Here is a 72,089-nt window from a genome sequence, read left to right as displayed (position 1 = left end):
TCCCGGCAGGAGGGGTCCGGCTGCGCCGCACCTCGGGTGAAACTTGCTCCACCCCCTCAACCGGGTTACAAGTATGGGGCAGTCGGGTTAGCCCCCGCTTCTCTGGGCACTGGACCGCACTCAGCCCACGCCTATCCGCCTTCGGTCTGCTCCGCAGGTCTAGGAGCAAAGCACTGCAGGCGGCGCTAAGTGTTTTCCGGCCAGACTGGAGTGCAGTTCTCCCCCGTGCCCGCCATCTTGGATTCCACCATCGGAGCCCCGGAAGCCGCGCCGACAGACCGTCCCCGGCCTGTGGGGACATCCGATCGCTGCTTCATCAATCCGCCCTGGAGGAACCCCTTCCCACGAGTGGCAAAGTGGAGAGGGGGTCGCCAGAATCGCTTTATCAGGAGAAAATACGTCTCGATCTCGGAGCTCGGCGCCTAGGCGACCTCCACCATCGGCGCCCAAGCCACGCCTCTGCACTCACAGTGTCATAACACATCTTTCTATGAAAGTGGTTTTGTCACTGTGTGTTCAGAAGCCACTCTTTTAGAAAGTGACTGAGTTTTGTGCTTTAAGCATTTCTGTCTGTCTCTGCTGAATGTGGATTGACTGTCTGGATCTGAGAGGTGAGAGGAGCTGGGAGAGGTCTTGAACCAGGGAGGGGTTGAGATGGCACGAGCTGCCCTGCATCTGGGGAGTAGGGGGGAAGAGAAGCCTGGGAGGTGAAAAGGCCTGGGTTGCTGCTATAAAACAATTGACCCATCTCATGCTGAGTGATTAAGGAGCAAGACCCCCAGTATCAAAGGGGGAAAGGTGACACTGAGAGGGAGACACCCAGAACTGATTTAGGCAGGGGTCAAGGACCCCTGAGCATAACGAACTTCAAAGACATTTAGGGGTATAACTATGAGAGCTGAGACCCCTGAATGTTGGAATAGAAATGGATTGAGACTGAAAAGGCTTGGACCCAGTTTGTGGTTGTTAGAATTGAGGGTCTCTGGTTGGCACAGGTAGGTACTTGTAACAAACAGGGACCCTCTCCTCTAGTCAGGACAAGGGGATTACTCTCTCAAAATAACCCCTGCTCACCCTCTAGGCGGCGTGGCGCGAGCAGTCAAGGCTTATTTCAGAGGCGTTGTAAGTTAAGCAGCTGTGACCGCATACAGTAACCCAGTGACAACACTACAAATAGATACCACACAGGTTTTATATCTAAAAATAAGTATACTTTATATAGAGTGACCACAAGACCAATAAACGACAAAAAGAATCCACAGTACTATTAAGTTTCAAGAGTTCAGGTTAAAAAGGCTTAATTCAAGGTTCTGTGTGAGTCGGTAGCCTTGTCCGGCTACAGCGTTGTTGAAAGAACACAGAGTCTAACAAATCCAGCGGACCGCGGCGGTCCGGGCCCACTCAAATGTCGACAGACTCAGTCACAGTACCTTTTCCTTGAGGCGGCCGGCACAGATGTGCGAGCCAGTTCCGGTGTTCGTCGCAGTGTAGAAAAGAGAGCGTTGCAGGTCACGGTGTCCTTCCAGTCGCGGTGCAGGCTACGGCTCGTTGACTGCGTCGAGACGGAGTCGGTGAGCTCAGAGCTTGCGTTGTTAGAGGCGGACGTCGCTCGTTGCGATGCTTCCAGCTTACGGTGCGGCGACAGAGCTGGAGTTCGGGAGCTAGCGTCGGTCAGTCCAGATAGCGGTGCGATTCGGATGGTGCGTCGCAAAGCATTCGAGGCGGTGCCCAACTCCGGTGCGATCACAGGACTCGAAGTCAGCAGCAGTGACCGCGTCGGTCAGACCAGTACAAGTCGGTGTAGCGAGGTGTTACACGTTGCGGTGTCCTTCCAGTCGCGGTGCAGGCTACGGCTAGTTGACGGCGTCGAGACGGAATCGGTGAGCGCAGAGCTTGTGTTGTTCCAGGCGAACGTTGCTCAATGCGGTGCCAACAGGACACCAGGCCAGTCGTGAGAGTCAGTCACATCTCCCTGCCTCTGTAGCCACTGGAACAGCAGCAATTCACAGAGGCTAGTGAAGTCCACTGTCCTTGGGACTTCGGTCAGGGGGCAAGCTCTCTTCCAAGCCCTTGGAGATCTTTGCACAAGTTGAAAGTAATGTTCCACAAAGTCCATTCTCCTCTCTTTGGCAGTCAGACAACCACTGCAGGCCAATCCCCCAAGCAGCACTTCAGCTTGGGAATAGTCTTCTTCAGGTTTCTTCTCCTCAGCAGAGGTTTTGTCTTGTCAGTTCCAGAAGTGATCTAATTTCACGTGATCAGGGTCCCAATACCCAATACTTATACCCAACAATCCTTTGTTTTCTGAGGGGAGAGGGGCCTGTGCCCAGTCCAAACCAGTTCCTGAGCACTCTGTTTATCAGACTTCTCCTTTCCTTTCACCATGCAGGGCAGGAACATCAGACGCCCCACAGGAGGTGGAGTCAGCATTGTGGAAGGCAAGTACAGTCCTGGAGCACTCTGTTGACAGTCTTCCTTCTCTTCTTTCAGTGTGCAGGGCAGAGACATCAGACGCCCCAGAGGAGGTGAAGTCAGCATTGTGGAAGGCAAGTACAGTCCTGGAGCTCTCTGTTGACAGTCTTCCTTCTCTTCTTTCAGTGTGCAGGGCAGAGACATCAGACACACCACAGGGGTGGAGCCGGCATTGTAGAGGGAAGGCACAGCCCTATTCAGGTCCTAGGTGCACTCCTCCCTCCCATCTGGATGCAGATCTCTCTGTTCACCACCGGGCTGTCCCAGCCTGTCTCTTGGAATCCCCCAGCTCTGTCACTCGCAAAACCAGAAAAGGAATACACAACCTAGCAGAGGCGGGCTGAAATGGTTAGGCAAGCAAATACCTTCTTTCTAAAAGTGGTATTTGCAAACACAGAATATTAAAATGAACTTTACTAAAAGATGTACTTTAAAAATCCGAGTCCAGGCATACTAATCTCGAATTACTACCATGTTCTCTGAGTCTGTTAGGATTATAGAATGTAATAATTCTAACAGCCCATTCTGGCCTATGGAGAACAGGTAGCCTTGCAATAGTGAAAAACGAAGATGGCTGTAATTCACTATTAGGACATGCCACACACATCAGGGATTGTCCTACCTTATACTTACAATGCACCCTGCCCTTGGGCATACCATAGGGGTGACTGATATGAAGAAAATGGAAGGTTTAGGGACTGGCAAGTGGGTGCACTTGCCCAGTCAGCATGACAGTACCAGACTACACGCAGGTTCTGCAATGGCAGACCTTAGACATGTTTTACAAGGCTGCTTCTGCGGGTGGCACAACCAGTGCTGCAAGCCCACTAGCAGCATTTGGTTGACACGCCCTGGGCACTCTCAGTGCACTGTACTAGGGTCTGACAAGTAAACCAAACATCCAATCATGGAACCACTAATCAATACATCAATTTACAATAGGGAGCACTTGCACTGTGGCACTGGACAGCAGTGGCACACTGCCCAAAGCATCTTACACCAGAAAAACACATGAGGCAACAGTAAAAATGGAAGGGAGGCCCACGCCAATGGTGCCAGGTCTAACACGGGTCAAAAGAAACCTCTTCTAAGGAAGGAACAACTGAAGAGACTGCTGGGAAGGACCAACCCTTGCTCCGTGATCTGGGGCTGGTCTGCAGTTTGCTGTTTTAACCAAGGAAGATGCTGTTGGGATGTGCTTTGTACGCTGGGTCCCCTGCTAGAACTAGACTGTGCTTTGTGCCGTGTCTTGTTACCCCAAGGGCCCGAGGTGAGCTGGCTCCCTGTTTGGAAACGCAGGAACATAAAAGTTTCCGGAGAAGTTTCAAGCGACGCGGTGGGTGTGGGTTGTGGCAGCTTGAGACCCTCAGAAGGTGTGCTCTGTGATCTTGGACACACGGAGGAGAAGTGAGACTGGCGCTGGGTACGTGTCGTGGTGCACAGGAGGCATTGGTGAAGAGCGCCTGGTCAACGTGTGCATCGAAGGTGAAGTGAGTCTCGAACGTGCTAGGTGCGTGTCGTGGTGCACCGCAGGCGTTGGTAAAGAGCGCCTGGTCAGCGTGTGCTACGGAGGAGAAGTGAGACTCGGACGCACAGGGTGCGTGTCGTGGTGCACAGCATGTGGTGGTGAGAGTGCCTGGTCAGAGTGTGCATCGGGGTGAAGGGAGTCTCGGATGAGCAGGGTGCATGTCGTGGTGCACAGGAGGCATTGGTGAGGAGCGCCTGGACAACGTGTGCATCGGAAGTGGAGTGAGCCTCGGACACGCAGGGCGCGTGTCAGGGAGCACAAGAGGCGCTGGTGAAGAGCGCCTGATCATCGAGTGCACAGGAGGCAAAGTGAGGCTCAGACACAGTGAGCGTGTTGTGGTGCAGCGGTAGGCATTGGTGAAGAGCACATGGGGCACCGGGGTTAGAGTAAGTCTCAGAGAAGCAGTGTGAGTGCTTTGGTGCAACCTGGGACTATGGAGGTGATCGGTTGATCATCGTGTACACCGGAAGAAAGTGAGTGTCTGCAGCACAGTGTGCGTGCCTTGGTGCCAACTGAGACCGCAGGAAATGTAAATGTAAATGTAAAATGTAAATGTATGTGTCTTGTAAAGCGCACTGCTGCCCTGAGGCGTCGTGGCGCTGTAGACCGCTGGGGAACCCGTCCTGGCTATCCCTGTGAGATGGTCCCTACTGGGTATCTCCAAGGTGAAACCAGGCATCCCCGGAGAATGTGGGGGGCCGTTGTAGAGATGAGGCAAGCTAATGCCCAGAGTTGCCGAGTGTGATCCCTGGTTAGAGTAGGCACCGAGGCGAGAATTATCGAGTCTGCTGACCCTGGTCCACGACCCTGCCGCGTCGGGAATTGAACCCTGGTCCCGGGCCGTTCTCTGCTTCCGGGTCTGCGGCCTCTAACCAGTGAGCCACACCACTCCTGGAGTGCCTGGTGAACATGCTTACAATACGTAGTATCTACTAAGTAGAATCTTTACCCAGTTGGAAACTTTCTCTGTAGAACCATAAAAATGTGAGGATCATAATGGACACATGCTGTCAACTATCATCTGCACACAGAATTACTCGTCAGTGCAAAGATTTATAAGGTGTTCAATACCTCTACATACCTAGGATGCATTAAGAGCACGAGTTTTGTAAACATACCCATTAGCTAGATACAGGCTGTACAAAACTGGGTGGAAAAGTAATATGATAACTACACACAACTGTGTAAACAATAAAACAAACTAACATAAGTTGAGAGATGTCATCAGTGGTGTCATCAATTATGTCATTTGAAACGTCATCTATATGGTCATAAATTATGTTACAGAACATGTCATGAATGATGTAATATGTGAGGTCATAAGCAGTGCATGATGGGGGTACAGGTTATAGTTAGCTGTGGTAACTGTAACTGGTGAATTTCTGTGGTTTTTTTTTAAAGTTCAAAAGATCTGTGTTTGTTTAAAAAAAAATAATTTCAGAAACCTTTGCGGAGTGAACTTGCCCAAGGGGAAAAAAGCTAATTGCCCAAACAAAATTCTCTATTTTTTTACATTGGGTTCAAGGTACTATTGCAAGAGTCCCTCTAACGCAACCATCTAGATATATAATCATTTTTAACCTTAATTTCTTAATTTCTCAAAAACTACTGAATGGATTTACAATAAAGTCTGTGGACCAAGATCTAGCTTCCTGCAGAATTTGGTATAATTCCATTTAGCAGTTTTTGCTGTAGCCCATCTTAAACAAACTAAGAAAAAGGCATGGGGATTTTGCGATTCGCGACCCTCCCTTTTATCTTGGCCACTGCTTGCTGGGTCACACCAAAACTTTCCAGGAAAGAGCGGAGGTGGATGAACTCTTTTTTGGAAAGTTGGAAATTGGGCCAGAGTTATTACCAAACCACCCAAAAACATTCTGTCTAGGAAAACAGACCTATCTATAACTTCCTAGTGACAACACCACAACACCACTAGGTAATACTATATATATATACACACATTGAACCTAAACGTTTTTAATGAACATCTTAATGTGTCTATTAGCAACTTGAGTTTGTAAAGCTTGCCAATATTACATTTCAGGGCACATAAAGCTTTACTGAAATGAATTGCCAGAAGCGTTATTCACCTTGAACATTAAGTGACACTGTTACACAATAACAGGGCGCAGCCCCTCCAAGTTGGTGAAATGCATTGATCAGGAAAATAAACACCGCAAAGCAATTTTGACAGGTACAGCCAAAGCTTCAGGAAACCACTTTTGGAGAAAATATCAGCCAGCAGGGTTGCGCAGTTATGAGAAATACTGATGTGAATACAGGACGTAAAAACCTGTATCAGCTGTGGTGCAGGGTGTGGACACCACAAAGGACTGCAGAGTAACTTGTGACCAAACATGTGTCAGGGGCGGTTAAGTCTTGAAAAAGCAGTTTATTGTTTCCTGGAATTACAGTCCCTGTGCAGACATACAAGGCCAGGAAACAACAGCAACTGACTAGCCTAAGGGCAGAAGCTCTTTATGGACACACAATGGACATGGAGCATGCGCTGCATGAGAGCAAAGGAAAAATAGAAACAAACACATAGGAAAATAAACACCTACCAAACAGAAAGTGAAGGGAGAATTGAGAGTGAAAGCACAGTGAATGGAGATAGAGGGTGAAGAATGCCTTATAAAGGAAATCTACGTTTTGAACAAGCTGTACATAATTATATTACAACAGAGAGGTTTTAAACAGAGGGACACAAAGAACAGAGCAGGTGAATTTTTAGAGAGAGGACACAACACGCTTGGCGAAGGAAGCAAGTTATCCATAGTAATAAATGGCAAGTTTCACAGGTCCTGGCGCGACGTCCTGTGCCAATTCTGTTTTTTCTTTTCATTCTAGGACTTGGCTGCACGGCGATTGTCAGCATAATATTTTATACATTTTTAACATCCTCATGCTTTTGTTGAATTTGACATAATATTCATGGGTTTGAACCCTTCATATACTAGTGTGGATGTCCACAAAGGCAGAAGAAGAGGAAGAAAAGAGACAATGCAAGTGGAGACGTACAGTTCATCGTTGTAAAAGATTCCAAGAAATTGTTTGTTACCCATTTCTGTAGGTGTTAGAGGCAATGATGCAGTTACCTTTTTTCTCTAGTTCTTTTGGGATTTTAATGTGTATTATGGTATCGTCAGCATGGTGGTAGCCACTGCTGGTGTTGTCGAGGATAGAAGTGAGTTGAGCCATTGTAGGTGGTGAAGAGAGTTGGTCTGAGAGATGAACCCTCAGAAACATCACTGGTCATTGCAGTTAGTTAAATGTGATCTGAGCCACTGGAGTCAAACACATTTGAGCCCAAAAGAGGTCTAAAGTTGAGAAGAGAGAATGATGTAGTTGTGTGTATATAAATCCGCGAACAGGACTAGGAGGATCAATATGCACCTTTTACGGTGATCCCTGGTCGAGAGGGATGCTTACCTGAGGTTCAAAAGGGTCGTTTTAATACTTCTTTGGTGCCTGATGACTGGCTAGAAGTCACTATAAAGGATTTAGTAATACTGGTGTAGGCCAGAAATCAGTCTATAATTGGCAAGGACATTCAGGTCACTGGCAGGTGTCTTTGCAAGAGGTGTCATTATAATAGCATGTATGTCTGGGATGTTTCCTACCATCAGAGATGTTTTGACAAATATGGTGATGATTGTCACGAAGGCATATTGGTCATGTTAAATGGTTTTGGCAAAGGAATCCCAGAAGGGGCTTCGGTCTGCAAAGACAATGATCTCATTCTGGCGGATATGGGACATTTATATTAGCGAGCATATTAATGATCTTGCTATTGGAAAACTTCACATCAAATATGTAAAACCAGGATCTGAGGTATATTTCTTTCTCCAAACGTCCCTCAGAACATGGGTGGAGCCTAGATCCAGCAGAGACTGAAGAGCCTTAGATGTAAGATCTTTATACTTTCTCTGGCCTGAGCCTACCAAATCCACATTCAAATTGATATTGAAATCCCCACACATGATAAGCGGGAGTGGCCATAATGATAACTCAGAGTTTAACCACACAAACACCGCTGGGTCATCTAAGACTGACCCATATACTGAACATAGTGTAAAACCCTCTTTGGGGAACTGACACTGAGCGATGACCCAGCGCCCTTTTTTGCCGACCCAAACCCTTGGGAACATGCCTCCGCCTTTTCATGCCAAACTTGCAACCCCCGTTTACGTGCTCCTTGTGAAGTACTACCTACCACTTGGTACCCTAAACACTCAAACAGTGTCTTCCTAGGCCCCTCAATGTGTGTCTCTTGCACACATGATGCCTGCCTTGAGATAAAGCATATCAAGGGCTACCCTACGCCTTTTCATGGGATCATTTAACCCATAAATGTTAATAGTTGCAATCTGCAAATAAATTCATAATTTGTGAAAAGCTAATTGTCACCCCCTTTTGCATGACTGTCCCTGTCTACTTTGATGACCTCCCCTGCCCCTACCCTACCCCACCCCTCCCCCAACCCATCCTACAGCACTCACCCCCTGACCACCCCCACCACAAATGAGCAAATAGGTCAGATCTGACCCTGTTAATGCTACCCACTCCACCTTCCCCGAAGTGCCCACAGGCTCCAACCCTCATGTAAAAACCAGGGCAGAAAAAAAGACAAACGAAGGAAAAGAAACATTCAGTGGTAAAGATAATATAAGTAAGAAGAAGAAAAAAAAAGAGCCCCCTTCTTAAAGTCCATAGACTGCCGGCTGCAGAAATCCTTACAGAGTTAATATTATGGGAAAAGTTTCATTCTAATCCTGGCACCCTGGACCCTCCTTTGATCTCCTTCAGATACCCTTGAGCCTTCATTTCAGACGTACAAATCTGCTTCCTCTTATTAGAGAGGACTTTAAGACGGGCTGGATTTAATAGATATGCTTCACTACCTAGTCCCTGAAAGGATGAAATCAGCTGGCGTAGTCACCATCGCTTTTCCACAGTAGTGTGGCAAAAGTCTGGGTGGACAAAGAACGTATGCACCTCATTGGTGTGCTTGCCTTCTGCTTATTGAATATGGCTTACCGGAGTAGGAAGTTATCAAAGAAAAATAAAACTGCCAGAGGCCATTCAGGTTGTTCTGCCACCTGGTTTTTTCTTAGCTTCATCATAAAACAATGAGCTTGCTGCACTTCAGCGTCCCAGCTCCACTGAGGTAAGTCAGGAAAAACTCTCTTTAGAAGTTTCACCATAATACATCTATCACTCCCCTCAATGTTTTCTGCTAGACCCAGAAACCTTAGATTGCTTCAGAGCTCTCGGTTCTCGTATACCTCAAGTTCCCACATTACATCCGTCAAGTGTGAATAATGTGCCTTCTTATGCTTTTAGAGTTTCCCGCCTTTCCCCTCTGTTACTCTGGCCCCTTCCTCCACAAGGGTCACCCTCTCCTTCATTTCTGAGCAAGTTTTACTGATTTTCCAAATTGACCCTTGCAATTTTTTGGGCCTAGTGGGCCCAAAGATTTTCCAAATGGGCCTCCCCTTGCATTTGCTTTAAGGCGGAGTAAATACGTTCAATAGTGGGAGGTCTTTTGGATCAGGGAAGTTGCCAGAGCCGACTTGTGTTAAGCTTTTTCCTCCCCCGTCCTCACTGTAAACCTGATGGGTAGTAGAATAGTCCCATCTTAGTTTGCCGGCAGTGCTGGTATCCGTGTCTTGGCCGGTTCAGCTTGTCCTGGTCTTCTTTCTCCATTTTGGGGTTTTTGTCGGGGACTACCCCCAAGGCTGACTGATTAGCATCAGTCCATAATTTTTCAGCTCCACATAAAGTTTAGGCAAGGGTAGACTATTTTTTTTTATTTCCCTAAATCTTTTGCAGGGTAGCCGAATGGAGAAATATCCCATGGTCACGTCAGACCATAACCCGTTGGTCCCTCATCTAGATAAGTTAGGTCAGTCGTGGGGTTGGTCTTTTGAACGGGCTATTTCAGTTTTTATGTAAAAAAAATTGGTAGTGCTCCCGATGCCTTCAAGGATGGGGTTCGAGGCGAGACTGACTGGTACAGCTGGGCCCATCAAAACAGAGAGACTCCTCTGGGTGACCTCTATAAAAGTCTGTCACTCGCAGAAGCTATGTTGAGGGAAACAGTGGCCTTGGGTATGGAGACTCAGATGTCACAGCTGAAAGTGGCTGTGGCTAAAGCAGCAAAAGTGAGTCCTTGGTCAAAGAAGGCCGCAGACAGATTTCTGGCACAGAAATATAAATCTTACGAATATAGTGAGGGGTGGGTCATCTCTTGGCGGTGTGGACTAGGCAGCAAATAACCCAGTCCCATATTCAGGAAGTTCAAGATCCTGTGTCAGGAATAGTCTCGGATCCTGAAGGAATAAAGGCTGCCTTTTAGAGATTTTACCAAAGGTATATAACGAGGATGTGGGAGGGGAGTCTGAGGACTTGATAAGATATCTGAACTCTGTGGTGATGGGGAATATAGGAGAGGAAGACTAGGAATATTTAGGTCAACCAATCACTGTGGAAGAAATCGAGTTAGCAACCTCCGCCCTTGCAGCTGGGAAGGCAGCTGGAACGGAACTCATTCCGGGAGAGTTCTAGAAGATTTTGTCCCACTGGCTCAATAAGTACCTGCTGGCACTTTTGCTGATAGTACAGGGAGGGGAGGCGTCACATGGGTCTTGGGCCTTAATAAATATTGTGGTATTCCCAAAATAAGGGAAGTCTCCATTAGAACTAGGCTCATACCAGTCGATTACCCTAATGAACAGTGACTCTAAAATCTACTCCAAGATCTTGGCTACAAGGCTGTCTGGAACAATTAGCAAAATCGTGTCAGCTTGGCAACACAGCTTTGATCCGGATCGAGGAACAACTGACCACGTCAGGCGGGTAATTACACTTTGACGCAGCAGCAGTGAAGGGAGACTCAATGGTGCATATACACTTGGATGTTGAAAAAGCATTTGACAGGGTCTCCTGGCACTGTCTCTGATCGAGCAGATTGGATAGGGGCCAGGCTTTAAATGGCCTTGAAAGCATTGTATCAGCAGCTCAAAGCTAGGATTTCCATGATGGACGGCCAGTCGGAACTTATAAAAATACAGTGAGGTACTTGACAGGGAGGTCCCTGTTCTCCCTTGTTTGCCTTGTATATTGATCCTATGATAAGGAGGATTGGAAAAAAATATTTTATTCAGCCTATTAGGTTGCATGATTGGGAAAGAAAAATACTGGCCGATGACTTGGCAGTAGTTACTACAGATCCCAGGGAAGCATTAAGAGAAATAAAAGAGGCTGAGCAGTTCGGCAGATTTTCTGGATATCCATTAAATCAGTATAAGAACCAAATTGTTGGGGGCCTGGCTTGGACGGCGGGGGAATTGGCCGCCTAATCTGTTCCTCTGCCGTGTAGGAGAGCGCCTTATGCCGCCACAGGAGCGACAACCAAAGCCACAGGGTAACACTCGCCGGATTCGGACCCCTGATGCCAAGGAGCACACTCGGTATCGGGAAGTGCACCTTTTAGCTCCTGCATCTCAGCGCCCGTCTGCCCTTGTTCACGGGTAGTGAAGCCTGGGAGTCGCTTCCCTAGACCGGCTGCTCCAGTCTAGAAATGCCGTAAGCACCACAGATGCCTCCAGAGGTGAGCCGCTCGCAGCACAGCCCATCACGAGTCTGCCGCTAGTGCCCCGCTGCATGTTCTCACCAAGTTTTCACCATCCTAATCGGTCCCCGTGTCATCGCCATGCCTGCCGCTAAAATGGCGGCCCGTAATCATCAAAAACGGCACGAAAAATGCTAAATCAAGCAGAAGAACACCAGCCATGCTCACCTTTACATGGAAGGCTTTGCAATTACCACCTGTGAAACCATTGCCAGAGTCAATGTTACCAGTGGGCTTAAGTTGCACAATGCACCAGTGATGCTGCTACAGCCTCCACACACACTGCAACCTAGCACCAGGGATACTGCAATACTGCCTTAAAAGCCCAACTTTTGCCCCTGTACACTCTAGTGTTGCTGAGTGTCCCTCACCGCCGCCGAATCATTTACCGTCCAGTGTTCTACCATCCCAGGGCACCCTGAGGAGGCCCAGGTGACGTCACGACACGCAAACTTGCTTCAAGAGGTGACGCCACGTTCATCCCCATTGCATCACCATTGCCATTGCCACTGTAGTGGAGAGACGGGGAGCCTTCCGTTCATGGACTCTGCTTTCACTCTAATCTGCACTGCTTCAATATAGCGCTACATTCACAAGCGAAGCAGCTCTTGATGATACTGGCCTTCATCCAAATCACGTCGCCCAGGTTTGTGTTTAAACCCAGCCTTGCTTCAGCTCTACTGCTTCCTCTGGTGCTGACCCGTCTGTCAAACTGGAAGATCTCCGCCCCACCTTCAGCCCGCAAAGGAAATCCAACAAAATGGCAGAGAGAGATGACAAAAAGAATAACAAAAAGGTGAGACCGGAATCGTCCCTATCGGATTCACCCATCAAAGCAAGAGCGGACCTTAATAGCACTCTGGACATGGTCCTCAAAAAACTTGCAGAAGTACACGACCTCGCCAAATCGACGAAGAGCAACACAGACACCATGCAGCTTGAACTTACGGCGACTAGGGCAGACATGAACTCTGTCCACAAAAGCCTAGACGAGGCAGAACAAAGGATAAGCGACGTTGAAGACAAATCCAACCTCTCAGCCAAAACTATTCTACAGCTTCAAAGATCGACTGACTGCCTCAACCGCCAGAATGCAGAATTGGAAGACAGAAATAGGAGGGGAAACGTTCGCATCTTTGGAGTTCCTGAGAACGCAGAGAAAGATGATGATTCCTGCGTTGCTTTCTTGGAGGCATGGATCCCAACGATAACAGGTATTTCGTTTAATCATGGGCTTGAGCTCGACCGGGCTCACAGATATCCAACCTTCATCCCTCATGGATAGAAAGGCCCTTGTCCGCTGATCGTCAAACCTCTACGCTTCCAGCACACTGAAGCCATCTTGCAATTCGCTAGACACAACCGCTTCGTCACCTGGGGAGGCCACAAAATCACCTTCACTCAGGATTACTCAAAGGACACGATGGAAGTTCGGAAAGGATTCCTGGCCCAAAGGGAAAAATTGAGATCAAAAGGGATACAGTTCTCCTTTGCAGGCCCGCAAAATTTAAAACCATCATCCACGGCAAACCTCGCTTCTTCTCTGATCCTAAAGACTTAGCGCAGTTTCTGGAAGACTCACCTTCGCAAGCAATGGACTCCTCTAACAGCGCATCTAATAAACGGAAGACAGACGTCCATGAGTCTGATAGCACAATCACGGGACAAGGATGAATTGTCCACTGATCTATCTGAGATTTACCAACGTTTCTTGTCTGTCCATTCTCATAAGTCGCCTACATATATCTGCTTACCTACCTATTTCATGTTAGTCAAGTCTCTGCTGTACCAGATGGTTCGTAAAATCCGAGTTGATCTTCAACACCAGGTAGGTCCTAACTTTACCTTCATCTGTGCATCAGGCTACGGCTTAGAACTATTACCTCTCTGTTATTTGTTGGTGCAGGAAGGACTAAGTTCGAAGAGTCACCTAATGACGCTGATGTTATACCTACTCTGGAGTGGAAATTGTTCACACCTGTCGCCCTCGCATGGCCATCGAGTTATGCATTAATTCCTATAATCCTATAGTTTTGTGAATTGTTAGCCTTATAACTCTGTCTAATTTTTGTCTGTACTGGCTTTTCACCAATTGCTCAGTATTGCTTAGTTATGATATGTTACAACATAGTAACTAGATTTGTTGATCCTCCTGTTATGCTGTCAGCTTTGATTATTCCTACGTTAAGCTTGGACGGTACTGCCGTCGCTGCTCCTACGTTCTAGTTATGGGAGGGAAGGGAGGGGGTGGAGGGGGGGAAACTCTTCTTGGATTGTTTCAGTATGCCTTTTGTTGCTTTTTTTCACATTCTGTGATGCCCTCTTGATTACAACAGTACGGACTTTTATCATGCTGAAATGTTTATGGCTGGTTGCTCGTCCCATAATCTCACAGCCCTTTCCTGAATTTCACAAACCGTATCGCCAAATCAGACCAATTCTCAAATGCAACATTACAGTAACTCTCACTGCAGTAGGTTTCCAAACTCACAAGCGACATACTGCAGCCTCATGACCCGCACCAAATCCATAGCGGAAGGCCTTAACATTGTCTCCCTAAACCTCAAAGGGCTCAATCACCTGCTTAAACGGAGGAAAGTCCTAGAATATCTAGCTAAGTCCAAGGGTGACATTTTCCTACTCCAGGAGACCAAATTGTGGAACGAGGACGCGGAATTTATCAAACAACACTGGATCTCACACACTTTATGCTCCTCAGCTGTGCACAAAAAGAGAGGGGTCCTTACCCTCATTGCAAAAAAGCCCAACATTTCCATAATATCCCACACTCAGGATTCCGATGGTAGATTCATCATGGCACACCTTTTAAAGAATGATGACCACATCCATGTTCTGAATATTTACGGCCCAAATGGTGATGACCCGATCTTTTGGGACTCTCACCCTTACTTGAAAACATCCCCCAAGATGAACTACTAATCGTTGGGGGGGACTTCAACTAACCTCTAGACCCGGTGATTGATCGTCAATCAAATTGTACTTATCACCCCACCCGCTCACACAACAGTTTAAAACACCTCTGCTCCAAATTTGACCTACAGGATTCGTGGCGACTACAACACCCTGACGGTCGTGACTATACGTTTTATTCGGCTCCACATAATTCCTATTCCAGAATCGATTATATCTTTGTCAATAGCCCTTTTACACACCTTATAGACGAAACGAATATTGCCCCCAAATTGGTCTCTGACCATTCCAGCATACAAACCAAACTAGTAGGCTCCAGATCCATTCTTCCCCCGAAGAGAAGGCGCTTCAATGACGATATTTTCTCCGATCCAGAGAACAAAAAAAGATCGAGTCCGCCATACAGGATTATCTTACCTTAAATGATACTCTGGGCTCGGACATAGCGAATGTCTGGGACGCACTTAAGGCCATTGTAAGGGGTGTGATTATTGACATCCGAGCACAAACTAACAAAAAACTAAATCTAGAGCTCGTGGCTTTGGAGAGAGATATCAAGACTCTAGAATTATCTCATGCGGCGGACCTCCACAATGCGTCGATCTTACACGACCTCACTAAAAAGAAGTACGATTACAACGCAATTCTTAGCTGAAGAGCAGGGGTTTGGGTTAATAAATTCAAGTCCTTGAAGACATGCGAAGGCAACAAAGCTGGGAAGCTATTAGCATCCTACCTAAAACATAAACATAGGCAATTTAACATTACCTCAATCAAAGATCAAAACAATATTGTCCAAACTTAACAAAACCACATTCTCCACACCATCAAGTATTTTTATGAAGACCTTTACAAGAACAAATTAGACTTTGACTCACAGGCACGCTCTGATTACCTAAACTCCTTATGCGTCCCAAAACTCGTTGACACTGACAATTCGAAGCTGAATTCCCCGCTCACCCTACAGGAAGTGTTAGCGTCTATTAAAACCCTCAAATGCAATAAAGCTCCTGGCCCCGATGGCTTCTCAGACGGTTTCTACAAGGAACTCAAGACTTCTATTAGCCCAACCCTACTAAAATTATTCCAATCCTTCGCCTCTACAAAAGGGGTGACTAAATCAATGAGTGAGGCCACCATTATTAGCATATCCAAAGATGGGAAAGACCCATGACTGAAAAAAAACTATCGGCCTATATCATTAATAATTCTGGACTGCAAGATCTACGCCAAAACTCTTGCGACCAGACTGAACTCGCTCCTCCCTAAATTAATTCGTACATCGCATGTTGGGTTCCTAAAACATCGCATGTCTAACGACAACACAAGACTTCTTTGCCATGTTATAGAAAAGGCCAAAGCGTTCAAAAGAGCAAAGAGTTTCTTGGCTCTTCCTTAAGCATTGTATGGCCAGCTTCAACCTAGGAAACACCTTCATAGATATGGTGATGGCTTTATACCGCTCCCCATCAGCTCGCATTGCCATAAATGGCTCATTGTCGGATCCGTTCGCCCTGGAACAGGGAACCAGACAGGGCTGCCCCCTCTCCCCATCCCTCTTCCTCCTAGCGATGGAACCCCTCATCGCCGACATTAAACAAAACGATAAAATTAAGGGAGTGAGTTTTGGAGATAGCTGTGTCAAATTAGCCGCCTACGCGGATGACATCCTGATAGTATCTGAATCCCCGGGACCCTCCATCGCCGCCTTAATGTCCACCATTGAAACATACTCCACCCATTCAGGGTATAAACTAAATCGGGACAAGTCGGAGGTCAAGCCATTGAACATCCTAACCACAAAAGACGTGCTGGGGGATTCGGGTCTCTGCTGGCAATCAGGTTTTGTTAAGTACCTGGGGATAGAGTTTGGGGACTCCCTTATGGAAACCCTTCAACAGAACGAGAAAGCTACCGTAACTAAAATAAAAAGCCAACTGGAAGGATGGTCCCCTCGCTTCATCACTTGGTGGGGCAGAGTTGAGACCATCAAAATGATGATCTCGCCCCTGGTGAACTATCTCATCTCCATGCTTCCTCTAACACTCACCCAGGATTTCTACCACAAGCTCGACCAGGCACTCACCAACTTCCTTTGGAAAGGGAAAAAAGCGAGGAACAGCATTAAAAAGCTACGCTTGGACAAATGACTAGGAGGGGTAAACCTACCGGACTTTAAAATGTTTTCCTAGCGAGACAAGGTGCACACTGGCTAGCCCCCGCAATAGACTACACCCCGGTTTGGCTGGAAGTCGAACAAGAGATCCTAGACAGCATCACACCTGCTGCAGCCCTTTCACGCAACCTAAACTTGTTATCCTACTCGAAATCTATCTTCCGCAATACAGAAGCGGCACTTCTTAAAGTCGATACATTTCTAGATCATAGCATTTGCCGCTCAGGGTGGGAATCATTATGGAATAATCGATCTATATTATGTAAAGGCAAACCACTGTATAACTCGCAGTGGGTTAAAAAAGGCATCTTTTTCCCGCACCAACTATTCGAGAAGTCATACTCCATCCCGTTCAGAGACATACAAACTACTTACAGTCTTGCGCCACTAGAATTCTACACCTTCTTAAACATAAAAGCTGCACTCTCTAAGGCGAAACTCTCTTTAATACCCCCCTCCCTCCCATCTTACCTCGCTAGGTTGAACAGATTAGGCCATCAGGTGTCCTATCTCTACAAACTAATTCGCCCTCAATAAAACAAGCTGACCGCACCACTTACACAGGTCTGGTCCGAACTGTCTTCTAGACCGATCTCAGAAGCGGATTGGACCAATACCTGGGAATCTTGCATGCAACACAAAATTAGCCCTACTCTATCCCAGACCAAATATTCGTTCCTCCACAAAGCCAATTGGACTTCGGCGCGTTTCTACGCTCATAACATCAGCTCAGACGCCTTTTGCTGGAACTGTAAAAGATTGAATTAATCAATTGTAGTTATAATATTCTACATAAAGAACAGCCACACCCTGTCCGTTCATTTAGTACTGCATTAATTTGGTACCACAAAAATAGCCTCCACCACAATTATCAAAAATACTTTTCATTTATTATTTCTCATTTTTTCATTTTTCATTATTAACGATTCATATTTTCACAATATTTCATTTGAAATTGATAAAAACAACAGAGGTTGCCCAAGACAAAGAAAGGATTGTGCAAAGAAGTGATCAGAAGTGTGAAACAAGTGAACAGAAAAGAAACCAAATTGGTGAAACAAAAGAATTATTCACATAATTTTGAGGAACACTCGGATATACAATTTTCCGTAATTTTGGGACCCTAGCCAAAACCTTTTTTTTTAAGCTTATTAATCAGGACAAATATGTCTCAAGGTTTCGCACTATATACGCTTTTTAGTTGGTCCAGGGTTAAATGAGGATACCGTCGACGTTTCGACTCGTCTTATTCCCAACCGGTTAGTTGAACCTGGGGATTGCGAGTCTTCATCAGGACTGGAGAACGAAATAAAGGCAACCAAGGGATAATAATAACCCTATGAAAGATAAAATTGTGGATTACTAATAGTGGTGGATACAGCTAATTACAAAATTAAAACCCAAAGCTTGGGTCTTATTTCTTACCCATTAAGGATGAGAGAGGGGGTGGTCCATAGTTCCAACTTCCCATATAGTCTTCTTAATATCGGATCTCAGGAGGGCACAATGCTTCATGTGTGCATCCTGGTATATAATTACCTACATATAATTTTGTATAGTGTCAGTATATAGTTCACCCTAAGTCAGACAAATAGATGTATAAATCTTTGATTTTTACCTTGGTGTTATAGTATTTAATCCAAGGGAATCCTGTTCATAAATTCATGAAACTGGGGAGACAACAATGAGGTCTCACTTAGAATACACATTTTTTATATATTTTGGTTTGATTAAAATCAAAGCAATTCATGTTACACGCTACCAAAAAATATCTTAAAAACGATGAATCCAGCACATATAGTGTCAATGTGCCTTACTCGTTTGTGCACCTACTCATGGAGTCAGGTAGCTGTTTAAAAAGAGAGGAGAGAGACAGAGTCACGTCTCAATCAAATGCCATACAAATATTAGCAGTCAGCTTTTTTTCGAACAAAAACGGGTGCAACAAGGAGACACCGTGATTATCAGGCCAGTACCTTATTTTGAATCCAATGATCCGAGTATGCAGCCAAGCCTCGCTCTGTTCAAGGACGCCACTGTTACTGCTGTCACATTACCGCGTGTAGTTGTAACCGTCCCCGTCTACTGATTAACCATAGACAGAGGACTGGTTTTGGGGTCATCGCGCGGAATAAGTGAATTGTCACAGCCAGAGTAACTATTACAAAGATGACCGTATGTATGGTCCTACGCTATCCAAAAGTATAGATCCTTATTTAATTGCATTCTTACGTGCGTTTTCAAATTTTTCAAAATTGCGCGGGGAACTGAGAAACATATCCGATAAATCCCAGGAACCTATCCGGTGTACACGCAATTATAAAAAATTATAAAAATTGGCTGTTAGAGGCTACATCTGGTTATGATGTGCCTTACGATATACACAAAAATAAACATTAACGATGGACAAATTCAACAGTCCTCATGTCCAACGTGAGAGTTATGGTCAGCCAGTGTATAGCTCCACCTAGTGGGATGTAGGATACTGCCACGTGGAGTTCAGATTGAGTTGAAAGGATTGTACGCTCATATCAGTGTTTTAGCACTGCTTATTCACAAATATCCCAATCGATAAATGATATGTGACAATAATTACTCCCATCGGTGTTGTTAACATAACCTGTATTAATATACGGTTATTCTCTACCATCATACCATAGACAAATTGAATTTAGTACGTTTTAAAAAGACAACAATTTGTACTATAAGTTTAAGGCAGACATGAAGAACCCTTATAGTTAATACAGAATCACATGTATATTTACAATGGGAGAAAAGGTTATCCAATGTCTAGTTTTCCAATAATCAATACAAAATCACATGTATATTCACAATGGGAAAAGATTATCCAATATCTGGTTTTTCAATAATTGTAAAATTGACACACAATAATTTGATCATTACATTCCCAGGTATATGTTAAATTGGTAAAGCGACATATACACCAGTTTCATTAATGTGCATACTGAACCCAGTCTCAATAGTAACTATATATCAAAGGTCAAATGCCCAGTAGTGCAACCTGTTTGTTCATCTCCTCAAGTTCATTGAGCCCCTTATTGACCGTGTTGAGAGTGTATATCCATTTGCACTCCCTTCTATTCAAGGTGTTGTGAAAGTTGCCTCCTCTGGGGTTTCTTGTCACGATAAAAGACTTTGACGTCTTCACACAGAGCACTAAATTGGAAAAAGTTGCAAAAGACATAAAGGTGTATGATAAAAAGATCACGTACCCTTATCTCCAAGAGGGATATTTTGAAAAAGACCAAAGAGGAGGTTGGTCCAGTAGGGGCAGAGGTGGTTACAAGAGATACACCAATTTCTCGGGATCATCTGTAAGCAGTGGCGCCGATAGTGACTCGGAACGTCATAGCACAAGTAACAGTTCATCAAACAACATTCCCCCTCCCCAGAATTACCCAGAACAACAGCCTTTTTAGAAGAGGATCAATGGTGGGGTACATCTACGAGAGGCCGCCCCTGGGGGAGACCCAGGGGTTCCAGAACTTGCCCTTGGAACAGGGGAACAGGTCGTGGGAGGAAACAAACTCACTTCCAACAGAACTCCCATGGGGAAATCAACACGAGACGTCAACAATACAAATGGTGAAAAACGTATCGGATAACCCCATAATTAATATATCGGATTACCAACTGTCTCCGATAGAACAACAGGTCCTGTCTAAAGGTCTATCTTTTGTCCCGACCACCATACCGAATGATTTCAACATCAGAATTTAATTGCAGCAATTCTTTCGTAAAGTTCGTCTGAAACACTATTTCCAAAAAACCCCTTACAACCCTGTGTTTTCAGGTAGTGGCTTACGACCACCCTCCAGGTTCAACCCCCCGACACACTCTATTGACAATAAGATATTGGCTTATGAACAAGTTGTATTGAGGGATGTTGAAAAAACAATGACTGCCCGACAATATGTTCCATATAATATAAGTCGCGATGAAAAGACTGCATTGCAGTCTCTAAAGAACAATATCAACATCGTTATAAAACCCGCCGATAAAGGCGGAGCCATTGTTGTACAAGATCTGGAGAAATATAAATCTGAAATCTTCTCTCAACTAGGAAAACCGGGGAACTATGTACACATAAAAAAAGACCCTACGAAAAATATCAGTGAATCTATTCAAAAATTGACAAAGGGAGCTTTGGAACAGGGAGTTATTAATAAACATGAATATGACTTTCTAAATAATACGAACCCCAGAACACCTACAATATACACCCTTCCCAAGGTGCATAAAGGATTAGAAGATCCCCCGGGCAGACCAATAATTTCAGGGTGCGGGTCATTATTGGAACCGTTGTGCAAATACGTGGATGTGTTTTTAAAACCTATAGCCCTTGCCACTCCCACCTATGTGCGAGACACCACACATACAATCCAATTGGTGGAAGGTTTCAAATATGATTATAACACATGTATATTAGCTGCAATGGACATTACATCTTTATATACCAATATTCCGCAGAATGAGGCACTGACCTGTATGGAACGTGTACTTAACACGAGGATTGCACCCCATAGAGTACCTACAGAGTTTATTGTTCAGCTTTTAGAAATCGCTATGACCAAGAACTTTTTTGTATTCCAAGATGAATACTATATTCAAACAAATGGAGTAGCGATGGGGGCAAGCTTTGCTCCGAACCTGGCCATAATTTTCATGAGTGAATATGAAAATCAATACATCCTCAATCAATATAATCCTTACCGCAACAATATATTGTTGTGGGTAAGGTATATTGATGATGTCCTTTTGATCTGGCATGGTAATCAGTCACAACTAACTGAATTTCATGCTTGGGTGAATACCTGCTCAAGTAACATACAGTTCACTTTGGAATCAAGTGCGATGTCCATTAATTTTTTGGACTTAAAAATAAAAACTGAGGAAGGAAGATTATATACCACCCTACACAGAAAAAGTAGTGAAAGAAATACCCTTCTTAGATATACCAGCCATCATCCACGCAACCTCAGGGACAACCTGCCCTTTGGGCAATTCCTGAGGTTGCGTCGGAATTGTTTTAAAAAAGATGATTACTTTGATGAATCAGCAACTTTGATGTTGAGACTGGCTGAACGTGGGTACCCCAGTCGCCTTCTGAAAAAAGCCAGAAAAAGAGCATGGCACAATCACCGTGAACACTTACTCTGCACTAAACCAAAACTCAAGGAAGAACAATTGGTTTGTGTAACGACGTTCAACACTAAAAGCAATGCTATTAAAAAATGTGTGAATCGGCATTGGCATTTGATCAGCGGAGAATTGGGTGGAATTCCGCCACCGTTTCATGCATTCCGTAAAGGGATGAATATCCGCGATCACTTAGTACAAGCCTTGCTGCCCAAAAAACAGCCTCCAGGCCAATCGACATTATGGGGTACAGCAACAGTGTCTGGCCACAGAAAATGTGGGACCTGCAAGGCTTGTCCCTTGACAATTGAAGGTAACAGTTTCAATCACAATGAGCGCACATACAAATTTACACAACATACCAACTGTAACACCACATGGGTAATTTATGCAATTATGTGCCCTTGTGGTTTTTTGTATGTGGGTCAGACAACCCAAAAAGTAAAATGCCAGATCTTGCAGCATATGAGCCGGATACGCTGTAAAGTCCAAGGCGCACCTTTGGTGGATCATTTCAGTACATTTGAACACCCAGAAAATAGTTTAAGGTGGTGGGTGATTGAAAAAATAACAAGAAACCCCAGAGGAGGCAACTTTCACAACACCTTGAATAGAAGGGAGTGCAAATGGATATACACTCTCAACACGGTCAATAAGGGGCTCAATGAACTTGAGGAGATGAACAAACAGGTTGCACTACTGGGCATTTGACCTTTGATATATAGTTACTATTGAGACTGGGTTCAGTATGCACATTAATGAAACTGGTGTATATGTCGCTTTACCAATTTAACATATACCTGGGAATGTAATGATCAAATTATTGTGTGTCAATTTTACAATTATTGAAAAACCAGATATTGGATAATCTTTTCCCATTGTGAATATACATGTGATTTTGTATTGATTATTGGAAAACTAGACATTGGATAACCTTTTCTCCCATTGTAAATATACATGTGATTCTGTATTAACTATAAGGGTTCTTCATGTCTGCCTTAAACTTATAGTACAAATTGTTGTCTTTTTAAAACGTACTAAATTCAATTTGTCTATGGTATGATGGTAGAGAATAACCGTATATTAATACAGGTTATGTTAACAACACCGATGGGAGTAATTATTGTCACATATCATTTATCGATTGGGATATTTGTGAATAAGCAGTGCTAAAACACTGATATGAGCGTACAATCCTTTCAACTCAATCTGAACTCCACGTGGCAGTATCCTACATCCCACTAGGTGGAGCTATACACTGGCTGACCATAACTCTCACGTTGGACATGAGGACTGTTGAATTTGTCCATCGTTAATGTTTATTTTTGTGTATATCGTAAGGCACATCATAACCAGATGTAGCCTCTAACAGCCAATTTTAATAATTTTTTATAATTGCGTGTACACCGGATAGGTTCCTGGGATTTATCGGATATGTTTCTCAGTTCCCCGCGCAATTTTGAAAAATTTGAAAACGCACGTAAGAATGCAATTAAATAAGGATCTATACTTTTGGATAGCGTAGGACCATACATACGGTCATCTTTGTAATAGTTACTCTGGCTGTGACAATTCACTTATTCCGCGCGATGACCCCAAAACCAGTCCTCTGTCTATGGTTAATCAGTAGACGGGGACGGTTACAACTACACGCGGTAATGTGACAGCAGTAACAGTGGCGTCCTTGAACAGAGCGAGGCTTGGCTGCATACTCGGATCATTGGATTCAAAATAAGGTACTGGCCTGATAATCACGGTGTCTCCTTGTTGCACCCGTTTTTGTTCGAAAAAAAGCTGACTGCTAATATTTGTATGGCATTTGATTGAGACGTGACTCTGTCTCTCTCCTCTCTTTTTAAACAGCTACCTGACTCCATGAGTAGGTGCACAAACGAGTAAGGCACATTGACACTATATGTGCTGGATTCATCGTTTTTAAGGTATTTTTTGGTAGCGTGTAACATGAATTGCTTTGATTTTAATCAAACCAAAATATATAAAAAATGTGTATTCTAAGTGAGACCTCATTGTTGTCTCCCCAGTTTCCTGAATTTATGAACAGGATTCCCTTGGATTAAATACTATAACACCAAGGTAAAAATCAAAGATTTATACATCTATTTGTCTGACTTAGGGTGAACTATATACTGACACTATACAAAATTATATGTAGGTAATTATATACCAGGATGCACACATGAAGCATTGTGCCCTCCTGAGATCCGATATTAAGAAGACTATATGGGAAGTTGGAACTATGGACCACCCCCTCTCTCATCCTTAATGGGTAAGAAATAAGACCCAAGCTTTGGGTTTTAATTTTGTAATTAGCTGTATCCACCACTATTAGTAATCCACAATTTTATCTTTCATAGGGTTATTATTATCCCTTGGTTGCCTTTATTTCGTTCTCCAGTCCTGATGAAGACTCGCAATCCCCAGGTTCAACTAACCGGTTGGGAATAAGACGAGTCGAAACGTCGACGGTATCCTCATTTAACCCTGGACCAACTAAAAAGCGTATATAGTGCGAAACCTTGAGACATATTTGTCCTGATTAATAAGCTTCAAAAAAAAGGTTTTGGCTAGGGTCCCAAAATTACGGAAAATTGTATATCCGAGTGTTCCTCAAAATTATGTGAATAATTCTTTTAGTTTCACCAATTTGGTTTCTTTTCTGTTCACTTGTTTCACACTTCTGATCACTTCTTTGCACAATCCTTTCTTTGTCTTGGGCAACCTCTGTTGTTTTTATCAATTTCAAATGAAATATTGTGAAAATATGAATCGTTAATAATGAAAAATGAAAAAATGAGAAATAATAAATGAAAAGTATTTTTGATAATTGTGGTGGAGGCTATTTTTGTGGTACCAAATTAATGCAGTACTAAATGAACGGACAGGGTGTGGCTGTTCTTTATGTAGAATATTATAACTACAATTGATTAATTCAATCAGTACAATTGATAGGTCTAGGACCATTGTTTTTTCTATATTATGATATACCCAGGTCCATGCCTGATGGGTTTCCCCATTTCTCTTAATGGAACTGTAAAAGGGCGGAAGGCGACTTATCACACATTATCCTACATTGCGACTGTGTAACCCCCTTCTGGGACAAGATATTTTACTTTATTAGTAAAATTTTCCCCATTTCCCCGTCCAGAGAATTACCGTACCTGGCCTTTGGTTTCACCCAAGAACCCTCCCTCCACGCCGACGGCAGAGCACTACTAGATCTCCTGCTCACAGCAGCTGTTAAAGTAGTCCTTAGTAATTGGAAAGACTCGAGCAAAGCTACCTTTGCATGCTAGCTCAATTGGGTGATTAGCCTCCGGGGAGCAGATAACATAGCTCTGCAACAGTCACCTTGGCGCCCTCCTGTAAGAAGGATGTGGTCTACCCTCGACAGTTATTTTACCACCCATAAACCACCTTAGGTATCCACTCCCCCCTTCGCATTGACCCGATCTGACAACACCACAAACCGGTTGTGTGAGTTTCACTACTAGATCTGTTCACTCAGGAACCCTGCAATCCAACCTCACATCTTTGCTGCTCTTTATTCTGTACCCCTTCAAATTCCATTGCTGAAAACTGTTGCATGCGACTCCGCCATAAATCACCATGGACACTGTAAATTGATACTTGTATAGCGCACTACTCACCTGCAAGGGTCTCATGGCGCTTGTACGAATACCGATGTGGAACCCATCCTGGCTTTCGCTGTGAGGTGTCCACTCCTGGGCACCCCCAAGGTGGAGGCCAGGCATCCTTAGCGTTGTGGGGGCCGTTGTGGAGATTAAGCAAGCTATTGCCCAGAGTTGCAGAGTGGGACTCCATGATTGTAATAGGCACCGAGGCGAGAATTATCAGGTCTGTGGAATTTTTGAGCCCAAGACCCGCCGAGGCGGGGAATTGAACCCTGGTCCGGGCCAGACCTCTGCATCAGGGTCTGCCGCTCTAACCATTGAGCCACACTTCTCCACTGTCTACTGTAATGTATATTATTTTCCACCCCACTGTATGTTGCCTATTACCCCTTGGCTTTATTGTACTGTACTGTTTCTTTTGTAATATTGTATGTTTCCAATTTATGTATCGTTTGCTTTTACTTGATACTGAAACACCCAATAAAAATTATTTTAATAAAAAAAAGAACCAAATTGTCAAAAACACAGAAGTGGAATGGGAGGGTTTGCGAGTGGTAGAAGGGGCTACCTATTTAGGGGTAAAAATCATAGTTAAGGTAGAAAACAATTATACAGACAAATTTGGATCCATTAATAAAAAAGTACAAGGGTAGAATTTGGCAGAATAAACAACTTACAAATGTCTTTAATAGGTAGAAGAATCAATTTGATCAAGATCCCTAAAATACTCTACTTTTTAGGGCCATCCCTCTTGAAGTAGGGAACCAATGGTGTACGGTTATTGATGGGACAAGCTCTCGATTTTTGTGGGCTTATACTAGGCCTATAATGGTGCTGAAATATCTGACCCTCCTGAGAGAGGGCAGGGGGTTACTGGTACCTTATATAACAATCTACTACTGGGCCACTGCCCTGCAACAGAGATCTATTTTATTGGGGATAAAATGAGAGGCTTATCAAAGTTCTAATCCCGTACAAGCTTCTGATAGGGGATGCAGCATGGGGTGTATTTTGGAGGCAGCTTTAGTATGGATACTATAAAAGAGTTTGATTTAAGACCGTCCATTGTTTGTTCAAAATACGGGCTGAGGTCCAGAAGAAAGTAGGCCTGGGTTGGCTGAACTTCTACACTGCATTACACAAAAAGTATAACCTCGGTTAATTTTTTGGGACTCTTATATGAATATTTTGAGACCCTACGTCACAGGTTTAATCTAGGGCATCACAAGTTTTTTAAAATATCTTCAGCTCTCAGATTTTTTTACTGAAAAAAACAGGAGGGACAAAGGTATTTATAAGGTTGAACTGGTGGAACGAGTAGATTAGCAAACCCCCATCGGGAAGCTTTATCAGTTGTTGAATAAGCTCATGCCAGATGATATAGAAAAGCAGATAATGTTGAGGGAAGAGAAGGTTCAAGCAGGAACAGACGTCCCTCGGAGTCCAGAAATCTGGCACAGACAATATTAAGTTTTGCTTTTCTCAAGTACAGCATTTTAAAACAGATTACAAGTTGTACTACACTCTGGGGGGAATAGCTAAATGGGGTGGAACCAGAAACGAACATTGTACCCAATGCCATTCATACGGGACGCGTTTGATATGCTGTTTGCAACCTGCCCAGCCCTAGGTGGCCTGATTGGGGACATTACTGAGTTCCTGGAGGGAGGACTGGGACTAAGTATAGTACAGAGCCCACAACTTATATTACTGGGGATTAGTAATGAATCAATCCCTAGCCAGGCACAGGCATTTGTGTTTATTATAATGATGGATTTTCAGCTAAGCTTGGCTACGGCATGGCAAGACCTCTCAGCACCATCGGTACAACAATGGCTCACTCGTCTAATGGCTATTTATCATACGGAAGTGGCAGTATATGCAAAAAAAGGCATAGGAACTAAGAGGAAAGGGTCAAGGGTGTGGGCACCTCTGACGGGTGGGTGGCTATACTAGAAGAGGGATAGTAGAGCACCTTTCTATTCACTACAAGATGTGGGAATGGGGGTCAATTGGATACATTTTTCCGCAGGTATCTTCTACGTGGGAAAGATAGCAATATATGTATACATGTTTGCTCCGCCGACCCGCTCGTCTTCCTTCCGTACCGCTACCCATCCTGCAATTTATCCTGTATTCGCGTTATGGTATCGGACTCGGGAAGTGATGCTGAATCCAACGGTATGCTCCCCGACGTGCTCCCTGTGGCAGGACTGGTAGAGCGTCCTTGTTTCCGCTCTGGTGTTTAATGGCGGCGACTGGGTCTTTGTTCTCGGAGCCGGCCGGCCCCGACTACGACAACGGCGGCCGCTGAAGGCAGAGCAGAATCGGCCGGCGGAGAGCGGCTGCCGCTCAGAGTTTTCCGCAGCAGAGCGCTTCTCTCCTTTTCACCACCACGCTAGCTCGACGTCGCAGCCGCCAGTGATACATTTGTATCCTTCCCCCTAGACGACTCTGGAAGCCCGTTATTCTCCGGTGCTGTGAAGGGGGCCATTTTGAGTCCAGCGATCGGAAATTGCAATTAATGGCCTGACCTTCTGCTGCGGGTGTTTAAGACGGCCGGCGCCGCACTACAACCGTGGGTAGCGTCAGTATGGAGTGTGCTGCCCATGTCCCCAAGACCTGGATATGCTTGTCAGGGCGCCAATGGGATGACGGGCTATTGAAGGGGGATGCCGGCGGACGGGCTCGAGGACTGCCGCTCGTCTTCGAGTCCCGTGTACAGGGAGATACAGCATCCTCACCTCCTGAGGTGCCCTTGAAGACTTGCGATATTTTGGACGCTTTGGTTACCCTGCGAACTGTTGTGTGTGATAATGCCCGGGACCTGGGGGGCCGACTGGATGCCATTTTGTCCGCGCTATCCTCGACTGACCAAGATGGCGTTCATATGCAGAGCGCTTCGCCACACCCAAGGCTCGATTACTGTGAACTGCCTATCCAGAGATACATGGAGGCGCTGGAGGCGCGAGAGCTGGACACCGCTGCGGCCCTGTCTGCTATAGCTGTGGAGAGATGTGGGATTCCCGGACTGATACAGCGGCTGGGAAGTCGCCTCTGGGCGCCATGTCTTGCAACCTCTTCGGGATCTGCCGGCGATTTTTACTATTGTGTCCTGGGCATGCTGCTTATACTTTGACTGTTTAACTTTGGAGGATTGCTGCTGCGCCCTGCCCTTCTTTGTACATCTGTGGACCATATGACTCTGTGCTGGACAGATATTGGTGGACAGCGCCTTGTTCTGTTGTGGTCCTTGCGGCTGTTTACCCCATTCCGGAAGGCTGTTTTACTATTGCACCTCGTTGGCACATTGGATCGAAAGGGACAAGGCTGAAAATGCTTTTTCTTTTTTGCTTACTGTTGTTTGCTTTGCTGATACTGTGATGGGTAGACGGGGGAGCTAGACGTTGGTTATGCTTTAATTCGGGGTCGGGGGTGGGGCGGCCGAGAATATCCTGACTGGCTGTTTCGGACACATAATTTTGGCCCTCCTCCGGTTTTATTTCTCTTTGGAGTAGGGGGTTTGGGTTCCTTGGGAGGATCATTGCTTGTGTTCTTATCTTTTTAAAAAATTTTGTTAACATCGCTTGCTTCATGGGCGGGTCACTGTGGTTCGTTGGGATTGGATTTCGGCTGTTCCATTTGTGGATATTCTTTTGTATGGCCCGCCCTCTCGGCTATCGGGTCTGAATCTATGACACTTCACCAAAATTATATTACTTCCTTTGTTGTTCATTTCCCTCCTCCTCCACTTCTTGTACTTTTTTCCTTCTGTGGGGTAGTTTCGGGGCGACAGGCACGCTGTTAGTGGGTTAGGCCGTAGCCATTACAGGGGTGCAGGGTGGCGGGTGTGGGGGGGGTTTGTTATTTTAGTTTGTTTTGTTCTATGGTCCCTATCGCTCTTTTCTGGCTTTGGGAGGGTTCTTTCCTCTTTAGTAGGGTTGGCTGTCTCTTGGTCTCGCACCTTATCTCTTTTTCGGGCTTCTCCAAAAGCCCCTGTCTCTCGCTTCTTTGGGGTGGGCCCTCTGGGGTGATATTTAGGAACGTTGTTTATTGTATTATGGCCTATTGTTTCGTATTACCGCCACGGCTGCCTTGATTATTTAGTTACTACAGTCATAGCCCGCCTCAGACTGCAACTGGGGTATGTCCCCCTTGTCTCTTATGTGTTTTTAATGTGAGGTGCTATGTCCTTGTTGTTGCAGCTCCTACTCTTCTTCAAAATTTAAAAGTGAAAACCTCATATCCTGTGTTACAGGCCTCACAACCGCTTCTGTTGTACCTTACCATATCCTGTCTGCCGATTGATCTGCATTTCTCCTGTTTTTCATTGCTTGTCTTTGCGGCCGGCCATGATGGTTGTGGGCCTGCGCATGTATCTCCTTATTTTTTGAATAAAGGTTTTCAAAAAAAAAAAAAAAAGAATGGACTGTCCACATGGAGGTGTGCGTTAAAACATAAGCTATAAAATGTGCAATAAAGATATGTTTAAAAGAAAAAAGGAAAACATCAAGTCATTCTAAAAGCTGTAGCGAAGGTAACCCATGAATCTTAGAAGAGGGGCCTGTGAACTGTGCTTGGTAGAACCAAAGATCTATTTGAGGAATTATCAGTGTCAGCTTTTTGAGATTGGAAGTAAACCAGTTTTGCTCTTAGTATAAGTGGTTTACAACCACTGCAATGGGTGTGACAAGTACACTGGCAAAAGGTATATGTTTAAGGTTTTTCACTCAGTGTGGGCTCTCTCATGTCCACGGGCGTCCATTTTACAACTCAAGTGTTTCTGACATTCAGAACAGTGATAAGGATTTGGCACCAGACGCATTCTTTCATGTTCATTGAAATGAATTTTTTGAATAAAGCTTTTCTGGTATTCAAAACACTAATAAACACTTTTCCTTTACAACTTTGACCTTCCAACTGAATCTTTACATGCCTTCATAACACTCATACATTATTTTAGCTAGGATGGGCTTTTATATGTGGAGTGAGAATTATTTTACAACTAAAGCTTCTCTGGAATTCAGAGCACCGAAAAAGGTTCTTCCCCCATTGTGTGTTCTCTCATGAACAGTAAGATGACTTTTCAGACTTTTAAAATATGTACTTTTTTATAATGCTATACCCTCCCCGCTCAGTGACCACAACCCGGTGGTGATTGAATTGTTAAATGGATTTTCCTTACTAAATAAAACTGATTTTCCGCAGGTTGTAGCTGAGGTAAAAGCCATAGATCAGGGTAGAAGATTAAATTGGAGTAAGGTTATACCAGAAGACTTCTTCCATATCATTACGACAAAGGCTGCTCAGGAACTATACATATGTGCGGACCCACATTCTTATGGGGGGATGTAATTACCTCATATGAAGCCATTTGTTCTCAAGTGGCCAAAGAACTTACAACAAATAGTAAAGAAGGGAAAAACAAACCTGTACTGGGCTGGTTCAATCATAAGTGTACCAAAGCACATAATTTATTAAAAAAGGCTCTAAACGATCGGCCGAGGAATAAAAGTTTAGTTGCTCAGCTTAGGAAGGAGTACTCAAGAGTAGTCCAGGCACGGAAAAATGAAATAAAACAAGATGCGTGGGCTGATCTAACGGATAAATCGACACTGAAAGATAGTGCCAAGTTTTGGTCTATAATTAATACTCCCTTGTTCTCTGGCAATCAGAACTCTGCATTGGAATTAAATATTGCAGAGGAGGATTGGTTAAGTCATTTAAAAAAAATGTATGGAAGTGATTTAGAGCCGGAAACTTTTGCGGTTCCCATCTCTGACCCACTCATTATACCTGTAAATTTTAATACAGCAGAAGTTGTTAAAGCAATAGAGGGCACTGCGGGGCATAAGGCTCCAGGCCCTGACGGGGTTCCCTCAGATATGCACAAGGCTAATCCCACTTATTGGGGAAAGATTTTGACTAATGTCTTCAATACTTCGTCCATTTCAGGATTCCCAAAGTCATGGTCTCGATCAACTATAATTCCCGTGTTTAAGAAGGGCCAAAGGGGAGATCCCAGATGCTATAGGCCTAAATCATTACTTGACTCCTCCTTTAAAATATTGGGAAAGGTCATATTAGCAAAGATAACAGTGTGGGCTCTGGAAAAAGACATACTGTCCGACGCCCAATATGGTTTTAGAGTCGGTAGGGGCACGGAGGACCAATGCCTCAATTTACATTTAATAATATCCAAATACACGAGGGCAGCAAGGGGCTCCATTTTCTTGGGATTTATGGATTTGTCCACAGCCTTTGATCTAGTCAATAGATCTAGGCTGTGGACGATGCTGTTGGAAATGGGCCTTGACCGGCCCCTCGTGTATTTTTTGGCCGAATTACACAAAGATTTGAATGCTTCAATAAGGATGACGCAGGAGGGGAAACGTACGGCTAGTTTTAAGTCAGGATGGGGGTGCGTCAGGGCTGTTTCCTGGCCCCCATGCTGTTCACCCTGTACATAAACTCGCTGGAAGCTAATTTTTTAACAGCTGCACTCGACATTTCGCGTATGGGTGGATCACCGGTTCCGGTGCTACTCTATGCGGATGATGCCGTTTTATTGGCAAGGACTCCTTTGGGTTTACAAAGACTGTTGGATTCCTTTGGGAACTTTATGAACTCTCTGGACCTAGTGGTCAATAATGGTAAATCACACATTATGTCACTAGGGGTTGGTAAAAGTACTGCCAGATCTTTTCATTGCGGCGAAGAAGAAATCACTAGGGTGAAAGTGTTCACCTACCTGGGAGTTGTCTTTGACGACAGGGGAACGTGGTCACCTCAGCTCTCTATAAAGGTGAATGCCGTGAGAAATTCTTCAGCCGCAATATTAGGATTTGCTAAAAGATTGGGGGGAAACCCTTTGAGGCTATTTTAGCTATTTATAATTTCGTTTTAATTAAATTCACCTGGTACTATGGGATCTGCAGGGTTGGACTAGGCTAGAAGATGCGACCCGTGTAAATGCGATGATTTCTCCCCCCAAGATACCATGCATTTTATGTTCTTTTGCCCTTTTTTTCATGAAGCCAGAAAAAGGTTTATTCTTCCACTATTGAAAAAGATGGACTTTATACAATGTAAACCTGCACTACTGTTTTTACAACTGATGGAATCCCCTGAAATCATGTTTAGTGTTGCCAGCTTTCTTGTTGCGTCTGTCAGAAGTAGGAGGGTTAGACAGGCAGCTCAACTGGAAATGCTAAGTCATATAACATAAGCTTATGTACTTTGAATATTGGTCTTTAACTATGAATGTGTCTTTTTAATGTTTTTAATTGTATTTTATATTGTATAACACATTTTATAACGTTCTGTAGAGTGTATAGTATACTTTTATGATTTTAATTAATCGTATAAAGTGGTTTTGACTTGACTTGACTTTTCAGACTAAAGGTTTTCTGGAATTCTAGGCACTGATAAGGTTTTTTCCCAGTGTGAGTTCTCTGATGTACAATAAGACTGGTTTTGTAACTGAACTTTTTTAGGCATTCAGAGCACTGATAAGGTTTTTGCCCAGTGTGGGTTTGTTCATGGTGAGTGAGACTAGCTCTATCTGTAAAGTGTTTGTGACATTCAGAGCACTTATATGGTTTCTCCCCAGTGTGAGTTCTCTCATGGAATTTAAGACCACTTTTCAGACAATATCTTTTCTGGCATTCAGAGCAGTGATATGGTTTTTCTCCGGTGTGGGTTCTCTCATGTTGAGTCAGAAGGTATTTACGACTAAAGTTTTTTGGGCATTCAGAGCACTGATGGGATTTCTGCCCAGAATGGGTTAACTCATGCCGGGTGAGAATGGTTTTCCGACTGAAGGTTTTCTGGCATTCAGAGCACTTATGAGGTTTTTGCCCAGTATGCGTTCTCTCATGTCGAGTGAGATCTGATTTACATTGGTAACAATTTAGGCATTCAGAGCACTGATACGGTTTCTCTCCAGTGTGAGTTCTCTCATGTTGACTGAGAAGGGTTTTACAATTGAAGCTTCTCAGACATTCAGAGCAATGAAAAGGTTTTTCTCCAGTATGTATTCTCTCATGTCGAATAAGGCTGGATTTACAACGGAAACCTTTGTGGCATTCAGAGCACCTATGAGGCTTTTCCCCAGTGTGAGTTCTCACATGTTGAGTCAGCTGCTGTTTGTGAGTGAATCGTTTCAGGCATTCAGAGCACTTATGAGGCTTTTCCCCAGTGTGAGTTCTCACATGTCGAGTCAGATGCTGTTTGTGAGTGAATCGTTTCAGGCATTCAGAGCACTGATGAGGTTTTACCCCAGTGTGAATTTTCTCATGCTGACTGAGTCTGGATTGACAACTAAAGCTCTTCTCACATTCAGAGCAGGTATGAGACTTCTTTTTGGTGCTAATATCTCCAAGTTCGGTTTTGTCTTGTATACATTCCATTATGAGATAAGATTTCTTTCTGAAGTTAATATCTCCAAGTTGGGATTTTTCTAGCAGACACACCATAAGAGAATACTAAATCTTATTCAGTATGTGTTTAGCATCACCCACTCAAATGTGCTGCACTTGTTCAACTAAACACCTGGACAATTATTTAGCCACAGATCACTTCTCTGTGGAGTTCACAGTTTATAACCTCTATAGGCAACCTAATTCACCCTACAACCTTAATCAGCAGCCCCTGGTACTTATGGGGAAGCCTCTCATGGGATTAGTGCATCATTACATCCATGCGGGTTCTCTGACCCTTTTCTCATACTTATTTATTTATGAGTTTATGAAGCCCTTAACAGGTCTTTGGTTGGTGTTCAGTATTTCAAAGCTAGGTACATATTCACATAATGTATTGTCATGAATATTCAGAATACTATTGTGCATCAGTAGCAGCACATTGTTTCTGGTCACCCTTCTTACGGATGCCTTCTATGTCTGTATATAAGACTACAATGAGGATGTTAAGGATTTTGCAGGTCTTGCCCGGTAACAAGTACCCGAGGTCACATCTAATGGGCAAGAATAATAGTGGACACATGGACCCGGACTACAAGCAAAAGGTGGTCATTGGTCAAAGAGGTGCATTTTTACCCTAATTCTCCTTCCCTTTGTCCCAGATATACCCACATCACATTGCTAGTTCATAACTAACAGGTATCTTAGTTCTAAGCGGACTACCTGTCTTTTAAGCTGCTTCGTTTACACTGTATAAGTGACAAACAGATATTTGTTTTTGATATAAAGACAATTCACTGGATATGGTGCTCAACTGTTCCATTGGCTGAGGTCTGTGAAAAACTCTTCGAGTCCCCCTAGTTCTGTGTGTATTATCTTCTCTTGGGTCGGATAGAGCTTTAGACTGATGCTTGTCCTCTCTGGTTCAGACAGATGGTCTTCCTGCCCTGGGTTAGCATCTCCAGGGCATTCTTCATATACGATTAGAGCAGCAGGAAGTCTATTTAGAGAAACTGCTTTTACGTTCTTTATTTTACTGTAATCCAAGTTTCTCACTACATCTTTTTCCTGGATACTTTTCTCTTGTTGGAGCTCTGAAGCAACTTTACTTCTTTAGCATCGGTCCTTTAATAGTTTTCAATTATTTGCTTATTACTGATCACCATTTTGTCTTCCATGCCCAATCTTTAATCACCTGTGGATTTAAAAACAGAGATTGTTAAAGAATACAAACTGGAACAAAGGAATAACATTTATTAGCTAATACAGACAACCAGAGTCTGAGTTCATTTTGAGAGAGGGATGAGAGGGATCTAGGCATTTTCGATAGAAAGCTTGAGAACACTGGAACACTAGGTTGAAGAGGTCTAAAGATGGAAATTCTGATGTACAGTTTTGTGCACATCAGTAATAATCAGTAAGCTGTTCAAGTGTCTGATCAAAATTCCTCCCACTCACTGTGCGATATACTTCTTCGCACAAGTCCCCAAACCAGGCAAGCAATATCTCAAAGAACAAGCATGCACACCCTCATAAGAGTCTTCCCTTCCCAGCACCACAAACAATGCTACTTCTCCCGTGCAAGCATGTGTTAACAACTTAAGAGTCGACACTAGACAAGAATTAAAGAATAATTTGGCCAACTTTAAGCTGGCAGTTGAACTACCTATGGCTCAGAAAATTAGGAGACCGCATACCTAGACGGATCTCTATGCCTTTGCCAAACACAACTATACGCCTCAACAGGACAACAAACCAGATGTTAGAGGTGGACATTGATGACCTTTGCCAATCTTACATAACATACCTTCACCACACAGAAACAACTTATAAAATACACACTATAGCTATAAATACTTCTCTGGCGCAACGAGTCATAGCTTGTACTAAAAACCTCTCAAAAGTAAGACAGATCACCTTCATCCCAGGTAATCAAGACAGAAAAAGAGAGCCTAAAAAGACACTGACAAGCTTACTGCACAACTGCAATCAACAGCTAAAAATGCCAAAGATATAGCTGACCCCATCCTGTCACATAATCTAGACCAGGGGTGTGGAATTTAATACAATATCTACTTGTCCATGAGGAAGGTAGCTCAAAAAGAAGGGGGACCCCACATCAATGCTAGGCAGGTAGACAGGGAAAATACATATCAAGGAGGAAGAAAGATACCTGCCTATCGACATGCAAGGTGGCCTCAGAAGAGGTCCAAATATATTTGCACTAGCCTCAAGCCACACTAGCAGTTCAAAAAACAGTATTTAGCAACATATCAAGATACATTGTGTATTTTATTATTTATTTAATTATTTATCAAAGCAAATACCTTTTCAAATCATGCATTTCATAAAAACAGCTAGGTTACATAGAATTCATAGTAAAGAAAATAACGCAACAGTGCATATAATTCTTAGAACAGGATATGACATGACGTCAATTTAAAAACCAATGTGTTCTCACCAAGGCCCACACATCAAACCACAAGCTAGTATCACCAGACATACACATACATACTTCTCACATCCAGATAAATGCTGCAATCACATTCACAAGTCACTAGTCACTCCGCAGAAATGTTCTAATCAGTGATCAATGGGGATAGTTTGAATATTCTCCCAGATCATTCGGTTGGTCCTCAGATGGTAAGATCTGAGGACCAACCGAATGATCTGGGAGAATATTCAAAGAATAAGAAGAAAACACATTCAGAGGTGCAGCACAAGAACAATTGCGCCAAACTCACAGAAGTCACCACCTGTGACTGTCCCTAGGCCAACTGGCCTCTCTAGGGCTAGGACGCACTGTGTCCCAGTGTCAGGGGCCTAAACGTGGCAGCTGCCCACGAAGTGCTGGGCAGCTGTGAAGCAATGATGGTGGGGACAACGTTGGAGCCTCTCAGGCTCTGCACAAAGGAAATGTCCCCCCTGAGCCTCGTGGGCTCTTCAAAATAACTGTGGCACCTGGAGCCTCTCTCCGGGCCCTAAGAAATGAATGTGGCCCTCCAGAGCCTCGCTGGGCTCTAAACAAACAATGTGGGCTGTGAGCCTCTCTGGGCTCGAAGAACAACTGTGGGGCCCTGGAGCCTCGTGGGCTCTAAATAACCAAAATGGGCCGCCTGCAGCCTATGGAGCTGCACACACAATGCCCCCGTGGCCCTCTGGACTAAGAACCTGTGCCCTTCGGGAGCCCCTCGTGGGCTTGAGAACCACCTCCCATTTGTGGAGCCTCGGGCTGGAGAGTAGCTGGGGGGGGAGCGGGCCGCTGCCTTCCGGGGCCGCTCTCACACGCAGGATACTGCCCCCTTCTACTGTAGGGTCCCTCTCGGGGGACTCTGACTTAAGTAAGGCCCCACGGGCATTCCGACACAACGGCCCCTTGCTCTGGAGGGGAGGGGCGGGCTCCGGCAATGTGCCCCGACGCCCCCTCCTCTCCTTCTTGGGTGCACTCACCGGTCTCGTGGCAGCTGGCTGGAGAGCTCCCGCTCCTCGGGACTCTCCTCGGTCGCAGTCTCCTCTAATGGAGTAGCGCGTCTCCTCTGCCCGGCGGCTCTTCTCTGCCGGACTTTGCCTCTTTTCGCCGGCGGCCGGGGCTCTCCCTCGTGAGAGCCTCGCCGGCCCGATGCAGCCGGTTCCTTCCTTCCTCTCGGCTGCGGGGGCGGGACTTCCGGTCGGGCCGCGCTCTGATTGGCCGGCCTGACAACCACTTCCGGGTCGTCGCGGGCAGCGCGGCGGCCCGTTTCAGGCACTCGTAGGCTGGGGAATAATTAACCGAGGGGTAGGCTCCCTTGAGTTAAATTAGAAAAATGTAAAAACCGCGGCAAATCACCGGGGCAAATACTGGGTGGGCACCGGCGGTTCCTCACTCGAAATGCGGCGTGGGCAGCCGCTAGAGACAAAATAAAGCGCTCTTAAGCGCTGGGGCCTCAAGATCAAGCGCTCCCAGGCGCTAGGCAGGTGAATACAGCGCTCCCAAGCGCTATAAGTGGAAAACAAAGCGCTCTGAGCGCTAGCAGGCAATCACTAAAGCGCTTCCAGGCGCTGGAGGCTCCAAGAGTACAGTAAGAGCCCTTCAAGAAATGCAGCAGGCAGGGGGCAAAGCTGGGCCCAGAGCCAGCTCACTGGGTCTCCAGGCAGGGAGACAATCCAAGTAGCGGTCCTGCTGGCACCAGCAACAGCAGCAGCCCCCTCAGGCAGGATCCTGGCAGAGAACAGAACCTTTTGTTATGGGACACAGCCCCTTCTAATACTAGTAAATCCTTTGTCTGTAGGTGCAGGGTGGGGGAGAAACCAGTCGCAGCTGGTTGGTGAGCACTCTTGATGTGCTCAATCACCCTTTTCATTCACTGGCAGGACTAGGGTTATCAGTTGCACCACAGGGGGCGGAGCCAGCATTGTGTGGGGAAAGCCCAGCCCATTCAGGAACCAGGTGCAGCCCTCCCCAGCCATCAGCATGCTAATCTCCCACTCACCACCGGGCAGACCCATCCAGACTTCCTGGAGCCAGGCTCACCAGCGAGCTCCAGCCAATCACACGCCAGGCATATTTTACACTAATATGCCAACTCCTAGGAGTGGCACTTCCGCACAAGACACAATCATGCCACATACAGCATTGCGAAGCATTCACTCTCACGAGTTCGCACATACCAGACTCGAGCCTGTACACCCCACGCATCAGGAACTTCCAGGGACACATACATTCCCCATGCATTCCTATGGGAGGGCAGGCCTATCTCAACACATGCACTCAAAGTGCGCACGCACTTTCCACTGGGACACAGTGAAAGTGCGCAGAACCCAAAAATCACCATCACCAGGTCACCATTAAAAGCAAAAAGTCTAGGGGTGAACCTGCCAGAAGGGCCAAGTCCAACACTCAAATATACACGAAGCAGAATGGGCAATCTATCTTACGGATCATTTCACGTCACACGTCCATCAAGATCCAGTAGGACAAGAATTGCCTTCAGAATCGGGCCCCGGGCCTGGAATTAAAGGGTGCACTCCCATCGACCCAACACCACTCTCTGACGAGGCTCATCAGGTGACCGAAGACAGGGTTATCATAGCCATGAAAAAGGCCAGACAAGACAGAGCACCAGGCCCCAATGCCCCCCACAAAACTTGTTCAAATCGGACATAACTTTTTGGTCGGGATTGTTAACTAATCTTTTCAACTATGCATTGAGAACCGCAACAATCCCAGACTCGTGGCGGGGTGCAATCATTCATCCGATTTATAAGTCAGGCACGCGAGATGTCCCTAACAACTATAGACTTATAGCCCTGTTGGACATTGAGGCGAAACACTACGCAGGGCTCCATCTGGAAGACCTGAGGCAATGGGCAAACGATCACAACATTGTCCCAATGAACCAAACCGGGTTCCTTGCCAGCTCGGGGACTATGACCAACTTACTAGTGGTGTCATCCATTGTTGACAAAGCCCTTTTAACATTTAGGTTTGCGTTTTGCTGCTTTGTCGATTTTAAAGCCGCTTTTGACAGGGTCCACAGGGAGGCCCTATGGGAAAAGCTGAGGAAGTGGGGAATCCCTGACAAATTACTGAATGCAATTATCCAACTGCACTCACGCACTTGGGTTCGAGTGAAGTTGGGGTCCGGCACGCATCTCTCGTGAAATTTTTTCACAACGAGAGGGGTCAAGCAGGGATGCGTGCTGGCCCCCCTCCTATTCAACCTGTTCATTGCTGACCTGTCTAGTACCCTGGACGGCGTAAATAGCCACTCGCCAAAAGTAGGAGGTACGGCCTTGAGCAATCTTTTATATGCCGACGATTTAGCCTTGTTTAGCCACACTAGGGTGGGGTTGCAGAGGCTGCTTGACACACTGCTGCAATACACGATCAAGAACCAATTAGAAGTCAATCTGAAGAAGACTCAAGTTGTCCCATTCGGGAAGAAGCGATATACCGGTGGCAGATGGTCCTTTAACAACAACAGCCTTTCCATTGGCCAGTCGTACAAATACCTGGGGGTCCATCTGGACTCCAGGGGCAACCTTATAAAGCAGTGCAAAGAGATTGTGGTCAAAGCAATGACGCTTGCGGTGTCATTGGCTAAGCTTTCAAGAAACCTTTCATGCCCCACGCTGTCCTCTCTCTTGGAAGTCTTGAAAGCAAAAATCGGCCCCACCTTGTCCTATGGAATAGGGATCTTTAAGGGAAAACTGAACAGTGCTCTAAATCAGCACACAATCAAAATTTATAAAAAGGTTTTCCACTTGCCATACTCTGCATCCCCTCCACAGATGAGATTAGAGATGGGGCTACTAAATTATAACGTCTCCTGTATTGGGGTATTTCTTAAATGTAAATGTAAATGTACATGTATTTATATAGCGCAAATCACCGACACGGTATCTAAGCGCTTGCTTAGGGAACCCGTCCTGGTATTCCCCTGTGAGATAACCCCGGCAGGGTATCCACAAGGTGAAAGCCAGGCATCCCGCCGCGAGGGGCCGTAGTGGAGATTAAGCAAGCTATTGCCCAGAGTCGCAGAGTGTGAACCCGTGAGTCGAGTAGGCACCGGAGCGAGAATTATTGAGTCCGTGGAATTTTTGAGCCCAAGACCCGCCGAGGCGGGGAATTGAACCCTGGTCCAGGACCGATCTCAGCTTCCGGGTCTGCCGCCTCTAACCCCTGAGCCACACTTCTCCACAACCTCTGCCACAAACTATGACAATCCAATCCAGGCACTCTAGAGACCCTAGTTTGGCAAGAAATAACTGAAAAAAATCCAGGAGGATCATTTGGTCGACTATTTAAGGACTACATCCAACAAATCTCAGCAGAAGGCCTCTGGGCGCTCAATCCTAGTCAGCCTGCATTTAAGCTTGCCATCAAAAAATGCGTAAGATTGCTATCACTCATTAGTGACAAAGCACTATTTACAAAACGAAGCCATGCGTGGGCAGTTATTAATTCCTACAATCGACTGACCCCTGCCACTTACTTTTCCAGTCCTTATTCACTGTACTTAAAACGCAGTTTCATTACTATTAGAATGGGTGACTGGCGATTCTTGCAAAATATTCCCCCCTGGCGTCGCGTGAAGGAGGATACAACCTGTAGAGGGTGTGGCGAAGTAGCAGAAACGCTACTGCATGTGGTCTGCATCTGCCCCGCCTTCGACCTCCAACGCAGGGCTAAGCTGACGGGGGAATGGAATCGGCTGGGTGTTTGGACCTGTAGGCAAGCTATTTATTGCAGCACTGAGTCCAGATAATACAGACTTAAACATAAGACTGACAAATTTGATCCAGTATGCTTCTCACAATTTTCAACAAAATCAGCCTGCCACTACTTTACCTCTACCTGTTTTAAATTAAACAATGTATTTTAATTAACCTCAAAGTACTGGGCAAACAATACTAACAATGGTTTAAATAGTAGTCCACGTGCATGGGGTTGTTTTATGTACGGACTCGCAGCTCAGGGGAGAAGTTTTAGCAATTGATTGCTTGTACAATTTTTATTGTTATGAATAATGTGAACCTGAAATCCTCTTTTAAAGATATTTGTTTTATATCTAAATAAAGATATTTTTGACTGACTTTTGACTATGAGGTTTAATAAATTGTTTACTTGACATTTCAGTTTCCGTGCCAACTTCTATTTGCTGGTCTGAGGACTTGTGTGCAGAGAAGGATGAACCCTTAGCACTGGTAGGCCTTGCTGAGGTCTACTTCTACAAATTGGCGCCCACCCGTGTGGCTCATCGGCGACTCGGATACCCGACGGAGTGGTCTTGACGGAGGATTGGAATCTCGCTGCGGATGATTACTGCCTGAGGAGGCCCGTGTCTTGGCGGTCACAGAGTTTTTCTACTCTTCCCGATCTGACCCTCCAGGTGGTGCCGGTCCTCGACTGAGATCCCTTCTGGTGTTTGCCGTGCAGAGACCATTTGGTCGATTCAGAACTTGGCACTTGGAATCTGGAGACTCTTGCTTGGTAAGGTCATTTGATGCGACACTTCTTGTTTGTTTGACCAAAATCTTGAAACTTGCTTGGATATATATGAATTGCAATTTATATAGACCGGTAATGAGGAGATTTTTCTCTAACTTTTTTAAAACTTGAACGGCACACATTGAGTAAGTGCCACTTGGCAAATAATATTGTATATGCTGCAATATTCTTGGCATGCCTGTTCCTAGCACACTTCGTAGAATGTGTTGCTTTCTTGTAGGTACCAATATGGAACTAGAACGGAATCAGCTGTCTCCACTCCCCCCGAAGGGTACACCAAATAGGGACATGTATATTAAAAATGGTACTCCTTCTATAACCTACAGCACACTATGGAATAAATATACTAGTAATGATCCTGAGTTGCGATGGCCTATAAATGGGTCATTTGATCTTAGAAAAATTCAGTATGTGGAACAATCTATGTTTAAGCACAAAAGTAGACAAGATATGTTTGACTGTGTACGAATGTGGGAGAAAGAAGTGTGTGAACGAGTGAGAAGAGAGCAAGCTTTGGTAGAAAAGGAACAACGCAAAAATATCCATGCGAAAGCGCTGGAGCTGAAAAATAGAGAAATGAAGGAGATAAAAGAGAGAGAGGATAGGGAGCGTCGTTTACAGGTAAATGGCCAATACCCTGTCCGGCGCCCCCTTTACCCTCTATTTAATAGACCACAGGACGATTCCATTTTGTTAGATCGTTGCCCGCTTCCATATACTTTTCCCTCTGCCCCTAAGGTTTATTCTGATGCTGATATTTTTCCTTCAGATCAGGATCAGTCAGGATCAGATGCTCAAAGTCAAACTCGCTCTTTTCTGACTGCTGATTGTGCAGCCACTCTTAGATCTGTTGCTGGCAAAGCAGCCCTTGGTAACACTCCTGCTTAAGATCTAATAGCCGATGTACAACAATGGGTGGATAGAGAGCAGTTATATTTTGTAGAGATGTTTACCACAGAAGTAATTGAACCGTTTAGAAAGCATTTGACAGAATTAGAGCCTGTTGATATCGCAGATGACTATAAAAAATTGCGTGACGGTCTTTTTGTCCCTTCCCAGGTGGCTGACTTAATTAGACATGTGGTTAAACCACAAACTGATGCATTCCGTTTGAGAGGAGAAAAAGGCAGCTGCTGCAGCTGAACAAACAATTCAGACCACCGTGCCACAGGATGACACTCAAGGGACAGATAAGAATATTGTAGCTCATGGGAAACCCATGCGGGAAGCCGCACCTTTGTATGTCCCTCCTGGGGTACGAGAACAGATGATAATAAAGATTCCACTGATGCGAAGGGTTATTTTATTTATTATTGGGTCTATACTCCTTGGAGTAGAGCAGATGTCATGGCTCTTAAAGCTGCTTTGCCTGACCCACGGAAAAATCCGGCCGCTTTCTATGAAGAAGTTGACGGAGCCATTCGGTCTTGTACCATGACTTTATCTGATATTGATATGTTTTTTGGGCTTATTATCTACCCTCTGATATGTGAAGGTCTATTCGTAAAGTTGATGATCATCCAACTTTTGGGGATGTTTGGAAGGCACTAGAGAGGATAGATGCAGAAAGGGAACCCGCACAGAAACCACAACAAGAACTTTTAGACCTTCAAAGGATATATTAGTTACATTGAAATCTCTCATGCCTCCTAAAAAGATAGATTGGACTGTGTTAGCATCCTGTAAGCAAAAGGCAGATGAATCGGTCTCTGACTTCTTTACACATCTTGAGGAGGCATTCCACGACTTTAGGGGCCAGTCATTGACAGATGGTATGGGCAGGCATCGGTTTGTCGATAAATTTGTTGCAAACATGTTGCCAGGAATGGCTAGTCGCCTAAAGGCCAGCAAAAGTTCACGGACCACGTCTTCCTCAGACCTTTAGATACTGTAGAATTCCTCAAGGGTATACAGAGAGTCCTAGTATTTACAGCCAAGCATTGAAAAGACAGATGTTCGTGCATTCATTGGTATTACTTCTTTTTGTAGGCAATGGATTCCAAGTTTCTGACACATTGTTAAACCTCTGTTGACTCTTCTGACTAAAGACACTTCAATGCCCCTTCCATGGACGACTGAATGCCAGAAAGCTTTCCACCAGTTGCGTCAAGCTCTTTGTTCTGCACCAGTATTAGGCACTCCAGATTACACTAAGGCTTTTACACTCTATGTACACGAGAGAGATGGTTGTCCACTTTCAGTTTTAGTACAGACACACTGTGACAAGCAGCGTCCTTGTGCATATTTTTCAGCTGTTCTCAATCCAGTTGCTCATGCATTGCCTGGGTGTTTCCGTTCTGTTGCAGCAGCAGCTGTGACCATACGTCAGAGTGAAGGGATAGTCTTGTCACATAGACTGTTTGTGTTAGTATCCCATGCAGTTGATGCCCTTTTGAACCAAACCAAAACACAGCATTTAACTAGTGCTAGGTTGACAGGATATGAATTGACACTTTTGGCTCCTCACATCACTCTGCAAAGATGTTCAACCCTGAATCCAGCCACTCTGTTGCCATATCCAGCAACTCAGTCACAAGAGCCTCATGATTGTATATTTCTTACTGAGGAACAGACAAAGGGTTGTGTCGACTTGCAAGATACGCCCCTCTCAAATGTTTATGGGGAACTGTGGGTTGATGGGTCCTGTTTGAAATTAGCAGATGGCACAACATCAGCTGCATATGCAATCACAACACTTCTGACGGTAGTTGGGACAGCTCGTATCCCACAGAAGTCAGCTCAGGCAGCTGAGCTAATAGCACTGACAAGAGCGTGTGAACTTAGTACTGACTTATCTGTGAACATCTATATGGATAGCCGCTATGCTTCTAGAGTGGCTCACGTTTTTGGGTTGCTCTGGAAGGAAAGAGGGTTTCTTACATCCCATGGGATGCAAATAATGCATGGAGAATTGGTACAAAATCTTCTGACTGCCTTGACATACCCGAAGAAAATAGCGATTGTTAAGCGTAGCGTACACAAGAAAGTGACTGATAAAATCGGACAAGGTAATGCCTTCACAGATCACACAGCCCGTGAGACTGCAATGCAGCGAAGCACCACATCTATGTACGTAGTGAAGTCACAGGCTGAAGGTTAGCATGATGCCAGGCAGGAAATGCTAGACATGCAGCAATCTGCTTCTGCAGAAGAACATGGGCAATGGTCTAAGGAGGGAACATTGGAGGATGAGGGCTGTTGGAGAAATAAAGAAATGACCAAGTGGAAACTGCCCACAGCCTATGATTCATATGGCACATGGGCCGGCACATGTTGGAGCCTCCTCGATAACGAAGTTGCTTACACAAGTTTGTGAGCATCCAGAAATTGCCGGCACAGCTAAAAAGATAGTGCAGTCCTGCTTGAATAGTCTCCAGTACAATCCTGGAAAAGGGACACAAACTCCTACAGGAGGGTTTGCCACACCAACTGCTTCTCTTGAAGTTTTGAAAAGGATTACATCCAGCTTGAATGTTCCAACAATCTAAAATATGTTCTAGTAGTGGTATGTGCCTTCAGTAAGTGGATAGAGGCGTACCCTACGAAAGATAATACAGCTCTTACTACAGCAAAGGTACTTCTAAAGGAATACTTTCCCAGATTTGGTGTTTGCAAACTTTTGTGAAGTGACAACGGACCTCATTTTATTGGGCAAATTGTTGAGTATGTCCTGAAAGGATTAGGGATTAAGCAGAAGTTTCATACTGCCTTCCACCCACAATCAGCAGGGCTAGTGGAACGGTACAATGCTTCTCAAGCTTAAGCTAGCTAAGATCCAGGCTTCCACACGCTTGAAATGGGGTGACGCACTACCCTTGACAATGTTGTCCATTAGATCAGTGCCACATTCACGAACTGGTCTTACACAATATGGAGGTGGTATTTGGAAGGCCTATGAATATTTGGGGGATTCCTAAGCTACGCCCCATACATGATGTACCTTGTGTCTTGATGAGTGACTACCTGTCACAGTTGACTGACAGTTTGATTTCTATTCATCAACAGGTTCGAGAAGCTCTTCCTGCTGACAGGTCGAAAGGTGAGGCCGACAAACTACGGCCCAGCGATCATGTGATGATCCGGTCCTTCCAGAGATCGAGCAGTTTGGAACCTAGGTGACGCGGCCCAGAGCAAGTCCTCCTTGCGACGAGAACTGCAGTCTGAGTAGCCAACAGGAGGAACTGGGTGCATTCTACCCACTGCAAGAAGGTGCCGTCTACCCTGGTGGAACCTGCTGCCCTAATCGACCATCAAGATATCCTGGACACAGAGAAAGGCCAAGCCATATCACCTGAAGACCCTGAGGAAGTCTTCCTGGACCATACGATTCCTGGTGCATCTCAATATCAACTGCGGCCCCGGAAAGAAACTTCATTGTTGAAAACGACTGGTTGAGCAACCGTCCTGGGTTAGTGAGAAACTGCGCTGAAGAGGGGGGGGGGGGTCTTTTGCGTAGTGACACTCATCTTAACCCTCAGTGAAGAAACCAACGACTGTTCAAGACATTAGAGCTCCAACTGTTTTGTTATTTCAACAACAAGATGAATATGCCTATGGAGAAGACATCAACCGCTGTGAGGATTTGCGACAAGAGAATTATGTGTATTGTTGGGTTCATTCACTATGGCAGTGATAACTTGGATTGTAGAGGAAGTGCTTCATGCTCGACGAATGCTGACTGCCTCTACTTCAGCATCCATTGAACACCACTATTTCACTCTCCCTTACAATGAGCAGAAGCATAGACAGTGCTATCTGAACAGCACGTTCATCCAGATGTTGCACCACACGCACAATGCTACGAACATTACTAACTGCTCGGTGTATGGAATGATGCCAGCTCATCAGAAAAAGGGAGGAACACCTTTTATTCCTCTTCCATTTTCTCATAACAGTTCTTGTCAAGCCTGGTTTGCACTTTTATTGGCTTATGAAGTGACTAATATTACTGATATGGGTGTAGGGAGGTTAAAATATTATCTTAATAAAGCATGTTATCCTGATGAATAAGGTGATCCGCAAGCTTAAGGTACTAAATAGGAGATGGAGGAGTACAGACGAGGAAATGCTTCAACACATTATGTTTACCCAAATACTCGAACTGCTTAGGGTAATGGACCATTTGTTATAGCTGTAACTAGAGCCAGAGCAGATTTATGTGGGAGTAGTGTTGGGAAAATTCCAGTGGGGAAAAGTGAATGTACTTTAGTTCTGAACATTGTTGGTAATAATAATAGTAGCTTCACGTCTTCACATAATAAATATTTTATATTTGGAAATAAGGGATACTACCATCTACCTGCTGGATCGTCTGGAGATTGCTATCTGTCCTTTTTATTGCCACCTGTATTTTTGGCTCCTGCATCATATCACAAGGACTCAAAACTGTTTAATGACATTTCCAAAAACAGATTTAAGAGGACAGCAAATCACGACGAGGTGGATCAGACTGACACCACACTACAGCAATATGTTGATTTTAATTTGAGGCTGTTCTTTGTTGGTGCTGCCCTGAACTGTAGGAAAATCACACGTTTGACGTGGGTCGTAGAGGCTGTGACCAACCAGACAGCTATGGCACTTGGAAACATCACAGAGGAACTACAGATTGCGAGGATTGTGGCGCTCCAACACCGTATGGTCTTGGACGTAGTCCTGGCTGATCGAGGTGGTGCATGTCGCTTCATCTGGAGTAGTTGCTGCGTGTACATTCCAGATCATGCCCCTTCAGTTTCTGATGCGATCTCTAAACTACATAAGATTGCTGCTGAGATTCACCCCGATACTGGAACATGAACTTTAACCGGTTGGCTATGGACATTGTTTGTCACCCGGGGCAGGAAACTGTTAACAGTTTGTATATATTGCTTGAAATTCTATTGACATGCTGTTTATGTATACAATGTGGTCCAATACTTTGCTCCATCTGTATCAATGCTTGTACACCTGCCAGATGTGATGTTAAACAAATGAATGCCCAACGTGTACTAGACACAGAAGTTGATGAAATGATGCAGATCGATGTACATGATGTATACTTAGACTCTCTTAGATTATAGATGTCTTCAGCTAATCCTAAAAGGGACGTCTGAGGAAATTTGGCAGAGATCGCTGTTAGCCGATGGGCGGACCACTTTTCCGGGATGCACACAATTTGAAATGATTCAAGTTTGAAAACAGCAAGTTAAAGGTGTGCACTTCAACCCGTCATTTAGTAGCATTGAGCTGACGCCATCTTGTTTCCGGCAGCCACCTTGTCTGAGCATGTGCTCACCATGTGCTCTTTCCTTCTTCGCTGTTGCTTGCCCTTGTGCTTTGCTCAAGAACTGGCTATACTTAGCCCTTGCTACTTTGCACATGCTCTGTCTGTAGCTGCCCATGCACCTGCTATAGTCTGTTAATAGGCTGTTTTAACCGAGATCAGCAACTTATCGCCCCTCCTTCTTTGTTGACTGTGCATTCTCTATATGACCACCTATGTATGAAACTCTTCATATGTGAACTCGTACCGCCTCCTTTTGAGCTCCTGTGCGGTTATAAAAGACCCATGGTTCTTCTACTCCTTGTGCTACTTGATCCACTGCCGAAGGGTGTTATGCGAATGTAGTTACACCTCATGAGGTTTAATACATTGTTTTCTTGACGTTTCAGTTTCCGTGCTAACTTCTATTTGCTGGTCTGAGGACTTGTGTGCAGAGAAGGGCAAACCCCTAGCACTGGTAGGCCTTGCTGAGGTCTACTTCTACAATCGCTTGTTTTAGGTCTTCATGTGGAAGGTAGTGTTTAAGTTTCCGCAGAATGCTCAGCTCCTAATTTGCTCCTTTGGTGACTGCGGTAATGTAATCCTGCATATTCAGATGTTTGTCTAATACCCAAGGATCTAGCAGAGTGTATGATGTGAAGAGAGAAAGTGAGGGCTGCAAGAGGTTTCAACCAAAGATCAATCTTGGGGATGTTATTCGGCGGTGAGATGAGAAAGAATTACGTTTTGGTAGTAGTGAGTTTGAGATGGTTATCCGTGGGCCAGTGATGTGTATTTTGCAAGGTGGAATTGAGGAATATAATGTCATCTGGGAAGGTGATTTTGAGATACAGCAGAGTGTCATCAGTGTACATATTATACTGGATGGTAGCGGATTGTAAGTGATTTGCCAGTGTTTCCAGGAATAGATTGAAGAGAATGGGTGAGAGAGCAGATCCTTGTGGAAAGCCAAGATTGAACGTATAGGGCTTAGACAGAGATGGATTCATTTGGACTCTCTGAGTTCTGTTTTAGTGGAATCAAGAAAACCATTGCAATACGACCCCTAATAAGCCCATCCTTTGTTCCAATAGTTTCAGTAGTCTATCGTGATTAACTGTCAAAGGCAGCCATAAAGTTGAGCAGTATCATGGGGGATGATTCATTTAGGTCCAGCATTACTATGTCATCCACAAAATAAGTAAGTGCAGATTCAGTGCTCTGACCTTGACGGAAAACTGATTGGTGTTGGTCAAGGAGTTAAAAGTTGTCTATGTGGTTGCAGAGTTGGATCTATACACATTTTTCTAAGAGATTGGCAAGAGTAGGGATGTTGGAGATAGGCTGAAAGTTATTAGGATCAGAGCAGTCAGCGAGTTTTTTTTTTTAAGTTGGGGTGTCCTGCTTTTAGGCAATCATGGATAGTGTTTTGATGTAGCGAGGCATTTACTATCTTAGACCATCGGTAGAATGAAGGTTTTGATCTCTTTGAATATAGATGGAGGTAGAGGGTCAGTGAAGTGATTAGATGGGTTTAATAATGAAAGGATTTTGTAAATGTCACTTTCGTTGATTGTGGAGAAGGTGTGGCACGAGGCATTGTTTTTGGAAGGGTGCCTGGATGGATCACTACCTTCAGTATACTGGGTGGTGAGTGAAAAACTGAGTGAGGAAACCGGTAGTAGTTCATTCACTAGTTGTAGCTCATTCTCTATCTTTGTGGTATTTTCCATGAACAAGGCAGCCAGTTCTTCACAGTCTGGGAGGGTGCTGGTTCCGGCGTGACTGCTGCTTGACTATTTCAAATAGTTTTTGACTGCATTTCTGGCTTGGTCAAACTGTGCTCTAAAGAAATTAGCTTTCACTTGCCTTACTCTTCTGTTGTATGTGTTCCTCGTTGATCTTAAGCGTTTTAGAAGTTCTAAGGATGGAGAGGATCTCCAGGCTCTTTCTGCTAATCTTAGATTACGTCTTTCGGTGTTCAAGTTATGGGTGAAATACAAAAACTGAATAGACAAAGAAATCCTCAGCACACAGTCATAGGTGTAGCAACAATTTGTTAAGTGCACGATGTAAGCACAAATTATACACAAGTTATTTCAATTATTATTTTTTTTTTTATTCTTTTGGTCTTGTTTCAGACAGCCAAGTATTTCATTGCTTACAAAGGGAAATCGTCCCACGACTTTCTCAAGGCTATGTCCTTTTTTATAAAGACCTTTCTTTTGTGGTGATCGATCCAACCCACAAAGGGATTCAGTATCTTGCGCGATGTCAATAAGGCAGTCCATGCATCTGAGGGATCCTATTTTGTCCCCAAATTCTTGAGCTTGTGAGTCAGACGGTTTTGTCCCAAACATCGCTCTCCCTGTAGCTCGAGGGCGATTTCCCTTTTCAGCGGTGGCTGCAGATTGTGCAGTTGCACATTCTTGACCCTGCTGGAGTCAAGGAACAGTTGTCGTTGGACCCCTGTGGCCCCCTGGACTGTGGGCGGAGAGGTGGGGCCTTGATTGCTGCCTAGCTAGGCCAAGGGGGAAATCTCCTGGGGTGCTGGAGACCGAATTCTCCTTGAGGGTGCTATGCGGTGCATGGGATGCTGCACAATATCACAGGCAATTACAACACATTTGACACAAAGGGTTTGCTGTCGAGCTGCATGTGGCCTGGTCCTACTGCTGCAGGCCATTTAGGTCGGCCTGGGGGGGTGTCAGACAGAGCTGCCTCCTCTTCTTGTTTCTTTGTCCTCCCCACCACACTCCAGAGAGGATAATACAGTGACTACAGTGCCCGCAGAAGCCTTTGGTGGCTGATGAACTGAGGTGGTTGACGCAACCCGGGTCTAGAGCACGGGGCACCTGGTGTGCACACGATGGACAAGGACAAAACGGCCTGCTTTGCTAGGGCCAACACAATCACACAGTATACTACCCCTCGACACCCCCGTAAAGAATTACAAGACAAACCGGCACTGGCAATGAGGGGGAAGATGGCGCAACTTGCAAACCCTCATGTGTGGAGCTCCTGGCGGCCATCCAGGGTTCCAGGAATCTCCTGAAAAGACAAAATGAGACCGTGTCTATTGATGTGAACATATTGAGAGCCGATTTACGTAAAGTAGCAGATAAAGTGTCCACGGCGGAGGGAGATATAGTGGACTTAAAAGGAGAAGTGGCAGCATTTAAGCAGCACGTGGCCCAGACGTCCAGTCACAAAGGCCCTTGAGTGCCGGGCCAAAGTTGCGGAGAGGCGCGCAAGGCACAGCAACATAAGAGTCCTAGGGTTCCCTGAGCAAGTTGAGGAGGACAGGGAGAAGCAATTCCTGGAGCGATGGATATGCACCCAGTTGCGTCCGTGAGGCTTATCCGAACTCTTTGCAGTGGACAGAGAACACAGAGCCATAGTGCCTTCGCCCCCCCCCCCCTCTTCCCCCAGTACTTCCCCCCGGACTCCCTCCCAGGTAATAATCGCCAAAATATTGATCTATCAAGATAGCGACTGTATCCTCTGGGCTGCAAGAGAGACGGACGGGAACCCACAAGATGAATAGAGAATTACGATGGGCGAGGACGGCACCATGCATTGAAAACCATCAAGCTGGGTGCCTCCTCCTCACCGAACACTGAATCTGGACCTGACACAGAGGATACTCCGGAAACACTGAACCCGATGATGTACATAGTCCTTGAAACCATCCTGAAAGCAGTTCCAGCGACGGAAGCTCCATGGAAAAGGGGACATTCACACAGGAACTGAACTACTGTTGGCTGCTCTGACATTTATAATAATTAAAGAATGAAGTGCATGTGGGCCACACATTTACTACTGGGGGGGGGGTGCCTGGAGTGGCAAGAGGGTAACGACAATCCAAATGTAACATTGAGAGTACTGCAACCTTATTGGGGACCCCCGCTGGACTACACTTCCCTTGACGGGCATTTTGTAGGTATTGTGATGGGCGGGCTAGGTTGTGTGGCTGGTTAATTTGGGAAGTTCAGTGGCCCCTGTTGGGCTGCGAGGGAAGCTGCGCACATCCTGGAACAAGCATGGGGAGGGCATTGACGATAGCGCTGTTGCACGTTACCGGTCCGTGGGGTGTGGAGGGAGCATGGCACAGTTTGCTTTATTTGTTAGTAGTTGTTATATGCAGCACATGTGGAATGTGGATGGAGTGCACAGCTGATGACTGGAACAACACCAAGATAGATATTGCTATGGCAATGGAGGTTAAGTTCCTTAGTTGAGATGTAAGGGGATTGGGTACAATTTTGTACCCAATCCCCTTACATCTCAACTAAGGAATTTAACCTCCATTGCCATAGCGATATCTAGCTTGGTGTTGTCCCAGTCCCCAGCTGTGCACTCCACCCACATTCCACATGTGCTGCATATAACAACTACTAACAAACGAAGCACTTTGTTGACAGGACTCCTTCACTTCTTTCAGTGTGCAGGGCAGAGACATCAGCCGCTCCCCAGGGGTGGAGCCAGCATTGTGGAAGGCAGGCACAGCCATATTCAGAGTACAGGTGCACTCCTCCCTCAAGATGCAGATCTCTCTATTCACCACTGGGTGACTCAGCCTGTCTCCTGGAATTCCCCAGCCCTGTCACTTCATGAAACCAGACATAGGAATACACATCCTAGCAGAGGCAGGTTTGAATGGTTAGAAAAGCAAATACCTATTTTCTAAAAGTGTTATTTGCAAACACAGAAAATTAAAATAAACTTCACTAAAAGGTGTATTTTATTATTCTGAGTTCAGGCATACTGATGGACGCAGTGCAACGAATGGAGCAGCACATGATATAATTCTTAAGCGACACCACGTCTGAGTGGCCTGCTGGCAAGAAACCCACCTGGATGATGCGGGAGCCAATAAGTTGACAAAAAAAAAATGAAGAGGCCAGATATTTCACTCATCCTATTTTACTTATGCGAGAGGTGTATTGATATGGGTGGCTCTTGGGACGCCGTTTGTCTTGCAGTACATGAAAGCCGACGTGAACAGCCGCTATGTCCTACTCAGGGCGATACTTGACAGACGGGATATCACTATCCTAAATATCTATGCCCCAAACATAGGCGATCCGGGCTTTTATCAGTCTATACAAAACATACTGGCCCCGGACCTGGACGCTCCTCTTCTCTGGATGGGGGATTTAAATTGAGTGTTGGATCCTAACTTGGACAGGCACCCTCCTAGACAGGGAAAGAAGCGGCAGATGACCAAGAGGCATCGGGAGGTAATGGAGGACTTGGGAATAACGGACATAGGGAGAGATAGGCACCCAACGCAGAAATTGTATACCTGCCCATAACACACACAGCAGGTTGGACAGGGTCTTGGTGTCAGGGATGGAGGCCTTCCTAACGTGGAGGTGACCCATCTGGCTCGATTGCTGTCTGATCATGCCCTGATCAGTTGTGTGGCACGCTGGGTCACCCCCCTCTCACCTACCCAGAACATGGCAAATGCCGGCAGACATTCTAGAAGACCTGGTTGGGAAGGAAACCACATCCCATGTGTTGACAGACTAAATGACAATCTACTGGGAGGGTGCGACCACCACTAGGGCATGATGACTATGCGAGACATATACCCAGATGGGCACTTCCTTATGACAGAAGACCTGAGTTACATAACCAATCCCTCACCGTTGTTTAATTTTACCATTCATAGGCTGCGGCAAGCAATCAATGCCCACTATTGTTGCAGGGTTTCTGTACTCACACAGAACTGTGCACAGAGGAGTGGAACCTCGGCAAATTAGGATGTCCCAAAACTTACCTTAGCAACCAACTCACCCCTTACCGAGCTAGCTACAGTGTCTCATTGGACATATCAAACACCCAATGTTTAGACAAACCAGAACATGAACTTACAGTACCTCAGGGTACGTGGGACTCAAGAACACTCTTTCGTTATATTATCATTACAAACCAGAACATGGAGTAAAGAAGACACATGTGCATTTGAAATGTTTATTTACTAATGCCGTCTTCTCAGGCGCAGTATCTTTGATAATACAAGTATACTTATTATCAGTAGCAAAATTATCAGCATAGTTACTAAGACATAAAAAGCGAATGGTGACAGCATGTTAACATGCTGTCATGAATAAGAGTTAACAACACTTATATCTCACCCTCCCTAACACATATATTATATTATTATCTAAGAAGGTCTCTTTGGGTTGTTTTAGGGCGGGCCCATACCTTAGTGTCCTAGCATGAAGGAATCACATCAGCATACACCAGCTCTCTCTGCATGTGCACCGCATCAAGTGTGTTAACAATTCTCGTGCAAAGCAATATCAATCCCGCCTCAAGCCCAAGTTGGCAAAGGCTGCACTTGTGTTATGACTATGAAGGCGTGGAGATCAGACCTCATAACAATTCCATATCGTGTTGCTCCTGAAACTTCAGCACTCTCCGTGCAGACATGGTTTATTAAACAAGACTGATATCAGAGCAATAACATATTATTCTCACATACACCACGGCAAACCACTAGGTTGAAAGCTAAGTCAACAATTAAGGGTCGTGTGCAGAAGTTGCAAGAAAGGAAAAATGGCGTTTAAATCTGAAACGTACCTATGCTAACTTAACACGATATAAGGATATATAGGAGCTATACAACACCCCCCCATGATCCGAGAATGGACTAAATAAGGTAACAGAAGTGCCATCACATGAGAGCAGAATCCATTTATAAACGAGCATGAATAAAAATTCAATTAAAAAAACTAACGCTAAAAAATAGCCCACAAATATAATGGGGCTCAAGCCAATAGGCAAGCAAAAAATAAAATGTCTTGACCAAAAGTCAACAAAATCAAGGAAATGCTATCAATCAGCATGCCAATCTGAGGCAGTGTCTATGATAAGACCGTATATGAAAAGTAAGCTGCAACAGCCTCAAGGAGGAAGTCACTGTCCTCATCCGAAAACAGTTCAGCCATCCAGGAGCATAGAAAAGGAAGCATCACGCATTGAAAGCAAGCGTTGTTTGTCTGTCAAATTAAATGGTGCAAATAAAGAGGAAACGTTCATGTATCCCCAGGGAACTTTACCCATTTTTAGAGTCTGTAGTGTCCATGCAAACTGCATGATTGAACGTAATTGATTTTGACCATGGTATAATACAGATACTTCATCATGTACAATATCAACAACAGACGACACAATATTATCTAATGTGTAAATTCTAGAGGAAAGCACGTTAATGCTATTGTCAACAACCGCAAGCACTTTCTCAAGATTCGCCTGATCAATAGCCCTAAGGCGTGAAGCAGCCTCAATCTGTGAGAGTTTCCAAATTTCATTGTAAACACCATATAACCACCTTTTCGACCTGCCACTAGCTGGGCCCTTAATGAAATCATTCAAATCCACGTCTGCATTCAGTTTGGAAAGGTGATACTTAACCGCAGGTAAAGTTGAATGTTTCAGCCAAGCTTGACACAACTTGCCAACAGAGTAAGAGGTGACAGTATGACTCAAATCAAAACGGGGATCAGATCTAACAGTCTTAAAACCGTCAGTCATATTTAAAAATCTTTTTTGGCAAGAATCAGCACTACGGTGCCAAAGCAGCCAACCCTTGGGATTCATACTGGAAATGTTAAAGGAGGAATTCAGAAGCAGAGCCTGTATTTCTCTAATGGACAATTTAGTAAAATTACTCCAATTCTCATATTCCTCCAACTCCGGGAAAGACGGGGTGTTCAACCTTTTAGATGTAGCCAATCCAAAGCATGTGGTCTGGGAAATGGTTTCATTTAAAAACCACATATGATTTGGGATGAGACATGCACGGTGCAAAGCCTCAGTGCCTTGTACCTGCCAGGCCCTTGAGCCCCAAACTGATTTAAGGTCTATGGTATCCTTCCATAACTCATACCCTCCAGTAACTAATTGATCCAGGAAGGCTTTTGAATATAACAATTTTGTATTTGTAAGTCGAACCTTGGACTGTGGCTGTTTGTGAAATTTAAAATAAAAGGACTCGGGATTGGACTGATTAAAGTCAGTGAAATAAGTATACTTTTTAAGAAACGTTCCTGAACTCCCTTGTGTTGGTGCTGGGCAATGTTCCCACTGAGTAAAATTAACCGCATCCCTTCGGGAAGATGTCTTGTGTAAGAAGTGATTGCCATAATGTTGGTAACAGAACAATTCACCATAATTAGCAGATTCTAAATATAAATCCTCAGCATCAAAAGCAGCATAATATTTCAAATCAGAAAACAAACTTTCCACAGCATTAACATCCCAATCATCAGAACGAATGTTTTGTTTCACCACATCCCCCATATTAACTCTTAGTACATTAGGGACATTAACCACTTCCGTTGGGCCATGAATCTGAAAACGAACTGCATCCCACGCGATTCCATCCAGAACAGGCCACGCTGTGATGTTAACCAAAGTCAAGTCTCTTTTTAATCTGTGTGTAGAATGTGAAGAGGAAAGTGGGGCCAAAGTTCCATTCAAATGTGTAATGCAAGTTCTCTCCTCGACATAGTGTCCATTCATAATCCGAAAAAAATAAAACACAAAACCAATTGACATAAAAAGGTAAACTGAAAAAAGGACCAGCCAAATGTATATCCAAGGAGGTATCAAAAAATGTTTTTTAAACAGGCTAGCATATAATGCAATTTTAGAGGGTTTTTTCGAGGCAAGGGAAGCAGAGTCAAATGAAAATCTGGATTCCGTGGCTAAACGAGCTTGCAGGTCAGGCATGGACAAATCAGTGGGGTATGTATAGTCTGTCTCATCAAGGTTAGTTCCTGGTAAATTATTCAATAATGGACTGGAAACAGCAGGTAATTCGATGGCCACCTCAGGTTCATTATTAGAAGTAGTGGGCATAACTGAATTTCTCACAATGGAAGGACAGGAAACAGCCGGTGTCATGCTAAGAAGAATCGGCCACTCTGTGTATCTTGACATTGTCAATAGAAATAAACCTGTTTTCCTTACGACCTGGAAGTGGTGGTAAAATGACTGTTCTATTATATTTCAAAAAATAGGTAGGTTTCACCGACACCCCGTTTCCGGAAACGGATGTGAAGGGGTTAAGGCATGAACGATAAACTACTCGAGTGTCATGATATAAGACCACCGAAAAACGTTGGGCGCCATGTAGAGGTCTGAAATATTTTCCAGTGAAGGATAAAAAACAACCACAGGGACAATCTGCAGTGACAGATGTCCAGCCCAAGTCCAAAAAACAGAATTGGCCTAAAAAACAGACACAGGGGAAGCAGACAACGCAGACTCAGGGTACTTTTCCTGCAATACTAGCTCCTGCGCCACCCGAAAAAGTTTATGATTTGCGCGACCGCGCGATGATTAAATCGCCTGATCGTTTTCAGGGTTCTGATCAACGCTCTCCTCGTTCCTTTCAGGACACATCGGCCCCGAAGACCGGTGGAGGAGGAGGGGGTGGACGTGGACGTGGTGGCCAACAAGGACGTGGTCAGTCCCGCCAGACGGACGGCGCAGTGAAGCTGGAGGATTCTACGCCTAGGCGTCCGCAGTTTGCGAAAAAGAAAGTCGCAGCCTTAACAGCGCATCGATATGCCACAGATAGTGAGAACGCGGCTTCGGAATCTGACGTGGGCTCTGACCTTGCTGGACAGCGCGGCGGAGATAACAATAGTCAGAGAGGCGCTGCGTCCACTACTGAGGGTGACAGCGACTGAAGTCTACGTTGTGATAGAAACAGCGGATACAAGACTTGCTCCCCCTGAAAGACTATATGAAATTGTCCTGTTAATTGAAGGTGACATACAGCGTACCGTTAAAGGTGTATTTTGGGAGAATCTGTCTTCTACATATGATATTTTACTTTCGGAGGCTGACTGGCCCCCACCTTTTGTGCTCGCGGCGCCGCGAGGGGAGGAGGTAATCCTACCCAGTTTCGCGAACACTGTCTCGAAAGAGCATGCGCAGCATTTTGCAGAAGAGTGGGCTCGGGCTCTTGCGCCGGCTCTGTACCGTAACCAATGTGGTTGGGATAAATTGTCGCCTTGCCACGAAATTCCGTTGCGGTCTCAGCCGCAGCCTCAACCTCAATATCCCATTCGGCGTGAAGCAAAATCTTCCGTCGCGGAAATCCTTGAACAATTGGAATATCAGGGAGTTATTGAAACGTGTGTGTCACCGATGAATAATCCCCTTTTTACTGTGAATAAACCTGACGGATCATATCGTTTGGTTTTGGATTACCGGCATTTGAACTCGCATTGCCGTAACTGTGCAGTACAGAATACTCACGGCTCTGCCCTAGTGGATAGTCTCGTGCGTAAGCGTTTCAAGACAACGCTTGACATATCCAATGGTTTTTATGCCCACAGATTGGACAGCTTTTAGCTCCCAATGGACCAGTTTTACAAGCGCTGGAGTCCAAAAGCAATTCCGGCGTCTTCCAATGGGCTACAAGAATAGTCCTGGTATATTTACCGCTCGAATTGTCTCTATTCTGGAGGCACTCGACCCTGATGCTTTTTCGTATGTGGATGACATATATCTCACAGACGACGATATTTGGGAGCATCTGTGTCGTGTAAATTCTCTTGTTTGCAATTTCGCTGACATGGGTTACAAATTCAACTTTGCAAAATCGCACATTGCTGAACACACAGTGTTGTTTTTGGGTTATGAGCTCAACAATGAAGGTAGAGGTTTGGCTCCTCACTTCTTGGAGAAGTGCGCACAATTGCGCGCACCAACAACTCTGAAAAAATTACAATCCTTACTGGGCTTTTTGAATTTCGGCAGAACTTACATTCCGGAATATGCCCAGCGTATCAAGCCTTTGTATGCTTTGATACAACCAACTTTCTCAAAATCATGCTGGCTGCCAGAGCATTCAGCCATTTTGCAATCCTTGCAGGCTGATCTGCTCGCTTCTAAATATTTACTGACTCGTGATAACCACACCAACCTGGTCATAAGAATAATTCCTGGGACGGTGGGTTTCACATACCTCACTTTTAATGAAGGTGACACAGTACCTATTGCTTACAAGTCACACTTGTACACCTCGGCTGAGATGCGGTTTCCCACCATAGAAAAGGTTCTAACTGCTGTACAGATGGCTATTCTAAAGGAACGAGCTCTGTCACAGGGGAAACGCATGCTAGTGGTAACACCCTGTCCTCATTTGGAGGCAGTCACGAAAGCCAGTGTACCAAATTCAAAAGCTTTGCACCCTCGGTGGATTCAGTGGGCTGCGTCATTGTCATCCGCGGATGTCATGTTTATTTTTGACGCTTCCTTACGGTCGCAGGAGTTCTTGCAGTATGAATTCGTTCACCCTGCTCCTCTGGCGATGCGACCTTTGGAGGACTTCCATTGCATCATTTACACTGATGGGTCGGCGCAGGTTGCGCATGGCTCTAAACACGCCTACGTTTCCGCATGCGCCATTGTGGTCGGTGCTATGTTGAATGATGAGTTCATTTCCAGGGAGGTACACACGTTGCCCCTGGGCGATTGCACTGCACAATTGGCAGAGCTTCGTGCTCTCTTACTAGCTTTGGAGTACGCAGATCCAAGTGTTACTACTCTAATTGTAAGTGATTCTTACTACTGTGTCCAGTCTTACAATGAAAACTTGTTCTTTTGGATTCAAAATGACTTTCATGATTCCAAGGGTAGCACAATAAAACATAAAATGATCTGGGTACGAGTGGCAGAGCTTAAGGCTAGGTTGCCACTCGTTTATGTGATTCATACTCTCGGTCATCAGCGTTTAGGAGTTCACGCTGTTGGCAACTCGCTTGCTGATGAAGCAGCGAAATCAGCAGTATCTACATACTTAGTTGCAGCAGTTACTAGGTCTAAATCCAAGATTGATAGCGACATCTTGGCAGCGATTGCTGCCTCTGAGAAGGGAAGTAAACATCCTGCGGGATTCCCTTCGAAGTATAAATACCACTTAAGTCCCGAAAAGGTTCCTTTTGTGACAATTCCTGATGTTGGGGAACGGCTGATTCCCAACTCGGATCGCAGAACAGACTTGATTACAGCGGCTCATGAAGGTGTGGCGTCTGCGCATGCGGGCGTCTCAGCCACTGTAACGCAACTGCAACAACGTTTCTGGTGGCGGGGACTGTACAAACAGACGCGTGATTATGTCCTTCTTTGTGACATATGCCAGCAGATTAAACCTTCAACTGCTACGCGTCCGCCTCAGACTCAGTTGTACATTTCTAATAAACCACTAGGCTGTGTTTATTTAGATCACTGCGGTCCATTTTCATCTGATACTGCGTATAAATACATCTTAGTAGCAGTTGACTCATGCACACGCTTTGTGTGGTTATGGCCACATCGCAGCGCTGATTCCCGGACTGTCATCAGAGATTTGCGTATCTTTATAGGGATTTTTGCCTGTGGTACCTTCCATTCGGATCAGGGTCCGGCTTTCGCCTCTAAGGCGTATAAGGATGCCATGACTTCGATGGGGGTCCAAGTCAAGTTTTCGTCACCCTACAGACCCGAGGGTAATAGTGTAGTTGAACGAATGAACCGTGATTTAAAGCAATCTTTGACAGCCCGAGTTATAGGCACTGGCAGAAACTGGCTGGCTCACCTCTATGGCGTGCAGCGTGCTCTTAATAATCTCCCTAGAAGGTCTCTGGGTGGGCGGACCCCATACGAAATGCTCTTTGGCATCAAGATGTTCGTCCCTGACCTTGACGGTCTAGACTCGGTGGTTCGCGCCACTTCCTTTGACGCAGATGAACATTGCAATGTTTTACAGAATCTTCAAAAGACGAGAGACACTCTTGCAAAGGAACATTTGCCCTCCACATCGGATGATGCGTTGCAGATCCCGGTAGTTGGCTGGCTACCCCAAGTTGGAGAACTGGTTCGAGAGAAGATCGACAACAAGAAAGAGTTTGGTCCCTCCTATCGAGCTCCGGTCCCAGTGCTTGGAGTGAAGGGCACAAGAACAGTCATTTTACCACCACTTCCAGGTCGTAAGGAAAACAGGTTTATTTCTATTGACAATGTCAAGATACACAGAGTGGCCGATTCTTCTTAGCATGACACCGGCTGTTTCCTGTCCTTCCATTGTGAGAAATTCAGTTATGCCCACTACTTCTAATAATGAACCTGAGGTGGCCATCGAATTACCTGCTGTTTCCAGTCCATTATTGAATAATTTACCAGGAACTAACCTTGATGAGACAGACTATACATACCCCACTGATTTGTCCATGCCTGACCTGCAAGCTCGTTTAGCCACGGAATCCAGATTTTCATTTGACTCTGCTTCCCTTGCCTCGAAAAAACCCTCTAAAATTGCATTATATGCTAGCCTGTTTAAAAAACATTTTTTGATACCTCCTTGGATATACATTTGGCTGGTCCTTTTTTCAGTTTACCTTTTTATGTCAATTGGTTTTGTGTTTTATTTTTTTCGGATTATGAATGGACACTATGTCGAGGAGAGAACTTGCATTACACTTTTGAATGGAACTTTGGCCCCACTTTCCTCTTCACATTCTACACACAGATTAAAAAGAGACTTGACTTTGGTTAACATCACAGCGTGGCCTGTTCTGGATGGAATCGCGTGGGATGCAGTTCGTTTTCAGATTCATGGCCCAACGGAAGTGGTTAATGTCCCTAATGTACTAAGAGTTAATATGGGGGATGTGGTGAAACAAAACATTCGTTCTGATGATTGGGATGTTAATGCTGTGGAAAGTTTGTTTTCTGATTTGAAATATTATGCTGCTTTTGATGCTGAGGATTTATATTTAGAATCTGCTAATTATGGTGAATTGTTCTGTTACCAACATTATGGCAATCACTTCTTACACAAGACATCTTCCCGAAGGGATGCGGTTAATTTTACTCAGTGGGAACATTGCCCAGCACCAACACAAGGGAGTTCAGAAACGTTTCTTAAAAAGTATACTTATTTCACTGACTTTAATCAGTCCAATCCCGAGTCCTTTTATTTTAAATTTCACAAACAGCCACAGTCCAAGGTTCGACTTACAAATACAAAATTGTTATATTCAAAAGCCTTCCTGGATCAATTAGTTACTGGAGGGTATGAGTTATGGAAGGATACCATAGACCTTAAATCAGTTTGGGGCTCAAGGGCCTGGCAGGTACAAGGCACTGAGGCTTTGCACCGTGCATGTCTCATCCCAAATCATATGTGGTTTTTAAATGAAACCATTTCCCAGACCACATGCTTTGGATTGGCTACATCTAAAAGGTTGAACACCCCGTCTTTCCCGGAGTTGGAGGAATATGAGAATTGGAGTAATTTTACTAAATTGTCCATTAGAGAAATACAGGCTCTGCTTCTGAATTCCTCCTTTAACATTTCCAGTATGAATCCCAAGGGTTGGCTGCTTTGGCACCGTAGTGCTGATTCTTGCCAAAAAAGATTTTTAAATATGACTGACGGTTTTAAGACTGTTAGATCTGATCCCCGTTTTGATTTGAGTCATACTGTCACCTCTTACTCTGTTGGCAAGTTGTGTCAAGCTTGGCTGAAACATTCAACTTTACCTGCGGTTAAGTATCACCTTTCCAAACTGAATGCAGACGTGGATTTGAATGATTTCATTAAGGGCCCAGCTAGTGGCAGGTCGAAAAGGTGGTTATATGGTGTTTACAATGAAATTTGGAAACTCTCACAGATTGAGGCTGCTTCACGCCTTAGGGCTATTGATCAGGCGAATCTTGAGAAAGTGCTTGCGGTTGTTGACAATAGCATTAACGTGCTTTCCTCTAGAATTTACACATTAGATAATATTGTGTCGTCTGTTGTTGATATTGTACATGATGAAGTATCTGTATTATACCATGGTCAAAATCAATTACGTTCAATCATGCAGTTTGCATGGACACTACAGACTCTAAAAATGGGTAAAGTTCCCTGGGGATACATGAACGTTTCCTCTTTATTTGCACCATTTAATTTGACAGACAAACAACGCTTGCTTTCAATGCGTGATGCTTCCTTTTCTATGCTCCATATTGAAAGATTGGAATCTTTACCTTTTTCTGTGGCGGAGACCACTGCTGCTACGTGGCTTATCCACGGTTTAATAACGCTGCCTTTTGCTTTATATAAGTTTTCAAATTGTATGAAATATGTGCCAATAGGTCGTTTTGAACCCTTAGGTAGCGGTTTTCTTCATGAGGTCTGGTCACTCCCATACACATACAGATGTTTCAAGGATGAACAAGAAGTTTATCTAACAGGGGATGAGTGTACTGAGACGCCAGATCATTCTTTAATGTGTAGACACATACAGTTACACGGTTCATGTAACAAGGACAGACCGAATATGGCTTGCGTTTTACAGGGCACGCCAGTTCCTGCTATCATCCCCACGTTTAAATTGTTAGAGAATGGTAGTTATTTAATGCTCAATAATGAAAACTGTTGTGGTTTAATTAAAGGTATAGCTTTCATAGTAACGGTTAGTGAGCGAGTTATTTGCTGCAGAAATGTTCTTTATCCTCCCACACGTGAACATAGGGAGTCTTCCATTTGGCCACAGATACCGACCTTGGGAGCAGAATTCAGCGGCATGGCTAGAATAAGAGCTCTATTGTCCCAGAAAGAGGTGGCCTTGAGCTCGGCCCGTGAAACTTTCGTGCTTCACATTGCTAACACCCGTACGGAGGTTCAGGCTCTTTTAAACACTGATTTGCCTTTGCATTTCGGAGCCATGGTCCGTTCTATCTTTAACGCATCCTCCACAACGGGCCTAGCACATTTTTTTAAAGTTGTTAGCGGTGGTCTCGTGACTTCCTTTGAGAAGATTTTTGGAGTCATCCCTGCCTTCTTCCATTCTATTTTTTCTTCCTTATTTGGAGGGTTCCCATTTTTGCTTGCATTAGCGGCTGGCGCATTGGTGGTTTTCTGCCTTTTTAAATATGGATGCCCTTCCTGTGCAAGACCACGCACAGCTACTACTGACGCGGTTTCGCAACCGCATGCTTGATTATTATGGCACACTGCCGTTGGCGACTCTAAGCACGGCGTTTGGATTATCTTTTCGGTTCTCCTATTTCACCTGTGTCCAGCCTGTATTTCGCTGCCTGACCTGTGATTTCCTTTGGGCCATTGATTTGTGTCTCTGCGGACCAGCATCTTCTGACGTCGATTTTGATCAACTGATGAGTCCTATCATTGCTCACGAGTTGGTTTGTTCTGACGAAAGGATTATGGCCTTGGCGTTGGCACATGGACTAATGGGTCCCTGGGATGTGTTGTCGGCAGCGCAAAATTTCTTGGAACAAAGTTTTCTTGAAAACCCACCGAGCTGTCCTCTGATGGTTATAGAGGATCCGGTGCTGGAAGATCACGTATGTTCCTTTCAACTTTTAAACTGGATGGCTGAACTGTTTTCGGATGAGGACAGTGACTTCCTCCTTGAGGCTGTTGCAGCTTACTTTTCATATACGGTCTTATCATAGACACTGCCTCAGATTGGCATGCTGATTGATAGCATTTCCTTGATTTTGTTGACTTTTGGTCAAGACATTTTATTTTTTGCTTGCCTATTGGCTTGAGCCACATTATATTTGTGGGCTATTTTTTAGCGTTAGTTTTTTTAATTGAATTTTTATTCATGCTCGTTTATAAATGGATTCTGCTCTCATGTGATGGCACTTCTGTTACCTTATTTAGTCCGTTCTCGGATCATGGGGGGGTGTTGTATAGCTCCTATATATCCTTATATCGTGTTAAGTTAGCATAGGTACGTTTCAGATTTAAACGCCATTTTTCCTTTCTTGCAACTTCTGCACACGACCCTTAATTGTTGACTTAGCTTTCAACCTAGTGGTTTGCCGTGGTGTATGTGAGAATAATATGTTATTGCTCTGATATCAGTCTTGTTTAATAAACCATGTCTGCACGGAGAGTGCTGAAGTTTCAGGAGCAACACGATATGGAATTGTTATGAGGTCTGATCTCCACGCCTTCATAGTCATAACACAAGTGCAGCCTTTGCCAACTTGGGCTTGAGGCGGGATTGATATTGCTTTGCACGAGAATTGTTAACACACTTGATGCGGTGCACATGCAGAGAGAGCTGGTGTATGCTGATGTGATTCCTTCATGCTAGGACACTAAGGTATGGGCCCGCCCTAAAACAACCCAAAGAGACCTTCTTAGATAATAATATAATATATGTGTTAGGGAGGGTGAGATATAAGTGTTGTTAACTCTTATTCATTACAGCATGTTAACATGCTGTCACCATTCGCTTTTTATGTCTTAGTAACTATGCTGATAATTTTGCTACTGATAATAAGTATACTTGTATTATCAAAGATACTGCGCCTGAGAAGACGGCATTAGTAAATAAACATTTCAAATGCACATGTGTCTTCTTTACTCCATGTTCTGGTTTGTAATGATAATATAACGAAAGAGTGTTCTTGAGTCCCACGTACCCTGAGGTACTGTAAGTTCATGTTCTGGTTTGTCTAAACATTGGGTGTTTGATATGTCCAATGAGACACTGTAGCTAGCTCGGTAAGGGGTGAGTTGGTTGCTAAGGTAAGTTTTGGGACATCCTAATTTGCCGAGGTTCCACTCCTCTGTGCACAGTTCTGTGTGAGTACAGAAACCCTGCAACATGCACCCTCAGTAGCGGACGCAGCGCCTCTCTGACTATTGTTATCTCCGCCGCGCTGTCCAGCAAGGTCAGAGCCCACGTCAGATTCCGAAGCCGCGTTCTCACTATCTGTGGCATATCGATGCGCTGTTAAGGCTGCGACTTTCTTTTTCGCAAACTGCGGACGCCTAGGCGTAGAATCCTCCAGCTTCACTGCGCCGTCCGTCTGGCGGGACTGACCACGTCCTTGTTGGCCACCACGTCCACGTCCACCCCCTCCTCCTCCACCGGTCTTCGGGGCCGATGTGTCCTGAAAGGAACGAGGAGAGCGTTGATCAGAACCCTGAAAACGATCAGGCGATTTAATCATCGCGCGGTCGCGCAAATCATAAACTTTTTCGGGTGGCGCAGGAGCTAGTATTGCAGGAAAAGTACCCTGAGTCTGCGTTGTCTGCTTCCCCTGTGTCTGTTTTTTAGGCCAATTCTGTTTTTTGGACTTGGGCTGGACATCTGTCACTGCAGATTGTCCCTGTGGTTGTTTTTTATCCTTCACTGGAAAATATTTCAGACCTCTACTTGTGCGGCCAATCGTTTTATAAGCGGCCACCACAATCTTTGCTAACTGGCGGGGTTTGTCGGCATCGGGCAGAGCAGCCAAAGCATTCGACACCTGAAAGTTAACTGCATCTCCTTTAACATTGGAGAGAATGAGATCACTTACAATCTCAAAAGAACCACACAGGCGCATACCCAATTCAACCGCTGCCTCTGGACCGTGATCATTCTGAACACGTCTAACGAGTTCAGGCAGGGCAGTCATAGACGGGGTGCCGAAGCACCTTGTATAAACCGCCGCAAATGTTTTTCCCCAGCTGTCACAGTCAGCAAGTTCAGGAGTAATATCCTTCGGGAGAGTAATCGTCAACATTCTATGTTTATCAGCAGGAGTGGAATTCGGAAAAACCGCTTCCAGTTGATCAAACTTCTCTGCTAGCCAGAATGGGAAGTCATCGTTGTCAACTGGACGCGCACCAAAAACCGAATTTACCATCACTGGATTGAGACGCATTCCGCCTCGTTCCAGGGGAGCGGCCGCACCCCCCTGGGGACCACCAGGAAGATGTCGACCGATGTATTGCACTAAAGCACGAATCACGGAAATGGAAACTACATGCAGCCTGCGAATTTCTGCCAGGGTGCAAACTCCGTGATTCGGGTGCGGGGTAAAGCCACCCAACGCAGGCCAATTAGTACCTGGAATTGAGAGTGGGCCTAACCTCGCAGGGGACATAGAGTGGGGGAGGGCGCCATCAAACCAAACTCGATGCTGCCAATGATCAATAGGTATTTCCAATGCCCAGTACGGCGTATATTCAGCCGGGACATCCGAGGCGGTGTAGGAGTGGAACAAACCAGAATTAGCGTCCACAGCCGGAAACGTAACCCAAGAGTAAAACAACTCGTAAGGAAACGCCGGATCTGCACATACCACGAAAATCACAGCCATCCCATCTACTGGGACCTGGTACCACTGAAGATGGTTGCGTACCGCTACGCGACTATGCTGCGCAATAGCCACCGCTGCCGCCATCACAGAATTGGAAACAAGAAAAAACAAAGAATACTTTGTAGCACAACTGGGTAGTAATTCAAAGAAACCGTTTGAGAAATTATCAAGCTTGAATAAAGACCTATTTCAAAAAATAGGTAGGTTTCACCGACACCCCGTTTCCGGAAACGGATGTGAAGGGGTTAAGGCATGAACGATAAACTACTCGAGTGTCATGATATAAGACCACCGAAAAACGTTGGGCGCCATGTTGCAGGGTTTCTGTACTCACACAGAACTGTGCACAGAGGAGTGGAACCTCGGCAAATTAGGATGTCCCAAAACTTACCTTAGCAACCAACTCACCCCTTACCGAGCTAGCTACAGTGTCTCATTGGACATATCAAACACCCAATGTTTAGACAAACCAGAACATGAACTTACAGTACCTCAGGGTACGTGGGACTCAAGAACACTCTTTCGTTATATTATCATTACAAACCAGAACATGGAGTAAAGAAGACACATGTGCATTTGAAATGTTTATTTACTAATGCCGTCTTCTCAGGCGCAGTATCTTTGATAATACAAGTATACTTATTATCAGTAGCAAAATTATCAGCATAGTTACTAAGACATAAAAAGCGAATGGTGACAGCATGTTAACATGCTGTCATGAATAAGAGTTAACAACACTTATATCTCACCCTCCCTAACACATATATTATATTATTATCTAAGAAGGTCTCTTTGGGTTGTTTTAGGGCGGGCCCATACCTTAGTGTCCTAGCATGAAGGAATCACATCAGCATACACCAGCTCTCTCTGCATGTGCACCGCATCAAGTGTGTTAACAATTCTCGTGCAAAGCAATATCAATCCCGCCTCAAGCCCAAGTTGGCAAAGGCTGCACTTGTGTTATGACTATGAAGGCGTGGAGATCAGACCTCATAACAATTCCATATCGTGTTGCTCCTGAAACTTCAGCACTCTCCGTGCAGACATGGTTTATTAAACAAGACTGATATCAGAGCAATAACATATTATTCTCACATACACCACGGCAAACCACTAGGTTGAAAGCTAAGTCAACAATTAAGGGTCGTGTGCAGAAGTTGCAAGAAAGGAAAAATGGCGTTTAAATCTGAAACGTACCTATGCTAACTTAACACAATATAAGGATATATAGGAGCTATACAACACTATGCGACGTACCGATCTGAACCCCCGGTGCTGCCGGCGCTGCAAACGCTACTGGTTGCACCTACTATTCGTAAACTAGTAACAAAACTCTAGACAGAGGTGTACAATGGGATAGATCTTGGATCTGATAAGAGTCTTACCCGAGGGAATAGCAGTTTAACTCCACCACTACCAGAAACATAATGGGACCATATTTGCAAGCTGACCGGTGCCCTCACACCCAAAGGTAACTTGCGCATCAAACATTTCAAATACATTCACCAAGTCTACCACACGCCTGTTAAACTACACAGATGTGGCCTTAGAGAAACTAATAACTGTAAAAGATGAGGAAAGCCGGAAGCTGACTTCTTACATCTGGTGTCTGGGTGCAGACGAGAGATGTTGTTCTGGGAAGGGGTATTGCAATACCTACAGGAAATGACTGGGATTGTATTGCAGTGCGTTCCGTCAGTATGTTTGCTATGCCATGTACCTCACTTAAAGGGTGCAATGGGAAATTTTGTGCGCGCTGCGCTGTTATTGGCCAAGCACCGAGTTGCGCTGCACTGGGAAAGTGCATTGGCTCCTACGACTAAGTGTTGGGTAAACGATATGATTTATTGTAATGAAAATCTTGTATTATATGTAGAGGAGCTACTGGCTACGTCAAGGCCCAGGGATATATGGGAACCTCTATGCCAATACCTGCTAGGTCTGGCTTCCATGACACACAGTTTGATAAGCGTCACTACTAATATAATCAAATGATGTGCTGCCACATGATATGTTTAATTGGTCACTGCAAATGCTGATGAGTCAAATACTGGTATTGTTTGAACACTGTTGGGGTAAAACTCAGTCACAAATGGTTGTATGATTGTTCATGGCAGTGAAATTGTAAGTATTATTTCAAATGCCAATAAACAGACAAATATATTAAATAAATACTCAGACACTTAAAAAAAAAGAGAAGATGCAATAGGAACAGAAGAGACAACAGAATAGACAAATTGATATGATAGTCAACAATATTGTTATGTCTTTTAGCAATAAAAGCAAATTTTAAAAAGCTCAAACTTTCCCATTAATTTTTCACTTTCGAAAAAAAAAAAGAAAAAAAAGGTGCGCACCCACTTCGCATGGCAGTTGAGGGTTAAGAGGGAAAGGGAATACATTGTGGAAATTAGAGGGGATACGGGAGGTGTTACAGTGTCGGACATCTAAAAGGCGCACATATTCGGTCACTTTTGCGAGACTTTGTACACGACAGAGGAGACGAAGGGAGAGACCCATGTTGAATATCTGGATGAGGTCACTCCTCCTCAAGTAACAGAGGCGCAGAGAGGGTCACTGGGAGCCCCATTACAGAGGAGGGGGTTCAGGGAGCAATGGGGACCCTTAAGCTTCATACAGGCCCGGCCCAGAGGGGCGACTGCACAGCTTTGACTAAACATTTAACTCTGAGCTCACCGCACGTTTAGTGTCTATTTTAAACATGTGGCTGTCTCTAGGGGGGGGGGTCACTGCATCTCAGAGTGAAGCTCTTATTTCAGTTATTATCAGTGCTTTAAATGGGCCGGTACTCACCGGTACTGAGTACCGGCACTTCTCATTTTTATCGCTTTGAGTACCGGCACTTCTCTGCTGCCAAGGAGAGTACCGGTACTCATCAAAGGACGTTTATGTTTGCTAGTGCTCACTAGCACGAACGAGGCTGTCTGACAGCCAAAGCACCTCTGTAACCCAAGCGGAGCCACCGCTAAACTATTCGGCAGGGCTCATTCGCATAATGTCCGGTGTTCCCCCCACACGCTGTGTTTGACAGAGCAGGGTCCATTCAGGCCCTGTGCTGTCAATCACATTCACACCATGGTGTGTATGTGTGCACACTGGAATCCAGGCATCCCGCTGACAGCAGCAATTAAGAAAGCTGTGGGAGATAAGGGGTGTAAAATGGCCTTTATCCCACCAAAGTCTTTTGAATGAGTGTGTCTGCTTGTGTCTGGGTGTTTGCCTGCTTGTTTACGCATGTTTGTGTGTGTGTGTGTGTGTGAGTGAGAAAAGCAAGTGAAAGAGGGAGAGAATCCAGACACTAGGCAGGTATTTTAAAGGACATTCTGGGAATGAATGCTTGTGTGAGCATTGCTGCTTGTTTCTGTGATTGCGCACTTAAGAATATATAATCGGCCACATAGTAGAAGTGTCTTATATGTCTTGTCCATAGCCCCGCCCACTTGCTACACTCATAGCCTGATTGTAAGAGTACCTGCACTTATTTTTTTTCTCATTTAAAGCACTGGTTAATATACCAAAGCAGGGCTCGGATCCAGGGCCTGGGGCTCACCGCGACCCTGGACTCTTAACCCTGGATGGAAGACTAGATTTGAAGACTTTCGCTGTTGGCTCCAGCGCCATGCTTCCTCGCCCGCCCCCCCCCCTCTCCCCCTGACAGCCTCGCACGTACCCGCGTCAGTCGCGCGTCTGTAGGAACGTGGCGGAGCGCTGCGTGGCGGCGTTGGCCTCGCGCGCCCCTCGTCTCTGGGGTCAGTTTGGTAACGTCGGCCTCGTGCGCCCCTTGTCTCTGGGGTCAGCGGTGGACAGCTGACTTGTCTGCGCTGCCTCGTGCTTTACTCTTTCCGGGTTCTTCTCTTCCTGTGACGTGGGCGTGTTCTCCCGTTTCATAGGTCCATCGGTCATGACACGCTCTCCAGGCCACGCAGCTGTCAGGTTCAGCCCCTGGGTCGCGCGCCCCGTGACCGCCTCACAGACCGCCGGTGCCCCGTCACCTCCAACGCCCCCATTCTTCTGGTCTGCTAAACCCTCCCCCGGGGCAGCCTGGCCCGGCCTCAGCCTGTCTTCAGCGGCCCCTCTCGGCTGCCCACACTGAAATGTCTTCTGCCTGCCCCCCTCGCCCCCCCTCCGACCGACACCCTCCCTGGGAGACACACCGACCGCCCAGGGTCACAGGAGGTTGAGAGGCGCCGAGATCCAAAGCCCAGTCCCTGCTCCAGAGTCTCGGGCCCCCTCCCCTCTTCTGCCCCGCACTCTTGCGACCACTTTGAATGTGAACACCCCCCAGGCCCGAGCAGCTCGCCTGCCGTGGGGGGAGGACACTGTCCTAGCTAGCTGCCGAGGATCACCGCCTGTCTGTGCCGCCCCCCTTTGTTCTCTGTCATGGACTCCACGCAGCCCTCACTGAACCTCAGCACCGACAGCCAGCCCCCCTCACCAGCGTGCCCCCAACCCCCCTGCCTCTCACCCCCCTCCATCCCCTTCGCATCGGTGCCCCCGTTGCTATCCCTGCATGGTCCTCCTCTGCCTATTCTGTTGGTGGTCAAAGCCCCGCACCCCCCTCGCTCATGAATGGCACTTCAATCCCCGCCGCTCCCTGTTGTATTCGTTATATCTTATCCTGGGGGGTTGTTAGACATATGTCCCAGTATGTTTTCCATTTCTATCAGATAGCGTCACTCTGCATCACTTGGAATGTTCAGATGTTATTTATGTGACGTCACTGTCAT

General features: G+C 45.1%; 1 protein-coding gene across 1 annotated transcript; it reads right to left on the bottom strand.

Moving 5' to 3' along the window:
* Positions 1 to 28,896: 28,896 nt before the first annotated feature.
* LOC144807243 (uncharacterized) lies at positions 28,897 to 71,224 on the bottom strand. The gene is made up of 2 exons (XM_078673095.1): positions 71,033 to 71,224; positions 28,897 to 35,171 (listed from the first exon to the last, which is right to left on the bottom strand). Exon 2 carries the CDS (start codon positions 34,031 to 34,033, stop codon positions 32,909 to 32,911), a length of 1,125 nt encoding a protein of 374 aa, XP_078529221.1. The 5' UTR covers positions 34,034 to 35,171; positions 71,033 to 71,224; the 3' UTR covers positions 28,897 to 32,908.
* Positions 71,225 to 72,089: the final 865 nt, after the last annotated feature.

The sequence above is a fragment of the Lissotriton helveticus genome, unplaced genomic scaffold, assembly GCF_964261635.1.
Source record: "Lissotriton helveticus unplaced genomic scaffold, aLisHel1.1 SCAFFOLD_400, whole genome shotgun sequence".
Taxonomy (NCBI): Eukaryota; Metazoa; Chordata; class Amphibia; order Caudata; family Salamandridae; genus Lissotriton; species Lissotriton helveticus.
This window is presented reverse-complemented; position numbering and strand designations above follow the sequence as displayed.

What these genes read in the sequence shown, in the direction of transcription:
- LOC144807243 (XM_078673095.1), bottom strand. Translation starts at nt 34,033, where the DNA reads ATGGTGTGTCTGCTAGAAAAATCCCAACTTGGAGATATTAACTTCAGA.